Raw genomic sequence first — 66130 nt, 5'->3', positions numbered from 1 at the left:
GAGTGAAAAAGTGTTTTTCCAAGTATTGTGGAGGCAATATCATGTTTTGGGTGTGCATGTCATCGGCAAGAACTGGGGAGTTGGTCCAGATCCCAAAAATATGAAAGGAACAAAGCCAATGTAAAAATGTTGAGGAAAACCTGCCTCAGTCCTCTGAAGACCTAACACTGCAATATAATTGTATTTTTCAGTGGGACAAATAAACACATTTTAAGGCGTAATACACTCCAGAATGGCTTTTGAAGACGTGTTTAGTGTTCCTTAGTGGTCCAGTCTCAGTCCTGAATTAAATCTCCTTGAAAAACAGAGACAAGGTTTGAATATTTCTACTAATCAATAATTTCGAACGAAATTCACTGAGTTTGAGCAATTTTGACAAAAACAATGGATATACAGAACATTAAGGACACCTGCTCTCTCCATGACATAGACTGACCAGGTGAATCCAGGTGAAAGCTATGATCCTTCATTGATTTCACTTGTTGAATTCCCTTCAATCAGTGTAGATGAAGGGGAGGAGACAGGTTAAATAAGGATTTTTAAGCCTTGAGACAATTGAGACATGGGATTGTGTATGTGTGCCATTCAGAGGATGAATGGTTAAGACAAAAGAGCCTTTGAACGGGGCATGGTAGCAGGTACCAGGCGCACTGATTTGTGTCAAGAACTGCAACGCGGCTGGGTTTTACACACTCAAAAGTTTCCCATGTGTATCAAGAATTGTCCACCACCCAAAGGACATCCAGCCAAATTGACACAACTGTGGGAAGCTTTGGAGTGAACATGGGCTGGCATCCCTGTTGAATGCTTTCGACACCTTGTAGAGTCCATTCCCCGGTGAATTGGAAGCTGTCCTTAATGTTTTGTACACTCAGTGTATGTTGCCCTAAAAAAGAGATTCCCAAATATTTTTGCCCCACGACACCATTTTCATATCTGACAATTAAAAGCCAATGTAAACGCTTTTATCTGGGGCTATGGCAGTCAATTGAAAAACATTCTAACATTATTTCTGATTGTCACATAATTTTAATGTGGGGCTGTGACAATCAATTGCAAATTAGTCAGACATAATTGACCTAATCTCGCCACCACTAATGAGATGGGTGTGCTTGATTCATGTTGCGTGGGAGGATCTTAAATTCAGGGGGTGTGGTCGACAGTGCACACCTCATCTCTGCTGTCACTTCCAACCTCGATCGACATTTGGTTTTAATGCAGATGAGAGCACTGAAACCAGCTTCACACAGATATGAGCTGGCGAAGGGTACCATGAGATTTATGGTGCTTTCAAGACAACTGGGAACTCGGAACTGGAAACTCAGAAATCTCAGACTTCCGACCTCAGTCGGAAGAAAAAATATGATTTAAATTGAAGGCAGAAAAATGTGAAAACTGTGCTAGGGGTGTGTAGACTTTCACTAGACACTGTATCGTAACCCTTAGAAATCATATAACAAAAGGGTTCTCATCAAGCCATTCATTTCTCATTGTTGTTCTCCATGGATCATTTCATCTAGAGTCGATGTCCTTGCCCCCGTAGAAATCTAATGTCGCACTTCCGCATCTGCGCTGAAAGGTAACAGAGCTAGAGCGTTTTTTGGCAGACCATGGAGACATTCCGAAAATCGGTCTTCTCACAAAATCGTCTGTAACATCGGAACAGTTTGGCCTACAAAACTCCTATGGAAATGTGAGACTCTCACAAACAGGTACATGTCGGTTGTTGCTCTAGGACGCCCACAGGCCTCACAAGACTCGTCTGAAGGTCCCCAGGTACCAGTTCGAAATAAAAAAAAATGGAAGTGTATCTGGAGACTGTTTAGTGCCAAAAACAGGGGTTAAATACATAACAAAAAAAGAACAAATGTTAACTGATCTTTTTTATATCTCTCCGATATCAGACAGACGCTTCAGAACAAACTTCCTTTAGATTTTTTTGGGGGGGGGACTCGGTTGTTCAATGTGAATCTGTTATTCAATGCGTTTGTATGGGCTAATAGCAGTAAGACCAAATAAAAATGGTCATAAAATATATATATATATTATTTATACAAGGGGTCTTAAGGGGATCTTAAAGTTAAACATCAAATAGCAAAATTATGTTTCTTAAAACAATTCCATATGGCTTAGTAGCTTAGTATTCCATGTCAATTCGTGAAGTATGCTGAAAGTCTCATTTTCCCTAACAAGGATTTGGAATTCAGTTGGTGTACTTCCTGAATTGAATTGAAATGGAACTCAACTCTGAAGCAGAGCCAGTCAGGCTAGTTCAGTTCAGTCAGTACTGTATTGCTGCATTTATTCCCCTGTGCTCATCAGCACCTCGGTCTCATTGCACTGTTCTGAGGGCAAGATAAGGTCTGTCAATAAAGTGGATTTTAAAATGCAGTGCAGCTTTTTTGGGCATCCTCATGCTTTGTTTGTTGCTGGTTGCTTTTTGTCATTGTACATTTGTGTAAATGTGATTTTCCTTTTAAGTGTTTAAATCAAAGAAAATTATATTTATAAGTTATCATCAAATTAAATACAGTGGTAGTAGTATCATCGCCAACAGAAGTGATGATTAAAGTTTGAAAGCAAAGAGATGGAAAGAGAAAATGAGAAAAAAGGCTAAACCAAAAGGATGAATACGCTTAAAAAATACTTTTCATCATTTTGGGTTGTATAGAGAATTCCATCTGTGTGTACAAAGGATCAGCATCAATGCCATAACAAGCCAAAACCCTATAATTCTATAGTCAACTAACATGAGATCTTCTCCACCTAAGGGCAACAGGGAACGTCATAAAAACCAGGAGCATTAAATGTTCAAACTGTCTGGCATAGTAACCAGCTCTGTCTGTCCTCTCGAAGTAGATAAGTGTTGCCTTTACCAGGCTCTTGAGTGCCTCTCTCTCTGATGCTTTGACACATGCTGTTAAGCCATTAGGGATAATTTGGAGTGCTATTAATGGAAGTGGGAAGAGGCCATTACACAGCAGTCGATACAAGAGACGTGACATTTTTGGAGAGAGAGAGAGATAGAAAGAGAGAAAGAGAATGGGGGGGGGGGGGGCGCACACTCCCACAGCACAGACCCATATATTCATATCCATCTGTTTTGTCCTCGGCAATTAATGACATTCAACAAAACAAAAATACTAAAAACACACTGTGAAAGCAGTGTGACGTGTGACGGGATGATTACAGAAACAACATATTCTAATGAAGATAAAGTCAAAGATGGTGAAGGTTTGAAATATGTACTATCCAGGAGAGTTACAGTAGTACTGCAGCACCACGGTAGGTACTACATCTTTGATTAACAGTGACAGGGAGCAGATTAATCAAATCAAATGAAATTGTGTTTGTCACATGCGCCGAATACCACAAATGTAGACCTTACAGTGAAATGCTTACTTACAAGCCCTTAGCCCTTAACCAACAATGTAGTTTTAAGAAAAAAACAAGAGTTAATTAAGTATTTACTAAATAAAGTAAACAATAAATTAATACAAAGAAAAAAGAAAAGAAAAGGAAAATGAAAAAAGAACAAATAATTAAAGAGCAACAATAAAAAACAGTAACGAGGCTATATACAGGGGGTACCGGTACAGAGTCAATGCGTAGGTTATATACAGGGGGTACCGGTACAGAGTCAATGTGGAGACTATATACAGGGGGTACCGGTACAGAGTCAATGTGGAGACTATATACAGGGGGTACCGGTACAGAGTCAATGTGCGGAGGCACAGGTTAGTCGAGGTGATTCAGGTAGTATGTGCATCTAGGGTAGCCATTTAGTTAGTTGTTCTGGAGTATTTGGCTTGGGGGTAGACGCTTTTAAGAATCCTTTTGGAACTAGACTTGGTGCTCCGGTACCACTTGTGTAAAATGTAGACCAAGGTGCAGCGTGGTAGGTGTACATTTTCTTTAATTTTAAATGTTCCACCAAAAAACAATAAACAACTCAATGAACGTAAAGCTAGGAGTGCAACACATGCAATACACAAAGACAATATCCCACAACTGAAGGTGGGAAAAAGGGCAGCCTAAGTATGATCCCCAAGCAGAAACAACGATGCCTCTGATTGGGAACCATACCTGGCCAACAAAGAAATATAAACATAGATTTCCCACCCTAGTCACACCCTGACCTACCAAATAGAGAATTTAAAGGATCTCTAAGGTCGGGGCGTGACAGTAACCCCCCCCCTCTCCCCCCTCCCCAAAGGTGCGGACTCCCGGCCGCAAACCTGAACCTATAGGGGAGGATCTGGGTAGGCATCTACCCTCGGTGGCGGCTCCGGTTCGGGACGTAGACCGGAACGGCTATACGAGGAGATAGCTCAACGAAGCAAGCACGAGTGGCAGCCCCAAAAATGCTCCCTACGCTGATCCATCCACTTCTGTGGAACCGGACTGTGGATTGTCGCCGGAGACTCCTGACCGTGAATCGTTGCCGGAGGAACCGGACCGTAGATCATCGGCGGAGGCTCTGAACTGGGAACCACCGCTGGAGGCTCCGGACTGCAGATCGTCGCCGGAGGCTCCGGAGTATAAAATTATGCTAGGTTTACAGTATTGGACTTTCCATACCTTTGAGAAAAGGCAGTTGTAGCTTATTCACATGAACCATTTTCTCTAAAGAGAATACTAACACCACACGTGTGTGTGTGTGTGCTCCTGTAATATACAGCTCGTCGCTGGAGGCTCTGGACTGCGGATCGTCGCTGGAGGCTCTGGACTGCGGATCGTCGCTGGAGGCTCTGGACAGTGGACCGTCGCTGGAGGCTCTGGACTGCGGACCGTCGCTGGAGGCTCCGGACTGGGGACCGTCGCTGGATGCTCCGGACTGGGGACCGTCGCTGGATGCTCCGGACTGGGGACCGTCGCTGGATGCTCCGGACTGGGGACCGTCGCTGGATGCTCCGGACTGGGGACTGTCGCTGGAGGCTCCGTGCCATGGATCATCACTGGAGGCTTCGTGCCATGGATCATCACTAGAGGCTTCGTACGTGGAGCCGGAACAGGTCTCACCAGACTGAGGAGACGTACTGGAAGCCTGGTGTGTGGAGCTGCCACAGGGCTTACCAGGCTGGGGAGACATATTGGAGGCCTGGTACGTGGAACCGGAACAGGTCTCACCGGACTGGGGAGATACACTGGAAGCCTGGTGCGTGGAGCAGGCACTGGATACACTGGGTCATGGAGGCGCACTGGAGGTCTCGAGCATCGAGCTGGCACAACCCGTCCTGGCTGGATGCCAACTTCCGCCCGGCAAATGCGGGGCGCTGGCACAGAGCGCACCGGCCTGTGAATGCTCACTGGAGACACCGTGCGCATCACCGCATAACACGGTGCCTGACCAGTCACATGCTCCCCACGGTAAGCACGGGGAGTTGGCTCAGGTCTGAACCCTGACTCCGCCAATGTCTCCGTGTTCCCCCCCAAAAAAACATTTTTGGGGCTGCCACTCGTGCTTGCTTCGTTGAGCTATCTCCTCATATAGCCGTTCCGCTTTCACTGCCTTTATCTCCTCCTTCGGACTGCGATACTCCCCGACCCTTGTCCAGGGTCCTGCTCCATCCAGGATTTCCTCCCAGGTCCAGTCCACCTGACCACGCTGCTTGGTCTGTTGGTGGTGGAATCTTCTGTTACGTCTGTCGTTAAATAAAGACCAAGGTGCAGCGTGGTAGGTGTACATTTTCTTTCATTTCAAATGTTCCACCAAAAAACAATAAACAACTAAACAAACGTAAAGCTAGGAGTGCACCACATGCAACACACAAAGACAAGATCCCACCAACTGAAGGTGGACAGCCGCTTCTGATTGGGAACCATACTCTGCCAACAAAGAAATATAAACATAGATTTCCCACCCTTGCCCTGACCTAACAAATAGAGAATTTAAAGGATCTCTAAGGTCAGGGCGTGACAGCTTGATGTGCGGCAGCAGAGAGAACAGTCTATGACTAAGGTCACTGGAGTCTTTGGCAATTTGTAGGGCCTTCCTCTGACACCGCCTGGTATATAGGTCCTGGATGGCAGGAACCTTGGCCCCAGTGATTTACTGGGCCGTATGCACTACCCTCTGTAGTGCTTTGCAGTCGGAGGGCGTGCAGTTGCCATACCAGGCGGTGATGCAACCATGCTCTCGATGGTGCAGCTGTAGAACTTTTTGATTTTGGGCCCATGCCAAATCTTCAGTCTTCTGATGGGGAATAGTCATTGTCGTGCCCTCTTCACGACTGTCTTGGTGTGTTTGGACCATGACAGTTCGTTGGTGATGTGGACACCAAGGAACTTGAAGCTCTCATCCCGAGCTTCCCAGAACGGCTGGGGTAACTTGACATGCATCATGGGACAGAGACTTATAAGAGGATAATAACATTCTCACAGAAACAATGAATTATTGTTCTGCATGGGACACATTATTAATGTCACAGATGTTTCTTCCCTTGACCACACATGATAATACTCCATGGAAATGGTCATACCAGGTGAGACATGCAGACTCCTCAATTGGCATATCATCCCATTTGTGAATGATTATCTACTTTATGTATGAATGGAGAATATCCTGACCACTTCAGAGAGGTGGATCAGTAAAATAAACTTTCTGTAGGGATCTACAGCTATCTAAGAGCCATCAGAGAATCATTCAGGATGAAACGGTCTGAGAAATCTACAGTATTTTCTGAAATAATTATAGACAATACATAGTAGGTTAATATAGCTTTCCTGATAAAAAATAATAAAAATATTTTATGGTATTGCTTTGAGGAAAATGTTAAATATTTATTCAGAAAATATCCAAATTGCCCATCTCTCTTTCTCAACAGACAATTATCAGGTACATGTCAGCCCCACAATGTCATTGGTCAAACAATAAAGTGGCATTGTTTAAAGTGGCTAGTGATACATTTATTACATCAATATTTCATTTTTAAAGTGGCTAGAGATGAGTCAGTATGTTAGCAGCAGCCACTCAATGTTAGTGATGGCTGTTTAACAGTCTGATTGCCTTGAGAGAAGCTGTTTTTCAGTCTCTCGGTCCCCGCTTAGGCAGTCATTGTAAATAAGAATTTGTTCTTAACTGACTTGCCTAGTTAATTTATTATTTTTTTAAAATATCTCAACATACAGTAAGTAGCCTGGACAAAGAGGAGTCCACTTCATGTAAAGACAGGAAACAGACATGAAAATACTTAACCTGTTAAACTCTGATGCCCTCTGGTGGCATTTTCTAAGCGATGCATAATATTGTATACTACCCTCTAAAGTACATTTAGGTTTCAAAACTCTAAGCCCGACAAACACATGCTACTTACCTTTAGAAAGGTAAGAAATGTGGATAAAGGTGTCTGAAACAATGTGACAATTACAGAGCCTGAGATACAGCAGGCCCCACAATGTTTAAATGTTGGGGGGAAAAAATGTCACCAATTACTGTTCCAAAAGGATTTTTACCTAATTGTGACGCTCTAAGCATGGACAAATTCCCATAGGAACACAGCCATTTTAAATGTGCAGGGATTGTGCAGTGTAATTTTTGGTCTTACAGGAACATTCTTTGCCTGCAGTAAGATTTGAGTTTGATTTCCAAAGACAAGGGCTGTAGCCTTCAAATGATATGTCACTTTCTATTTTCTGACCCCAAAAATTGTGGGGGGAGGTACCCCCCAAACTCGTCGGACCCGGTACCGGTTATAAGACTTAATGAGCAGTAGCATGTAATAATAATGTAGAGAACTACTCTACAATAGAAAACTGGGCCTTACCCTGCAGCAGGTTGTAGAGGTTGCAGTAGTTGGTTCCATTGTCCAGAAGACTGGACCAAGAGATTAGTTTTTGACGAACCCTGTTGAAAATCACAACAAAAAGCATTAATAACTCTTTTTTTAATCGATTAATAAGAAGAAATATATATTACCGTAATTTCCGGACTATAAGCCGCTACTTTTTTCCCACGCTTTGAACCTTATACAATGACGCGGCTAATTTATTGATTTTTCCCGCTTTCACAAGATTCATGCCGCCAAAAAACTGAGCACCGTCACATAATGTGACGTAAATCGAGCGCGCTCAAACTTCCCATCATTCTGATTACGGTAGTCATTTTGTCACCCTCATCATGGCAAAGACACGGAGAAATGCATATGATGCAGCTTTCAAGTTGAAGGCGATCGATCTGGCTGTTGGAAAAGGAAATAGAGCTTCTGCACGGGAGCTTGGCCTTAATGAGTCGATGATAAGACATTGGAAACAGCAGCGTGAGGAACTGACTCAGTGCAAAAAGACAACAAAAGCTTTCAGAGGGAAGAAAAGCAGATGGCCAAAACTAGAAAATGAGCTTGAAGACTGGGTCAACACACAGAGAGCAGACGGCCGAGGTGTTTCAACTGTGCAGATCCGACTAAAAGCCAAAACAATCGCCACCGCAATGAAGTTTGAGGATTTTAGAGGTGGACCATCGTGGTGTCTAAGATTTATGCGACGTAAAGGCCTGTCCATCAGGGTACGGACGAGTCTGTGTCAGCAGCTCCCACCCGACTATGAGGAAAAAGTTTCAAACTTCCGCAAATTCACTGATGCAAAGATAGAGGAGCATTCCATCGGCTCGCATGACTTCATAAATATGGATGAGGTTCCTCTGACGTTTGACCTGCCTCTCACTCGGACTGTCAACAGGAAAGGCGAATCATCTGTCACGCTGAAAACAACTGGGCATGAAAAAACGCACTTCACCTGTGTACTGAGCTGCACGGCATCGGGAGAAAAGCTTCCACCGATGTTGATTTGTAAACGCATGACGATGCCAAAAGAAAAATTCCAGAGAGGAATTGTTATGAAAGTCAACAAGAAAGGATGGATGACGGAAGGCCTAATGCATCAATGGCATACGGAGTGTTACGGCAAGCGACCGGGAGGATTCTTTCACAAGAACAAGGCATTGCTCGTGTTGGACAGCATGAGGGCCCACATAACAGATTCTGTGAAAGAAGCCATCAAGAGGACAAACTCAATTCCAGCTGTGATTCCTGGGGGCACAACAAAGTATTTGCAGCCACTCGACATCAGTGTAAATCGTGCATTTAAGATGGCGCTCCGTGTTCAGTGGGGGGCTTGGATGACAAGTGGGGAGAAATCCTTCACTAAAACGGGCCGCATGTGAAGAGCCACTTATGGTCAAGTCTGCCAGTGGGTCCTGACAGCGTGGAGCATTGTCAAAAAATCCACTATCATCAACGGGGTTCGAAAGGCTGGACTGCTGCGTGTTGTTGAGGGCAGTTCAGCGGGGAATTTGCCTCCGGATGAAAGTGACGAGAGCACAATGAAAACGATCCAACATCGGATGAAGCAATTCTGAGGCTATTCAACTCCGACACCGAAGGAGATGACTTCAGTGGTTTCAGTGCACAGGAGGAGGAAGATAGTGACCAATGACTTTCTTGGTAGGCTACTGTTTAATTTTTGTTACAAGCCGTGTTTCGTTAAAGCCTATTTATTTTTGTTACAAGCCGTGTTTCGTTTAAAGGCTGTGTAAAGTTCATTTGTTTCAATGTACCGGTAGGCACCTGCGGCTTATAGACATGTGCGGCTTATTTATGTACAAAATACATATTTTTTTTTAAATCAGTTGGTGCGGTTTATATTCAGGTGCGCTTAATAGTCCAGAAATGACGGTATGTTAAAATGGTTTGTAAGAGCCAGTGTCAACAGCGTGACTCTGCGGTACTATGATGGAGCCAGTGTTTGTCCTGGTTTAGAATAAACATGTGGGCTGCTGTTGATGATGTGATATTTTTGCTTTTACATTGACTGAACCATAATTGTCTGACTCACTGACACCTAGCAGCCCATAGCTACCCCGATAGAGGGCATGGGAAAGCTAAGGTTCTCAACCTGGGGGTTATCTGGAGACGTGTGGTTGGATGTTATCTCTGCTGGAGAGGATGATGTCAGTTAGAACAGAACCAGCAATGTTTAAGTGTATATTACCTTTCTTGTAATGCTACAGTACAGTGTTTTAAATTGTTATAAACTGCACCAGTTGGGGAATTGTGAGCTTTGATTTTAGAGCATATACTTTACTAAACTTTACTATGCCTACACCACTAGCAAGGAAGAATATTACAAAGTGTCTGAGGTGATTAAACAGGTTCACGTTTTGGAGAAAGCTCCTTTGACGTATCAGTCAGAGCACACAGACCCTCTATCTCTCTATTTCAAAATTTCCAAAAAATTGTTACGAAAACTGATCTTCCACAGTGAAGTTAAGTTTGATTTACACAGAAGCAGGGTTCTTACCTCAGCCGGCCATGCGGCTCCAGGCTTTAATCTGACTCACCAGAACTATGTTGACCTCAACACATGGCTGCCCAAACAGCCTGGAGAAAGACAAGAGACAAGAAAGACAGGCAGGTTAATAAAAATACACAGAGCGAGACTTAGAGTGTGAGTGACAGACATACAGACAGACACAGACAGATTTTGGCATCACTAGGACTAACTTAATTTATGACAGGCTATATAGATAGATATACAACTGCTGCAGTAACGTGACTATATACGTTGGAAATCTATGATTTCAAAAAACGATTTTACTGTCCTGCTCGTTTTTAATTGATTTCCCAACAGCATCATCATCATCTTAGTTAGTAACACAATTCCAAACTACTCAAGATGCTATCATGACCGGGAAAACGCACATGGAAATGTTAGTTGAAAGGAATCAGAGATCAGATTTACCAGATCACGTTTCAGAATGCATGGATGGGTGAAGCATTTGAGATCATGGACATCCCCAAGATCAGAGCAGATGTTTCACAGGCATGGTGGAGCTGGTTTGGTTTTTTCTTCAGTAGCTGTTTGCTACGTGGGAAGAGTGTCGGTGTGTGCCGTAGTAGTGCAAACCCAGGTTTTATAAAGGATTCTTCCCAAACATCTTCAACACCATAGGACTGTCATGTGTAAAAGAAAAGAGAGCAGTGCGACATGGATTTGTAAGACAATGGCACAACGTCTTGGTACATATTCGGAAAGGTTTTGTTTGATCTTTGACAGTTTTGCAAATTATCTTTGATTCTAGATGACCATAACAGGCCTGTCATATCCGGTCGGCCTAAAGAAGGAAGCAGCACAGCACATTATTTAGTCAGACCAGGCACCAGGAGCCAGAGCGTGACTTCCTGATTTTTGGACAACATGACCTTTAAAGGCGCTGCATGGTCAAATCCGACATCTGCATTGGGCGTGCACCATTTATGGGGATACGGCCTCTGCATAAGTCAGGGCATTCATATTTATTTACTTATATTTCACATATTTTACTTCACGGAGCAGCGCAGAACTGTTGTGAAGGAAGTTGTCAAGGATGTGAGTTTGTGTTTATACTGGAACTCCCGCCCCCACCTACCATCAACCAATCATGTCAATGCGGAGCCCTTGTTACAAAATGGGCTCGAACCAGGGATCCTTTCCACACAACGACAACAGTCACCTATGAAACCTCATTACCTATCGCTCCACTTGCAGAGCAAGGGAAACAACTACTTCAAGGTCTCAGAGTGAGTGATGTCACCGATTAAAATGTAACTAGCCCGCACCGCTAACTAGCTAGCCATTTCACAGTGGTTACATACAGTGCCTTCAGAATGTATTCATACTCCTTTACCTTTTTCATATTTTGTTGTATTACAAAGCGGGATTAAAATGTATTTAATTGTCATTTTTTGTCAACGATCTACACAAAATACGTACTGTAAACACAAATGTAGCCAATGTCTTATTTTTTATTGGCTTTACCATGTAAAAATTCCTCTACACACATTGCATTCGCACATTGAGAATGCACTGCATGCTCACGACATGGACAATTACAGACTACCCAAACATTATAATAAGATTAGCCAACCATCGTTGTTGATATGGCCTGTTCGTGACTTTGCCACGTGAAAGGTAAACAAATGAGCAGGGAAATAGCCTAACCTACAATCGATTTGACAGTAAGGTCCAACAAATGAAAGTCAAAGATGCCATTTTTTAACAGAATTCTAAAGGAAAAACAATAACCAGTCTATTCTATTGTATGAACTTGATGTTCCTAAACAGACTCCCTACAGTTAATTCAATGTGCATCGCATATAGGCCTTATGAGTCCAAACTTTTCACAGAAGCTGCATGGACAAAATAATTGACAATATAAAGAAAAAGTTAACTTGAATGTCTGTTGGCTGTTTTGCTGCTCTGATATTGCAATAAAACATTGGTTATAGGTTACTAATTAGGCTACTGTGTGATGCCATAACCAATCGATGGCATAACCAATTGCATTACCGCTAAGACCAGCTTTAAATAACAATAATGAGAATAATAAAATACCAGCTTTTGGTGAATCACTAGCGCTGCTTGAAATAGGCACACTGGCACACATTTTTAACGAACACACCTCAAATATTTCCGCCCCTCAGCACAAGGGGCTGATATAAAATGGTGCCTGGATTGGGTTGGAAAATACTAGAGTGCTGGCTTTTACATGTCGAAATTGCCAAAGAGCATGCGTTTGACACTAGCGACGCCTTCCGTCTATTTAAGTACCATAATAAATCAATAACATCAAAATCCGTTGTTGCATGGGCTGAGTCTCAATTCACTGCATCCGCCTATGTCGGACTTTCACATCTGGCCAAGCTACAGCAGTGTTTGTCAGACCATGAGACATACAGAAATTCGGTCTTGTCATAAAAATGTTGGTAGCGTCCAAACGGTTTGGCCCACAAACTATTATGGAAAAGAGAGACTGTCACGAACACAGTGGTGTTGTCCGTTTTGACTCCCACAAGTGTCATGGGACTCATCTGAAGGTACCCTATACAAACGAGTGGAAGTATGGAGGTAGTTCTGTGCCAACTAAAATAAGAGGTTAAATATGTGTCCAAAAAAAACGAATATATTTCCTGAGCTTTCTTATATCTCCTAGATGTAGGACAGACACTTTAAAACTTTATTCCTTTTGATTTCTTTTTGACAGTCTTTTTTGACATTCATGCGATTCTATGGGCTATTGTAGTAAAGGCCAAATTCAATATTTTATCAAATATTTTGGGGGGGATTTATTTTTATACCTACAATTCCAAATAAAATAGCTAAATGATCCATAGTATGATCGTCTTAAAACAATTCCATATGTTAGCTTAGTACTCCAGTGACATGAGCCACCTGAAAGCACAAGGGAATTGAATTGGAATTTGTGGAATTGTTGGGGATAATAATGAAGTGGGAATTTAATGATTGGAATTGACCTAACATTTGAATTGAGAGGAATTGAATTATCTCTGAATTCAAAGACCTGATCAGGTATTTGAATTGAATTAAATGGAATGTACAGGAAGAGGGAATTGAATTATAATTGAATTTGGGGAATTAACTGCAACCCTGTAACGTAATGTTTCTCCACTGATCAGCTACAGCAACACTAATCATTGGCCGGAGCATGCCTATTGATTATCATGATGATCTTTATAAGATGTTTAAACCTCTTAGATGGATCAGTGGACTGGTCCACTATTACAGTGCTTCCTTTGTTCTAGAAAAATCCACAACTAACCGGCAGCTGCTGTACTAATCTGGAAAAGAAATGTGGGGATGGTGGGAATGGGGGTGGGGATGGGGGTGGGGGGGGGGTGGGAGATATGCGGGAATCAAAGTGATATTCATATTCTCCTGTCTAGGATCATCCTTGCAGTCTATTCATTGACATTTGGATAATTGAATAGTCAGTTTGCATGCAACTCTCCTTTTCCACCCACAGAGGGCCTTGTGATCTAATGGTAAACACAGTAACCTCCCTTCCAGCATGACAGGAGAGCCTTCAAAACGTTATGAACAGTAGTAATTGATTGCCGATTGCCAATTTGTGATTTAATTTACTGATTTATAAATTCAGGAATATAATCCCAATGCTATATAAAGTGATAGTAAAACATTAACATGAGTTTATATTTTTTGCCCTCTTTTTGTTTGTGAAAACCAAGACATCGTGGGTAGCAACAGCCTACCCCTAACTCACAATGATTAACAAATGGCAATAGACAACGACCACTATCAAAGAACAGCAGAACCATGCATGAAATCACCTCCCACCCTCGACTCTCTATCCCACTGATATTCATCCTAAATAAATTAGTTGTATCCTCAGAGGTCTCTGTGGACATCAGGCCTTGCTTCAGTCTTATCTCTTTGCCACACTCCCCCATGCCATGCCTCTGTGTGTGTGTGTGTGTGTGTGTGTGTGTGTGTGTGTGTGTGTGTGTGTGTGCAACAGAGTCAGGGTGACTGATGACAGTACACAAATGTTTTTATGTGTTTTATAGTAAAGATGGAATTGAACTGTAAAAAAAAGTATTGCCTTTTAATGTGCCATGAACACAAACTGTCATGATGTTTTCATCTGATTGTCAAACAAATCGGTTAATCCAAAATAATTCCAGCATCCGAACAGTGCACTGGGCACATGCCAACATTTCATCAATTGTCAAGGTGCTAAAAGGACATGTATCTCACCTGGAGAAAGCATCTGAGCGAGCGAAACAGGGCCTCTCTGTCTTATTATATGTAGCCCATGTATTTGATGCTGTCTGGACGATGAAGGAATTATCACCACAACAGCACCTGTCTTTTTACTAAAGAAATGCGTTAACTAAGGACATTTTTTCTGTAAAAATTCAATCATCCTTCCTTCTTTTTCTTTTCTCTGCCCCACTTTTAAAGCACCTCATTGTTGCAGCTTAATTTCATTGAATGTCACGCGCTTGCCATCATGTCGCGTGAAACAATGCATGGGAACTGTCAGGGTGGATTAGTCCATTATTATCAACCAGTCCATGGGTGATGAAAGACACTTGTTTCTAATATTATGAGAAAAATATGGATTATATTGATATTGATATTAAATATATGTATACTCTATGTGTGGAAATGATTGATCAATTATGAATAATTATGCGGCTGTATAGACGGGATGGTTGTTTAGCAACAAAACAGACACATGCGCAACGATGGGGCAAAAGATAAGGAGGTTGGCTTACATTGTTGATAAAATGTAAACTAGATTTAGTCTCAAAATGTTTATTGAAAACATAAACACATTTGCACAATGAACACTTGTTGTCTCTTAAATACATTGTTACAGTTGTTGGTTAGCTAGCTAGGGATTTTTTTTTGCCATATTAGCATTTACATGAAATCAGTCAAAGCACCTAAAAACAGGAGATGATATCAAGAACAAGATAAAACTAGCTGAAACGAGCCACCTACAATTCCCCGCATGGCATTTTCTTGTCATTACTGCTAGCTACTGGATCGAACCGTTCAGAATCATAACAAAGCACAGCTTCCGGCCACATTGATGCACGCGAATTATTTTCGTGAAGTTTTCAGACAACAGGTCTTTTAATTCATTATTTTTTTTTAGCACAGTGGCCAGGCAAACCCACCCTCCCTCACCATGTCCTTTGCAAATTTGAAGCTTCCTGAAGATTTTGCTGCTGCTGAACCAACTTGCTGAACCAACCTGTTGAACCAAAGGTTATGATAGCGATGAGCTAAGCAGTCCATGACAACAGGTCGTTTGTCGTGGGAGGAGGGGTTGGGGGGCCTCAAGTGGAGAAATTATTTTTTTAAATGTATTACTAGTATTGTTTTATTATGCCCAGCTCACGAGCCCCCTTGATGATGTGAGGCCTGAGGCAATTGCCTTTTCTGCTTAATGGTAAGTCCTTCACTGAGGGCAGTGAACTCTAGTTTTAAGCCTCAGTCATCTTTAGGGGCTTGAGTTTTTTCTGATCATACGATCTGAGCTGGAAAAGCTCTGGGCCCCAGTTAAAGACAATAACTATGGAAAAACATTGTTTAAATTTTTTTGTCATAGCCTCTCTCTCTCTTTCTGTCCCACGTGACACTGTTGAGAGGTCATGCTCTTGCTTACAGATGGAGAACAGCCGTAGTCTGTCATTCACTCAACCATTGGCAGAGATGGTTTACTTCACTCTGAACTCATTTCTCATAACTGAATGCTGGAGAACATAAAATGTAACAGATTCTGCTCAAACTTGCTCGAAGAGAGCACATACGTTGGCCCTAACTCACAAACTGTAGCCTATATCAGGCTCTCTGCAATGATCTCACATGCTGTATGAGTTCTGTATCCACTGGGCCGGTCACTGAGTGAGAATGATACACTGAGGTTACCTGATCCATCTGTCACCGTCAGTGAACCTGGTCAAGGAATGGGAGCTATGCAAAGGAAATAGAAAATATGGAATTTAGAGAGAATAGAGGATGACAGAGAAAGATAGAGATGAACAAAGGGGATGTGATAACATGTCCAAATTGCAATCAATCCTGTTATACAATGCCTTCAGAAAGTACAGAAAGTACAGAAAGGACTTATTCCACATTTTGTTGTGTTAAATAAAGCCTGAATTTAAAATGGATTAAATCGTTGTTGTTGTTTTTTTTTTTTACACACAATACCCAATAATGACAAATTGAAAACATGTTTTTAGACATTTTTGCAAATGTATTTAAAATGAAATACAGAAATATACAATTTACATAAGTATTCACACCCCTGAGTCAATTCTTTGTAGAAGCAGCTTTGGCATCTATTACAGCTGTGAGTCTTTAAGAGCTTTCCACACCTGGATTGTGCAACATTTGCCCATTATTCGTTAAGACACTCATCAAACCCTGTCAAATTGGTTGTTGATCATTGTTGGACAACCATTTTCAGATCTTAACATAGATTTTCAAGTAGTTTTAAGTCAAAACTGTTACTTGGCCACTCAGGTAAGCAACTCCAGTGTTTTGGGTTATTGTCCTGCTAAAGGTGAATTCATCTACCAGTGTCTGGTGGAAAGCAGACTGAACCATGTTTTCCTGTGCTTAGCTCCATTCTGTTCCTTTTTTAAATCCTGAAAAACTGAAAACTCCCCAGTCCTTAACGATTACAAGCATACCCATAACATGATGCAAACTCCATTATTCTTGAAAATATGGAACGTGGGACTTAGTAATGTTTAGGGCAAATCTAATAAAACACATAACACTTTGTATTCAGGACAAAAAGTGAATTGCTTTGACACAGTTTTTGCCGTATTACTATTTTGCCTTGTTGCAAATAGGATGCATGTTTTTGAATATTTGTTATTCTGTACAGGCTTCCTTCTTTTCACTCTGTCAATTATGTTAGTTAGTATTGTGGCATTACTACAATGTTGTCGATCCATTCTCAGTTCGCTCCGAACACAGCCATTATACTGTCACCAATGGCATCGATACATTCCGGCGGGCTACAGTAGCATACTTTGTATCAGTCAAATTCTCGCGATAGTTAGGATTGCCTAATCGCACAACTTGTTGCTTCCTGGGTCTTCCTCTTGTTTGCAAGTTAATTAAGAAGATCGTTTGGACTACTGAATCAAGCAAGATTTCCAGGTCGTATATCATTTTTTCATGAACAATGAATGTATATTTTTCACTAATGAAATGAAAAGCTGTTGCATTTGCAGAAATCGCAGTTGCATGCTTCAGCCCGCTGTATTTGCTAGGCTCAGTTACTACATCCAGTTGATTGCATGTTAAATGATTCGAGATCACAAGTGTGATACAAAATCTAAAACTAACGGTGCAAGAATGCATTATTTTTGTGAGAAAATAACACTGGGAACAATTAAATGATATTTATTATATAGCTAGCAGGTCATGTGAGTTAAAATGGGGGCACTTGACCTCTCGTATACAACCATAGGTCTAAAGGGCTCTTCAGTGCAGGTTTGCCAGGTCTAGCTAAAATCCGCCCGCCAGGTGTGAAAACTAGCCCAATATTTTTTTCACGGGAAGAGAGTTGCCAGATTTATCCAATAAACCCTTTTTCCATAATGTTATTGAGCGAATTAAGAACACATATCGACGTCATTTAACGACAGGCTAAGAAGCAACATTTGGTTTTCCATCAAAATAATAATTATTGCGAGTTTAAGAATGTCGCAAGATAATATAAATCACCCTTATTAAACTTGCCAGGTAATTTTCCATCAATGGATGTTGATTTAACTTGTTTTGACTGCTATGATTAAGAAATATGAACCCAAGGAGGTGTGGTATATGGCCAATTTACCACAGCTAAGAGTTGTTCTTAGGACATTTTTTGTAATTCCCGTGCTACACGGTCTGATATACCACGGCTTTCAACCAATCAGCATTCAGGGCTCAAACCACCCAGTTTATAATTATTAATAAATCCTGTTTGCGCATGTGCATAACTATAGATAAATATGATAGGAGAGTTTGAATGATCTAAGTTGGACAGAGGATCTCGAAACCTCTGGTCAAGAAACACTTGGACGAACTTCAAAAAATCCATTTTGGGCTATTTTCTGTCAAAAGGTGCTGTTATTATGTGCCAGATGTTAAGACAACAAACCATTATAAAAACCCTCTTAGGCCTCGCTCCCCCTGTCTGAGATATCTACTGCAGCCCTCATCCTCCACATAAAACACCCGTACTGTTAAAGGTCCCCAAAGCATACACATCCCTGGGTCGCTCGTCTTTTCAGTTTGCTGCAGCTAGCGACTAGAACAAGCTGCAACAAACTCTCAAACTGGACAGTTTTATCTCAATCTCTTCATTCCATGACTCAATCATGGACACTCTTACTGACAGTTGTGGCTGTTTTGTGTGATGTGTTGTCTCTACCTTCTTTCCCTTTGTGCTGTTGTCTGTGCCCAATAATGTTTGTACCCTGTTTTGTGCTGCTACAATGCTGTGTTGTCATGTGTTGCTGCCATGCTATGTTGTCTTAGGTCTTGTTTTATGTAATGTTGTCTCTCTTGTCATGATGTGTGTTTTGTCCTATATTTTGATTGAATTTATTTTTAATCACCTGTCCCCGTAGGAGGTCTTTTGCCTTTTGGTAGGCCGTCATTGTAAATAAGAATTTGTTCTTAACTGACTTGCCTAGTTAAATAAAGGTTAAATAAAAAATATCCTATTTGCAAGATGTACTTGTCATTTCAATTAAGGTAGGCTACTGACTAAAATCTGGGTTTATAATTGCAATTCAACTTTGCCATGGTTTGCTGAGCTAGATGCAGGTAGCCTTATAGGCCCTGATAGGCCAACATGCCGAAGTCCACAATGAAACTGACATTAAATGTGGAGGATGATACATTAAGGACAGAGCGGTGACCATGATCACAATTGATCACTTCCAATTTATTTAACTAAACATGGCCATTACTAATTGCATAGATACACAAGGCTACAACAGCAAACTGAAGTTATAGGCTATTTATTAAGTATGTTTGCCAGCTCCAGGTAGGCTACATAAGTGGCACATTGATTTGCATTGACTCCAGTGATATCTTCATTTCAACATGTTTATTGTATCAAATGGTAGGCTACAGTAGCCTACAATGGCATATACACGGATAGCCAACAGATGCAAATGTATCATTCTACACAGTTTAATGTAAGTTTCACCCGAGGGAGTTCCGTAACTACCATTTCAAATATCCACTCGCTCAGTGCTCCAGACCCTAGAACTGAGCATGCGTAAAAACCTTCGCTTTCCCAAAGGAAAAGTCGACATTAAATGCAGTTTACTTTAAACCACCTCTGAACGAATTTATCTAAGGAGCTCTAGTTTTCCAATGCTTTGTCGACGCTATGTCAGTTTTAGCGCGTTAATATGAAATATGAATATGAAATAGATGTCTTCGTAATGGCCAATCTAAATAGCCTACCAACAACTGGTAAAAAGTTGTCACGATGTACGCGCATACTGCTCTGTCTCAGTGACTGCACAGCTCTAACAACCAATCCCCTTAACGCACACACCCCTCCGGCTCTTCCCCTCCTCACTCAGTAACAGCCTGCTCACTGCCTGATAGTCAGCAACAGCAGGTCACAGTGAAATATAGATTTTTTTTTAAAAAGAGAGAGAAATGCCATGGCTGCCGCGGTGCAATTTAGAATTTGGCCAAAAACCTGAAACCCACGAACAATACATTTTCACCCGCGACATCGTTTTCAAAGTAGCCCAATTTTACCGGAAAACAACAAACATGGCAACCCTGCTTGAGTGGGCACCTGTCTAGTCATATCTATTCATGTGAAAGAAGTGTGTCCAGTTGCTTTCTATCTCTGTGTTTTGCTGCTGGTCTTAATCAATCCAGTAATCCATGGAACTATCCATCAACCAAATAGTTTTCCCTTTAAAAAAAAGATTGCCGTTTTGAAACTGCTGTAGAAGTGTAGTAGCGGCAGTCGACTGTGGTATTTTGGACACGGTCATTTCAGAATAACTGCAGTTACTCTGCAAAATTACTGCAGTAAAAAAAAACTGTTATTCTGGATGCAGTATTTGCAGCATAATGCAGTTATACTGCACTCTGACTACCATCTTTTTTACTTAGGAATGTTTTTCCAGTACTGCAATAGCTCATAACTAATAAGTTATGTGTAATGTAGTAATTATAAAATATTATATTCTGCAGGATTAAAACCCCCAGAGACCCAACCATTTCACTATGTCAGCACTGAGCGGTAAGGTCCAGACGGTGTTGGGTCCGATAGAACCCGACCAGCTGGGTAGAACCATGACCCATGAGCACCTGACCATGACCTTTGAGTGCTGCTACTTCTCTCCGGCCCCGGGGGACGAGACTGTTGCCCAGGCCCCCATCCAGATGAATAATCTATTCTGGCTGAAGCAGAACCCTTACAGCAGGTAAACTCCCCTCCATATGTATTTTCGACAGTGCACATTTTTATTTAATTTGGGTCTATACTCCAGCATTTTAGATTTGAGATAGAATGTTTTATATTAGGCGAAAGTACATAATGTCAGCTTTTATTTGAGGGTATTTTCATACATATCTGTTTTACTGTTTAGATGCATGAAGTCCTTTAATTTCTAGTCTCCCCATTTGAAGAAGTCATCATTATTTGGACAAATTTACTTAGTTTAAAAATGTAGTCAAGTTTAGTATTTGGTCCCATATTCCTTGCACACAATGACTACATCTACAAACTTGTTGGATGCATTTGCGGTTTGTTATGGTTGTGTTTTGGATTATGTTTTGCCCAATAGGAACTGAATGATGACTAATGACTTCTGCCATTTGGGAGTCACTTCTATTGTAAGTAAGGAGAGCTGTTTCTGAACACTTCTACATTCATGTGGATGCTATCATGATTATGGATAGTCATGAATGATGAGTGATTAATGATGAGTGAGAAGGTTACAGAGGCACAAAGATTATACCACCCCTCAAAATGCTAACCTTGCCTGTTATTGATAATGGTGAAAGGTTAGCATGTTTTGTTGTAGCCTCTGAACGACATCTTACTCATTATTCATGATTTGTAAAAGATGGTGCCGAAGAACACGGCTGACGTTTTACATTCTCCCAACCAATTGTGCTATTTTATTTTTTTGTGTTTTGTGTAACTTGTTTTTTTACTTATTTGTGTACATAATGTTGCTGCTACTGTCTCTTACGACCGAAAATAACTTCTGGACATCGGAAAAGAGATTACTCACCGCGGACTGGAAGAAACTATTTCCTTTAACAAGTCCGACGAGAAGGATATCCTGCTTTCACTGGTACAGGCCCAGATCCACGCCTTTTGCGTGAAGAGGGGACGCAGATCCTTCTGAGAATCCAAAGGCGGGCGAGTAAACTCCAAATGCCTTCCATTCTTCTTGCTAACGTGCAATCATTAGAAAATGAAATTGATGACCTACTATTAAGATTATCCTACCAACGGGACATAAAAAACTGTAACATCTTATGTTTCACCAAGACGTGGCTGAACGAAGATACGGACAAAATAGAGCTAGCGGGATTTTCCATGCACTGGCAGAACAGAGACGCTACCTCAGGTAAGACGAGGGGTGGGGGTGTGTGTCTTTTTGTCAATAACAGCTGGTGCGCAATGTCTAATATTAAAGAAGTCTCGAGGTATTGCTCACCTGAGGTAGAGTACCTTATGATAAGCTGCAGACCACATTATCTATCTAAGAGAGTTCTCATCTGTATTATTCGTAGCCGTTTATTTACCATCACAAAATGAAGCTGGCGCTAAGACCGCTCTCAACCAACTCTATAAGGCCATAAGCAAAGAAGAAAATGCTCACCCAGAAGTGGCGCTCCTAGTGGCCGCGGACTTTACTGCAGGCCAACTTAAATCAGTTTTACCAAATTTTTACCAGCATATCATGTGCAACCAGGGAAAATAAATCCTACACCAACTTTACTCCACACACAGAGATGCATACACAGCTCTCCCTGCCTGCCATTTGGCAAATCTGACCATAATTATATCCTCCTGATTCCAGCTTACAAGGAAAAACTTATATGATTACGCGGATGTTACGCTACAGGACTGTTTTGCTAGCACAGACTGGAATATGTTCCGGGATTCATCCAATGTCATTGAGGAATACACCACCTCAGTTGTTGGCTTCATCAATAAGTGCATCTATGACGTAGTCCCCACAGTGATTGTACATACATGTCCCAACCAGAAGCCATGGATTACAGGCAACATCCGCATCGAGCTAAATGCTAGAGCTGCCGCTTTCAAGGAGCTGGATACTAAACGCATTTAAGAAATCCCGCTATGCCCTCCGACGAACCATCAAACAAGCAAAGCGTCAATACAGGATTAAGATTGAATCCTACTACACCGGCTCTGACGCTCGTCGGATGTGGCAGGGCTTGAAAACTATTATGGATTGCAAAGGGAAACCCAGACACGAGCTGCCCAGTGATGCGAGCCTACCAGATGAGCTAAATGCCATTTTATGCTCGCTTCGAGGCAAGCAACACTGAAGCATGCATGAGAGCACCAGCTGTTCTGCATAAATGTGTGATAACGCTCTTGGTAGCCGATGTGAACAAAACCTTTAAACAGGTCAACATTCACAAAGCCGCTGGGCCAGACGTATAACCAGGATGTGTACTCAAAGCATGCACGGACCAACTGTCATGTTTTCACTGACATTTTCAACCTCTGTAATATCTACCTGTTTCAAGCAGACCACCATAGTCCCTGTGCCCAAGCGAAGGTAACCTGCCTAAATGGTTACCGCCCCGTGGCAATCACGTCGGTAGTCATGAAGTGCTTTGATAGGCTGGTCATGGCTCACATCAACAGCATCCTCCCGGACACCCTAGACCCACTCCAATTTGCATACCGCCCCAACAGATCCACAGATGACGCAATCTCAATCGCAAACCACACTTCCCTTTCTCACCTGGACAAAAGGAACACCTATTTGAGAATGCTGTTAATTGACTACAGCTCAGCGTTCAACACCATAGTGCCCATGAAGCTCATCACTCAGCTAAGGACTCTGGGACTAAACACCTCTTTCTGCAACTAGATCCTGGACTTCCTGACGTTCCGCCCCCAGGTGGTAAGAGTAGGCAACAATAGGTCTGCCACGTTGATCCTTAACACTGGGGCCCCTCAGGGGTGTGTACTTAGTCCTCTTCTGTATATAGCCTACTTGGTAAATATTGTCTTCTTCTTGAACTGCACTGTTGGTCAATGGTTTGTAAGTAAGCATACTCTTGTTGTATTCAGTGCATGTGGCAAATAAAGTTTGATTTGATTTAGATTTATTCATGATTTTTCTTAACCATGGCATTATCAGGATTAATTTAAAGTGTTCAGAAACATCTCATCTTCTCATTTAGAAAGAAAATTACTTCAGTCATAGGGCTCTATAAAATCTGTTTTATTTTTGCCCGATTCTGTTTTTCCCCAAATTCTGTTTTCTCCGTTGAGTTTTTCCAGGTTTCCGTTCATCAGTTTTTCAGGTTTTCGATCTCAAAATCGCACTTTTTTAAAGAGTAACTTTTATGAAGAAAAAAAATAACAATCGAAAACCAGATGTCTTAGTTATAGTGAAACAAGTCAATTCTGGTCTTCATTTTGACTGTTCGTTACAAAAGTGATAGATTTGGGTCTTTCAGTAATAAATCTAGCTCTTTTTGCCCCTAGCGGTTCAACTCTACCATTGACATCATGATGTGTAGGCACCTTGAGAAGGTGCAAGGTGCCTCTACGTCATCTCAAGGGAGGGGTTCGGTATGAAATACACTCCCTTCTAGATGTGCTGGGTGGTACCACCTCAAGCCTTACTATAAAAGTAGGCGACAGCATGCCTTATTTGGCAATGGTCTTGGTAAGTATAGTGTGCCAATACATTTTGCATGATGCTTTCTTGAATAGACAATTTAAGTTTCACAAAATTCGAAAGGCAGTAAGGCACATTTCCTTATATGACCAAATTCAACATTTCATAGACATTATGTGCTTTTACGAAATAGAAAAAATGTAGGCTGAGGATTATACGTTTTATATTTGCAGCTACATAATCTTAACAAGAAATAGATGACAATGGTGGTCATGACAACATGGCTCATAGTTCAATGGTTGTGAGTAATTATTTTTTTTTTTTTTAAATAAAAGTTAACTAGGCAAGTCAGTTAAGAACAAATTCTTATTTACAATGACAGCCTAGGAACAGTGGGTTAACTGCCTTGTTCAGGGGCAGAACGACAGGTTTTTACCTTGTCAGCTCGGGGATTCGATCTAGCATCCTTTTGGTTATGGGCCCAACGCTCTAACCACTACCTGCCTCCCCCTGCCGCCCTAATCCCACATGGGGCAGATAGAAAAAAATATCTCTTCATTTTCATCCCCAGCACACACACTTCTAATTCTGAAAACTGAAAGCATACCTTTGAGCAGGGCTGGATTAAGAAATCATAGGTACTTATTTTTTTTTTATTTTTTTTATAGCTTTTATAATACCACACAAATTACCAAAATGAGTGGCTACTCTGACTGACAAACTGAGATCAATCTGGTCTTGAATTTTAAAAAAGCAACAATAGCCCAGGCCAAAGAAGTGACACACAGATTGTACAATATAAGGAGGAAATACACTACCGTTCAAAAGTTCGGGGTCACTTAGAAATGTCCTTGTTTTTGAAAGAAAAACACATGTTTAGTCCATTAAAATAACATCAACTTGATCAGAAATACAGTGTAGACATTGTTAATGTTGTAAATGACTATTGTAGCTGGAAATGGCTGACCTTTAATGGAATATTTACATAGGCGTACAGAGGCCCATTATCAGCAACCATCACTCCTCGCTAATCCAAGTTTATAATTTTAAAAGGCTAAATGATCATTAGAAATCCCTTTTGCAATTATGTTAACGCAGCTGAAAACTGTTGTCGTGATTAAAAGAAGCAATAAAACTGGCCTTCTTTAGACTAGTATCTGGATCATCAGCCTTTGTGGTTTCCATTACAGGCTCAAAATAGCAGAAACAAATAACTTTCTTCTGAAACTTGTCAGTCTATTTTTGTTCTGATAAATGAAGGCTATTCCATGCGAGAAATTGCCAAGAAACTGAAGATCTTGTACAACACTGTGTACTACTTCCTTCACAGAACAGCGCAAACTGGCTCTAATCAAAATAGAGAGAGGAGTGGGAGGCCCCGTGCACAACTGAGCATGAGGACAAGTACATTAGCGTTTCTAGTTTGAGAAGCAGACGCCTCACAAGTCCTCAACTGGCAGCTTCATTAAATATTACCAGAAAAACACCTGTCTCAACGTCAACAGTGAAGAGGCGACTCCAGGATGTTGGCCTTCTCGGCAGAGTTTCCCTGTCCAGTGTCTGTGTTCTTTTGCCCATCTTAATCTTTTCTTTTTATTGGCCAGTCTGAGATATGGCTTTTTCTTTGCAACTCTGCCTAGAAGGCCAACATCCTAGAGTCGCCTCTTCATTGTTGACATTGAGACTGGTGTTTTGCGGGTTTCTAGCTACAATAGTCATTTACAACATTAACAATGTCTACACTATATTTCTGATCAATTTGATGTTATTTTAATGGACACAATGTGCTTTTCTTTCAAAAACAAGGACATTTCTAAGTGACCCCAAACTTTTGAACAGTAGTGCAGTTACATTTATATATTCTTCTTCCAATCCTTTTACTTAGATTTGTGTGTATTAGGTATTGGTTGTGGAATTGTTAGATTACTTGTTAGATATTGCGGCACTGTCGGAACTAGAAGCACAAGCATTTCGCTACACTAGCAATAACATCTGCTAACCATGTGTATGTGACCAATACAATTTTATTTGATATACACAGGAAACTGTTGAGCGTGAAAAACCGGGCAGCATTGCAGTTCTTGACACAAACCGGTGCGCTTGGCACTTACTATCATACCTGTTCAAGGGTACTTAAGTCTTTTCTCTTGTCCATTCACCCTCTGAATGGCACACATACACAATCCATGTCTCAGGGTTTAAAAATCCTTCTGGAACCTTTCTCCTCCCCTTCATCTACACGGATTGAAGTGGATTTAACAAGTGACATAGATAAGGGATCAGAGCTTTTACCTGGATTCACCTGGTCAGTCTGTCATGGAAAGAGCAGGTGTTTTTTAATGTTTTGTACGCTCAGTGTGGTCTAGCACCCTAACAGCAAGTAGTCTATATAGCCCGTACAGCAGGCAGATTTCTAGAACCATACAGCAGGTAGTCTAGCACCTTTTACAGCAGGTAATCTAGAACCTGTACAGCAGGCAATCTAGAACGTGTTCAGGCTGAAGCCAATAGACAAATCTCTGTGTCCCTGTAACAATCTTCTTCAGCCATGAAAACTTGCTGCTGCTGCAGGAGACCAATGCTGTGCGGGAAGAGCTGCATGAGTACCGAAAGGCAGGAGGGGGTACCATCGTAGAAAACACTACCCAGGGTATCGCCCGGGATCTGCCCTGCCTCAAACAGCTGGCCAAGGATACGGGCGTCCACATCATAGGAGGGGCGGGGTACTATGTGGACGCCACCCACTCTGAGGCCACCAGGAAGATGACCGTGGAGAAGGTGGGGGAGGTTTATGGTAGTTTGTGTCTGTGTGATGGTATACTGGCCCATTTGTAGAAGCGACCCTCTCGGTCAAATGTATCCTAGTGGCTTTGGTCAGCTGTCTCCCACCTGAGGGAGCTATGGCCAGTTTGTGTCCATTGTCTGCCACTACTTACCCTGACTAACACTCGACTTCTCTCTCCAGCTCACAGACATCATCATCAGTGAGATTCTCCACGGGGCGGATGGGACCGAGATCCGCTGCGGTGTGATTGGAGAGATCGGCTGCAGCTGGCCAATCACGGACAGTGAGAAGAAAGTGCTGCAGGCCACTGCACACGCTCAGACCGAGCTGGGCTGCCCAGTCATCATCCACCCAGGACGGAACCCTGGTGCACCGGCTGAGATAGTGCGTCTCCTGCAAGAAGCTGGAGGTGACATCAGCAAGACCGTTATGTCACACCTGGATAGGTGAGAGCTTTCATTCAGGGCCCAGAGTGGAATGGAGGTGTGGCAGGACTTTTTTTTCCTGGTCAGTCACACAGTCAGGAAAAGGTCAGAGGCCTACATGGGTTTATAATACAGTATGAACAATTATACTTATAAAGCAAGCTTCTACAGTGCATTCGGAAAGTATTCAGACCTATTGACTTTTTCCACATTTTGTTACATTATAAGCAACAACACAAAAGTACCACATTTTCATAAGTATTGAGATTCTTTACTCAGTTCTTTGTTGAAGCACCTTTGGCAGCGATTACAGCCTCAAAACTTCTTGGTTAGTACGCTACAACTTGGCACACCTGTATTTGGAGAGTTTCTCCCATTCTTCTCTGCAGATCCTCTCAAGCTCTTGTCCCGAAGCCACTCCTGCGTTGTCTTGGCTGTGTGCTTAGGGTGTGACTTCCGTCTGGCCACTCTACCATAAAGGCCTGATTGGTGGAGTGTCCTTTTGGAAGGTTCTCCCATCTCCACAGACGAACTCAGGAGCTCTGTCACAGTGACCATCGGGTTCTTGGTCACCTCCCTGACCAAGGCCCCTCTCCCCCGATTGCTCAGTTTGGCTGGGAGGCTACCTCTATGGAGAGTCTTGGTGGTTCCAAACGTATTCCATTTAAGAATGATGGAGGCACTGTATTCCTGGGGAGCTTCAATGCTACAGAAATGTTTTTGGTACCCTTCCCCAAACCTGTGCCTCGACACAATCCTGTCTCGGAGCTCTATGGACAATTCCTTGGATCTCACGGCTTGGTTTTTGCTCTGACATGCACTGTCAACTGTGGGATCTTATATAGATGTGTGTGTCTTTCCAAATCATGTCCAATCAATTTAATTTACCACAGGTGGACACTAATGAAGTTGTAGAAACATCTCAAGGATGATCAATGGAAACAAGATGCACCCGAGTTAAATGTCAAGTCTCATAGCAAAGTGTCTCAATAGTTCTAAGGTATTTCTGTTTCTATTTTTTTATACATTTGTGAACATTTCTAAACCTGTTTTCCTTCGTCATTTTGGGGTATTGTGTGTAGATTAGATTTAAAAAAATAAATTTAAAAAATCTATTTTAGAGTGAGGCTGTAACAAAATGTGGAAAAGGTGAAGGGGTCTGAATACTTTCGGAATACACTGTAATTGTTCAGGAATGTGAAGGCGTATTGTGGAGATTTTTAATCTGCTGATGCCTCAAAGATCGCTTCAGTGATGAGTGACTAAATTATTCATGGTTTGTTTTCCTAACACAGGACCATATTTGACAATGGAGAGCTGCTGGAGTTTGCAAAGATGGGGAGTTACCTGGAATACGACCTGTTTGGAACAGAGATGCTGAACTATGTCTATAACCTGGAGGTGGACATGCCCAGTGACAGCCAAAGAGTCAAGGCGTGAGTGCTCTTTGCTACCGAACTACCTACTAGACAACTGCAGCTAAACTAGGTCAATTTGGTTGTCTGTATCTATTTCACGATACTTTACTAAACCTAAAAAGTTAAATAACACCCATGGATCTCTTTTGATGTGTGTGCGTGCATCAAATCAAACTTTATTTGTCACATGCACCGAATACAACAGGTGTAGACCTTACCGTGAAATGCTTACTTACAAGCCCTTAACCAACAATGCAGTTCAAGAAAGAGTTAAGACAATATTTACCAAATAAACTAAAGTTTAAATAATTATAAAAAGTAACACAATAAAATAACAATAACCCGGCCATATACACAGGGTACCAGTACCGAGTCAATTTTCCGGGGGTACAGGTTAGTCGAGGTAATTTGTACATATAGGTAGGGGTCAAGTGACTATGCATAGATAGTAAACAGCGAGTAGCAGCAGTGTAAAATCAAACTGGGGGGGGGGCGCGGGGCGCGCAATCTAAATAGTCAGGGATGCCATTTGATTAATTGTTCATCAGTCTTATGGCATGGGGGTAGAAGCTGGACCTAGACTTGGCGCTCTGGTACTGCTTGCCGTGTGGTAGCAGAGAGAACAGTCTATGACTTAGGTGACTGAAGTCTTTGACAAATTATTTTACTTTCCTCTGACACCGCCTAGTAAATAGGTCCTGTATGGCAGGAAGCTTGGCCCCAGTGATGTACTGGGCCGTTCGCACTACCCTCTGTAGTGCCTTACGGTCAGATGCTGAGCAGTTGCCATACCAGGCGGTGATGCAACCGGTCAGGATGCTCTCGATGGTGCAGCTGTAGACATTTTTGAGGATCTGGGGACCATTGCCAAATCTTTTCAGTCTCCTGAGGGGGAAACGGTGTCGTGCCCTCTTCATGATAGTTCTATGGTGATGTGAACACCAAGGAACTTGAAACTCTCAACCCGCTACACTACAGCCCTTTTGATGTTAATGGGGGCCTGTTCAGACCGCCTTTTCCTGTAGTCCACAATCATCTCCTTTGTCTTGCACACATTGAGGGAGAGGTTGTTGTCCTGGCACCACACGGCCAGGTCTCTGACCTCCTCCCTATAGGCTGTTTCATCATTGTCGGTAATCAGGCCTACCACTGTTGTGTCGTCTGCAAACTTAATGATGGCGTTGGAGTTGTGTTTGGCTACGCGGTCGTGGGTGAACAGGGAGTACAGGATGAGACTAAGCACTCACCCCTGAGGTGCCCCAGTGTTGCGGATGAGCGTGGCAGATGTGGTGTTGCCTACTCTTACCACCTGGGGGTGGCCAGTCAGGAAGTCCAGGATCCAGTTGCAGAGGGAGGTGTTTAGTCCCAGGGTCCTTAGCTTAGTGATGAGCTTTGATGGCACTATGGTGTTGAACGCTGAGCTGTAGTCAATTAACAGCATTCTCAAATAGGTGTTCCTTTTGTCCAGATGGCAAAGAACAGTGTGGAGTGCGATTGAGGTTGCGTCATCTGTGGATTTGTTGGTGCGGTATGCGAATTGGAGTGGGTCTAGGGTATCTGGGATGATGCTATTGATGTGATCCAATTCAAAGCACTTCATGGCTACCGACGTGAGTGCTACTGGGCAGCTCGCGGCTGGGTTTCCCTTTTGTAGTCTGTAATAGTTTACAAGTCCTGTCACATCCTACGAGTGTCAGAGCCGGTATAGTAGGATTACATTTTAATCCTGCATTGACGTTTTGCCTGTTTTAGGGCATAGCTGGATTTCTTGTAAGCATCTGGATTAGTGTCCCACTCCTTGCAAGTGGCAGCTCTAGCCTTTAGCTCGATGCAGATGTTGCCTGTAATCCATGGCTTCTGGTTGGGATATGTACTGTCACTGTGGGGACGATGTCGTCGATGCACTTATTGATGGTATACTCCTCAATGCCATTGGATTAATCCCGGAACATTTTCCAGTCTGTGCTACCAGAACAGTCCTGTAGTGTAGCATCCGCATCATCTGACCACTTCCATATTGATCAAGTCACTGGTACTTCCTGCTTTAGTTTTTGCTTGTAAGAAGGAATCAGGAGGATAGAATTATGGTCACTTTACCAGATGGAGGGCCAGGGAGAGCTTTGTATGCGTCTCTGTGTGGAGTAAAGGTGGTCCAGAGGTTGTTGTTTTTTTTTCCTCTGGTTGCACATGCTGGTGGAAATGAGGTAAAACGGATTTAAGTTTGCCTGCATTAAAGTCCCCGGCCTCTAGGAGCGCCGCTTCCTGATGAGCATTTTCTTGTTTGCTTATTGCCTTATCCTGCTGTGCCAGCATCGGTTTGTGGTGGTAAATAGACGACTATGAATAATATAAATGAGAACTCTGTTGGTAGATAGTGTGGTCTACAGTTTATCATGAGGTACTCTAACTCAGGCGAGTTATACCTCGAAACATCTTTAATATTAGACATCACCCACCAGATGTTATTGACAAAATATGACACACACCCCTGCCCCTCGTCTTACCAGACGCAGCTTTTCTGTCCTGCCGATGCAGGGAAAATCCCGCCAGCTCCATATTATCCGTGTAGCCGTTCAGCCGCGACTCGATTAAACATAAGATATTACAGTTTTTAATGTTCCGTTGGTAGGATAGTCTTGATCGTATTTCATCCATTTTGTTTTCCAATGATTGCACATTGGCCAATAGAATGGATGGCAGTGGAGGTTTACTCACTCGCCTACGAATTCTCAGACGGCAGCCCGACCTTTGCCCCCCTTTTTCGCCGTCTTTTCTTCACTCAAATGACAGTGATTTGGGCCCGTTCCTGAGAAAGCAGTATATCTTTCATGTCAGACTCATTAAAGAAAAACATCTTTGTCCAGTTCGAGGTGAGTAATCGCTGTTCTGATGTCCAAAAGTTATTTTCGGTCATAAGAGACAGTAGCAGCAACGTTATATGCAAAATAAGTTACAAACAATGCAAAAAATCTCATAAAATAGCACAGTTGGTTAGGAGCACGTAAAACAGCAGCCGTTAGACGTGTGTGCGTGTGTGTCTCCCACCCTCTCTAGCTTGGCGTTCCTGGTCCAGGAGGGATATGAGGACAACATTGTCATTGCCCACGACATCCACACCAAGAACCGTCTCACCAAGTACGGAGGGCACGGCTACTCACACATACTGAAGAACATCGTGCCCAAGATGCTGAGGAGAGGGATCAACCAGACCCAGGTGGACAAGATCCTCATAGACAACCCCAAACGCTGGCTCACATTCAAATGAAGGATCAGAATCAGATCACCCAGAAGATAAAGGCTGCTCCATAGGCCTTTATCCTTTTCAACAGCTACTGAACTCACAGTTAAAAAAAAAAAAGTGTTTAGAAATGTTTTATTACTTGCAAATTACCAAATGCAATTGATGTCAGAAGTTGACATTTTTTATTCTTGCTACTTGTCTGTGATTTACTGAATCAAAGTGTTCTATTGAGAGGTAAACAAGGTAAAAAAAACCTTGGATTGAACACTAACAACATTCTGATAGCTGAGTGAGGAGTAACGTTAAATCAAATATATTTGTCACACAATTACTTGCCATGACTGAATCAAAGCTTCAATTCATGTTTGTAATTAATTATTAATACTGTAAGCAAATAAATTAAACCATCCAGCTAGAAAATAAGTCGTAGACTAAATCTAAATGTGGTGCCATTATTATACACAGAAACCAAATGTCATTTAACAAGACAAAGCGACAGTTTCTGCCCCAAACAAACTCAAGGACATGGACTGTACATCGTCTGCACTTGGTGCTCTACTCATAAATATGGTGCTTTCCGTTCTGACTAGTTTTAGTGAAAGCCATAGGAGCTTTGTTTGTAGTAATGACGTTTAACAAAGATTCTTTATTTTTTTATTGCTAAAAGATATTGGGGTACCAAAAGTTTTCTTTATTAGTATGCTTGTTAGATGTGTTTTCGTGATGTCACACTGTGACTGGGTGGCTATAGGAGGGGATCTGGTTGGCTGGTAGGTTGTGATGTCACCCAATGGGTTCCTATGGGAGGGGGCTGGTAGGTCATCCTGAAGGACATGGTCTTCCCTTCTGAGAACAGGTGGCATCACAGAGGGACTTCACCACATGAGCATCGACATCACAGCAGACAATACATAACCATTGTGTCACTTTAGGACAGTGTGTGATAGGATTTTAAAAGTTAGGGAGTAGGAGTGTTTTCCCCCCCTGATACATCACCAAATCGAACATCATGGTAGTCTGCCATTCAGAGGAAAATGTGACCCAGGAATATTTTCTTACCATTTTTAATACTCTGCTAAAATTAGAACTGACCAGTTGATTTTTTTTTACATGATACATGATAATAATGTACCAAAGTCATTAAAATTGGTTTTGATTTATTTTCTCTAGTGGCGTGTTTTTCTTCCATATAATGTATCGTTTCCATTTCAAATACTGGTTGTAGACCTAATTAATCTTAGTGGAGTAGCACTTAATTCATTTTCTGGGAAAAGGTTGAATTGGACTGTATATAATGAATGATAGCTCTTTTACACTTAATGCGGTAGTCTTATAAAGCATTAGTAATAGATCAGCACTGCAGTGAGATGCAGACAGAAACACACCCAACATTACTTCATACAGTATCGTTTTAATCACCTCTGAGTATTATTTCCTATTCTATAGACTAACATGAACTGAGATGTGTTACAAGACCAATTGAAATGAATTGATTAGTTGACCCAATGTCAAAAGCCATGGACAGCAATGAAGCATTAACACCATTCCTGTTTAACCTGCATTAATATTGGTTTATACAGATGAAACGTTCACTCATCACCTTCCTTGTTTCCACGTGTCTAAGTTTCTGTATTGGATATTGCATAATTTGGAGATTTTATGCACAAAACTAAATGTCCATTTGAATGTTAATTCAAAGGTTCACTTCTGACCCGCCAAACCGTGCTTCTTAACACCCGCCAGCTTAACCCAGAAGCCAGCTGCACCAATGTGTCGGAGGAAACACTGTTCAACTGACAACCGAGTCGGCCTGCAGGCACCCTGCCCGCCACATGGAGTCGCTAGAGCGCGATGAACCGTGCTACAATATCTTCAAAATGGTCACAGGGAATCGCTGTGAGTGTTTGGAGAGAAGAGGGGAGCAGGGAGAGATGGTGATAGCTCTGATATTAGATGCATGTTGAGGGTAAAGTAATCCAATTCATATATTATGTGATCTCTTCCATCAAAAGGAGAGCGAGAGATTTTTTGCAATTTCATATTTGAACATCCACTAACAGAGGCATGCTGTTTGTAGAATGGCGTTTCTGGATGGCCACAGAGGACATGGGCAGTACGTTTTCTTGGTACCTGGTCACACCTCAGCTCCCCCTGTGTCCAATTAATCACTGGAAAAAATCAATAAAGCCACAGAGGGAGAGCATTAGGTGGGAGTTGGTTGTAGGGCATGTTTCCCCATACACATTAGCAGTGGCGATTTTAGCATGTAAATCTTGGTGGGGCAAACTCCCACATTTTTTGGGGATGCATGCCAGCAAATCCACAACACTAAACAGACATTAGTTGCAATATAAAGGTGACAAATGGTGCCCAGAAACGGTTTAGGGCCTACATAAAGCTGTCCCAACAGCAGAGCTTTCTTTTAAGCACCATGGAGTGAATCCTTACCACCTGGCTGTCAGAGGAGCCTTGTCTGGCAGTGAAACAGTTCATTCAGCCTCATTTACTGCCTTAAAAAAAACATAGCTGATATGGCTGACTTGTGGTTTCTACTGACAATTGAGATGTACTAACTATGACATAAGGGGACGACAAGCGAATAAGAGGCAATCTGTCATTTTGATTAAGACAATGAGTGAGCTAGGACGGACGTCAGTAGTTCAGCACTTTTGAGGTGTACAGCGAGAGAATTCAGAACATGGGCTGTTCTTACAGTATTCTCCCTATACACCAAGTCAGAACTGTAGGATAAATAAAGGGGGCAAATAAGCAGACAATGAAAGCTATTACAATATTGGATGATTATATTATAGGCTACATGTGCACCATCAAGTCAGAACAGTAGGCTAATTTATGAGTGTGAAAGGGAACAAATATTTAGGATGAGACACATGGGCACAACAACTTACTACACAACATACACTTCGTATTACTTTCTTAGCTACAGTATACATATCTCCCTGGAATATTACATAATTTATGGAACAGCATACAATACATTTTTGGACCATGGTGCTGTGCTCACTTGAATAGGAAGGTGGCACGGCGATCCTTCCATGTGGGCAAGTTTTGTCATGAAACTTTGTCATCAAAGTCTGGCATTCTCAGAATTTATGGTGCTTTCAAGATAACTGGGAACTCGGAACTCGAATTATGACATCAGTGATCTTCAGGTCAAAGCTCTAGAAAGAGGCGCGAGTTCCCGACTTTGAATTCTGAGTTGGATGACCGTTCAAAACGTATTTTCCCAGTTGTCTTGAACTCACTGAAGTCTAAGATTTCCCAGTTACGAGTTTCTAGTTGTTTTGAACGCAGCAGAAGTCATTCTGGATTGACAGCATGGCCAATATTCAACCTTTTATGGCCCAATTAATGTTTATCCTTTTAAGCTTGGAAAAGAGACCCTTAAACCCAGACTTTGGACCACACATCCACTCCATGGCATAGCAGGCTAGTGATTGCTTTGCAATGCTTGCAGTTAGCCATGGATTCCTTCCAAACCACTCATTGTTCAATTTGCGATTTCCAACTTATTTTGTAATGTTTATGTCCAATGGCCGATGAGCACCGATATGTTTTAGATCATTTCTCATTTCATATGACAAGGATGGAAAAGGATTTGGCAGTAGATTGTGGACTTGATTCATGATTATGACTGCTTTCTTGCTTGCAAAAATGTTGAAAGTATGATGTTGATACGATCAGTCCAGTCAAAGCTACAGTAGATATAACGTGATTTGACATTTTATCTGTATCCAATGACCTTGAGCCTTCTTGGATGGGCCCTTCTAATGTAACTCTATGGCAGCACCCAAGAGGCTTGAATTTTCGAGCTCTACCAGTAGATTTTGCAGTTATGATGTAGTTATGTGTTCCCATGGGTGACGGAACAGTGAGCCAATCACGGTGCAACTAGAGAACATTAGCAACCCCTACGCTCCATATTTTCAAATGTTTTTTGTCACATGCACATGTTTAGCAGATGTTATTGCAGGTGTAGCGAAATGTTTGTGTTCCTAGCTCCAACAGTACAGTAATGTCTAACAATTCACAACAATACACACAAATCTAAAAGTAAAATAATGAAATTAAGAAATATATATTAGGACAAGCAATGTCGGAGTGGCATTGACTAAAACACAGTAGAATAGAATACAGTATATACATATGAAATTAGTACAGCAGTATGTAAACATTATTAAAGTGACCAGTGATTCCATGTCTAAGGTGCAGGGTTGAGTAACCGGGTGGTAGCCGGCTAGTGATGGCTATTTAACAGTCTGATGGGCTTGAGATAGAAGCTGTTTTTCAGTCTCTCCGTCCAAGATTTGATACTTCTGTACTGACATCTCCTGGATGATAGCGGGGTGAACAGGCCGTGGCTCGGGTGGTTGATGTCCTTTATGATATTTTTGGCCTTGCTGTGACATCGGGTGCTATAGGTGTCTTGGAGGGCAGGCAGTGTGTGCCCGGTGATGCGTTGGGCAGACCGCACCACCTTCTGGAGAGCCCTGCGGTTGCTGGTGGTGCAGTTTCTATACCAGGCGGTGATACATCCCGACAGGAGATGTAATTGTAAAATACATTTAAACTCAGTTTTTTACCATTCCTGACATTTAATCAATTATTTATTTCCGCTTTTATTTCTTTCATCACATTCCCAGTGGGTCAGAAGTTTACATACACTCAATTAGTATTTGGTAGCATTGCCGTTAAATTGTTTAACTTGGGTCAAACATTTTGGGTAGCCTTCCACAAGCTTCCCACAATAAGTTGGGTGAATTTTGTCCCATTCCTCCTGACAGAGCTGGTGTAACTGAGTCAGGTTTGTAAGCCTCCTTGCTCGCACACACTTTTTCAGTTCTGCCCATAAATGTTCTATAGGATTGAGGTCAGGGCTTTGTGATGGCCACTCCAATACCTTAACTTTGTTGTCCTTAAGGCATTTTGACACAACTTTGGAAGTATGCTTGGGGTCCTTGTCCATTTGGAAGACTCATTTGTGACCAAGCTTTAACTTCCTGACTGATGTCTTGAGATTGCTTCAATATATCCACATAATTTTCCTGCCTCATGATGCCATCTATTTTGTGAAGTGCACTCTTGCAGCAAAGCACTCCCATAACATGATGCTGCCAACCCCATGCTTCATGGTTGGGATGGTGTTCTTTGGCTTGCAAGACTCCCCCATTTTTCCTCCAAACATAACAATGGTCATTGTGGCCAAACAATTATATTTTTGTTTCATCAGACCAGAGGACATTTTTCCAAAATGTACGATCTTTGTCCCCATGTGCAGTTGCAAACCGTAGTCTGGCTTTTTTATGGCAGTTTTGGAGCAGTGGCTTCTTCCTTGCTGAGCGGCCATTCAGGTTATGTCGATATAGGACGCGTTTTACTGTGGATATAGATACATTTGTACCTGTTTCCTCCAGCATCTTCACAAGGTCCTTTGCTGTTTTTCTGGGATTGTAGTCTGGCTTTTTTACGGCAGTTTTGGAGCAGTGGCTTCTTCCTTGCTGAGCGGCCATTCAGGTTATGTCGATATAGGACGCGTTTTACTGTGGATATAGATACATTTGTACCTGTTTCCTCCAGCATATTCACAGAGTCCTTTGCTGTTGTTCTAGGATTGATTTGCACTTTTCAAACCAAAGTATGTTCATCTCTAGGATACAGAAAGCATCTCCTTCCTGAGTGGTAGGACGGCTGCTTGGTCCCATGGTGTTTATTCTTGCGTACTATTGTTTGTACAGATGAATGTGGTACCTTCAGGCATATGGAAATTGCTCCCAAGGATGAACCAGACTTGTGGAGGTCTACAATTTTTTTCTGAGGTCTTGGCTGATTTCTTTTGATTTTCCCATGATGTCAAGGAAAGAGGCACTGAGCTTGAAGGTAGGCCTTGAAATACATCCACAGGTACACCTCCAATTGACTCAAATGATGTCAATTAGCCTATCAGAATCTTCTAAAGCCATTACACCATTTTCTGGAATTTTCCAAGCTGTTTAAAGGCACAGTCAATTTAGTGTATGTTAACTTCTGACCCACTGGAATTGTGATACAGTGAATTATAAGTGAAATAATCTGTCTGTAAACAATTGTTGGAAAAATTACTTGTGTCAGTTCAATGGCGATTGCATCGTCTGTGGATCTATTGGGGCGGTAAGTATTTTGAAGTGGGTCTAGGGTGTCAGGTAAGGTAGAGGTGATATGATCCTTAACTAGCCTCTCAAAGCACTTCATGACAACAGAAGTGAGTGCTATTGGTTGGTAGTCATTTAGTTCAGTTACCTTTGATTTCTTGGGTACAGGAACAATGTGTTATCCTCAAAGTGGGCAAAGAAGGTGGTTAGCTTGTCCGGGAGCAAGACATCGGTGTCCCTGACGTGGCTGGTGTTCCCTTTGTAATCTGTGATTGTCTGTGGACCCTGTCAGATATGTCTTGTGTCTGAGTCGTTGAATTGCGACTCCACTTTGTCTCTGTACTGACGTTTTGCCTGTTTGATTGCCTTACAGAGGGAATAACTACACTGTTTGTATTCAACCATATTCCCAGTCACCTTGCCAAGGTTAAATGCGGTGCTTCACGCTTTCAGTTTAGCACAAATGCTGCCATCTATCCACGGTTTCTGTTTTGGGTAGGTTTTAATAGTCACAGTGGGAACAACATCCCCTATACACTTCCTTATAAACTCAGTCACCATGTCCGTGTATACATCAATGTTATTATCCGAGGCAACCCGGAACATATCCCAGTCCGTGTGATCAAAGCAATCTTGAAGCATGTATTCCGAATGGTCAGACTTGTGCTGAATGGACCTTAACACGGGTACTTCCTGTTTTAGTTTCTGTCTATATGAAGGGAGAAGCAAAATGGAGTCGTGATCTGATTTGCCGAAGGGAGGGCGGGGGAAGGCCTTGTATGCATCCCGGAACAGAGAATATCAGTGGTCAAGTATTTTCCCAGTGCGAGTACTACAGTCAATGTGTTGATAGAACTTTGTGAAAGCACTGAGCTAGGCTGAAACACCTGCATTTTGTAGCTGCCTTACTCAAGAAAGCAAAAAAGATACTGTTTGTTTACGGCTTTATTAAAGCAATTATTATATTTATTTTTTTACATTGTTTGCAAACTGACGTATTAATGCCAAAATAACATGCAAAAAAGGCTAAATAAATAAACACATATTTATTTATTTTGCTAAATAGGTGGAGATCAAATGCACATTAGCTAGGTTTCCATCCAACTAGCGACAGATTTTCATGCGAATATTATAAAATCGCGCTTTGTGTTTCCTTCAAATTGACTTGAGGATAAAAGGCTGTGCGTGAGGACGTTGCTTACATAAAAATACCTTTTGCAGTTAAATGTTTAAAAAAACCCAGGTTAAATGGGTTTCCATCGCATTTTCTACTCTACTGATGGTTTTCTCACGAAAAATGTTGCATTATATAGGGATCAATGATCATGTCACCAGGATAAGACCCTAGATATGCATTTGAAAGGCTCTTCAAACATATCACCTTACACTTTCACCACCCTGTGAAGTTCATCATCACTTATTTCAGCTGCAGCCTATTAATGCATGCTTTCCTGGCGAGTCGTACTGGGAGGACCACACAATGTCATCGCGTGACTCCCAAGTTTACTTCGATTTGATGGTTATTATATCAATATTTGCGCATAAAAGCATTTCCGCCGACGTTTCTCGCATAATTCATTTTACCCACATAAAAAGATTCCACCTTGTCTACCATATTTTGTTTTGTTGTCGTTTGGAAAGTTTACCGAGAAGTGTTCTGTTTCCATCAGGCCTGTCATAAAAAAATATATATCCGACATGTAGGCTGTAACGAATACGCAGGGAAGCAGATGCAGAAGGGGAGTTTAATAATAAACATGACGAAAACACAAAATAGGAGCCATGTACTGAACAATACTGCCTAATGACTGAGGCTACAGAGGGCTATATGGAGGGAGTGTAATCAGGGTGGTGATGAAGGCCAGGTGTGGTTAACGATGGGGAGCAGGCGGTTAGTAGATGGCAACTTCGAGCTCTGGAGGGAGGGAGCAGGTGGAGGCGTGACATAGGCCTACTTTACTTGCTTAAAAAGGTTGGAAACCTGGTTAGTGAAAGATAAAATAACTGGATAAACTACCTCTGAACGATAACGCAATCACCCAAAAGACAGAAGAGAGATAAGCTCATTAATTGAAGTTGTTCAGACATTAAATTCGGTCTTGGGGTGAGACGTTAAACCGATGTCCTAGACATTTTATCTGTCTCATCTATATTTTTTAAGTCACTCTAACAAAAGAGTTGATCTAATATTAAGTCATAATCTAAGTAAATTAGATCTGTAAACGTTTCATATATATACCATTAGGGGAGCCTAAAGATTATATAATCCATTTGGAATAAAGCAGTCAAATTTAAGGTGAGTGTGTTTGGGGGAAACTGCCCCGCTCCAATGCAAATAAATGGTATCTAAATTAGCATTTTCCAAATCATGTCCAAATCTACAATTATTAACTTAATTGAGTTAAAGAGTCATTTTTCTGACACTTTAGGATTATTTGGACATGATTTGGCACGAAAATTAGAAGAGACACCTTACATCAAAACCTCATCATAGTGAAGATATTAATAGTGAGATGTGCAATGATTTAATTAATTAAAAGGAGTCAGAGTAAATAAGTATTTTATCAATTAATAATCTGTCCTGTTTGTTGGATTGTCCACATTGTTCAAAGGATGTAGGCCTAACCACCATGGTGCTTTTCACACAATCAGCTCTTTCTGCAGAATCTTTACATGGATGTGTCAAATTCTATGTACTCCCCCTGTGACCACACCACCAACCCCTCAGAGTGTGTCTTGTAGCTGATCAGTGGTTACATCACCTCTAGAACCTTCAATCAATTCCAATTAAAAAAATGGTCTGGGTTCTGAAATAGAAACCTCTCTAACACAAAAGGACTGTGATCTGAGTTCATATTTCGCAGAATGTATTTTTTGGGGTGCTCGTAGTTGCTTATGTGTTTTTGACATCAAACGTTTGCTGCTACGTGGACTTAGTGCTCGGCATCCTGAGACAGTAAAATGAACCTGCCATGCGAAAACTGCAAAGGATTATTACAGAGAGATACTAGACAAAAACAAATCCCCCAAATGAAAAAGAGAGGATGGATTCTTAAAGGAGCACCAATCAATGTTCCACTTGCTGATGACATCAGGGGAGGGGGGGGGGTATGTCACAATCTCTGCCAATGCAATTGAGCGGTGGCGAGGAGCTTAGTGGCAAATTAGATGGAAGATTGTCAACATGCCAGGGGAACACAGGGACACCGATCGATCAGGCCAGGAAGGGAATAACTAATTACCCTGGCTGCAAGAGGTTCTGAGGTGCTGTTGGAGCCACAGAGAAACCAGATCACATCCTAGCAATCTCCTACTCCACTTGCTTTCACTCGCTCTTAATATTTCTTACTCCTTTCATTAGGCATAGGCCTTCATGTGTTACGTAAAATACAGACTCTGGCATGTTGAAATGTGATGGCAGAGGTTTATGGATGAGTATGAGAGTGTAGGTGAAAACGGTGCCGGGGGAGAGGTGAGAAAAGAGGTGGGGTTTGGGGATTGAACAGAGTTCGGTGGGAAAGAAGAGAGAGAGAGAGGGATGAGGAAAGAGAGAAGACAGAAAAACAATAAGATGCAAAAAAAATAATTGAAGTGTGTGATGGAAAAGGAGTGGTGTAGAAAGCAAAAGGGGATAATAGAAGCCTATAATAGTTTGCTACAGGGATCTAGACAAGTGGCAAATCAGACATTCACAACAATTATAGGAAAACCACACAGAAGTTGCCTTCCCCTCTCCTTCACTCTTCAAGTCTGCAATTACATTCAAACCCAACTACTGAGCATTAAATCAGGCTCAGCTCAGTTCAGCAATTGCTCCACCACACCCTCTGATTTCAACATGAGTGGTGGCTGCATTTGGGTTGGGTACCAGCTCTGAAAGTAGCCACGCTTAGCAAACTACACTATCATCCATCACATGCGACCTTGAAGATGCATGCAAGAGAACTGTAGTAGTAGAGAGGCAGGGAAACAGAGACAGAGCCACGGCAAGTCATCATTAATATGAGAATTGCAAGTTAGGCTTATGTTCAAGAGCCGGCAAAATGGTGCAGCCTGATGTTGACTGTCCCTCTGCTGACCCCGTTTTATGGTGACTTTGACCCCACAAATATTTTGTTTAGGGGGTAGATCAGCTTCTATATTGCAGATAGATTGTAGCTTCCATCAATGTAATTGTCTGCATCTCTTCCAATCCCCCATATATTTTTTTGCAAGTATATTTACATACAGTACCGGTCAAAAGTTTGGACACACCTACTAATTCAAGGGTTTTTCTTGATTTTTACTCTTTCTACATTGTAGAACACAAATCTCTTCCCAACTATTTTGCAATCTATATAGCACGGCTGTCAATGTTTTGGTCCTTAAATGAAACTGGTATACTTTTTTATTTACGACAGTTATGGTCTTTAATGCAGGGCCGACGGACAAGTTCCTTACTTTCCCCCCCTTCCACTTTCCTCTTCCATTTTCTGCTGTAATTTTGCAAGTAGTTGTTTGTAATTTTGGGTGAGCAGACATTTCCATGTGTTTCTGTTAGCTGCATGTGTCACATTACCCCACGAGTCCTATTTATGATAGAATTTACGAAGATTATACAGTCTTTTTAAAACATTCTTTAAAAAAAATAACCTTGTTTTTTATCAATTAGCATATTTGAGTTTAACCACAATATTTGTTGTATTATTTTTCTGTATTTTCTGGTGGATTCAATGGAAATTGCAAATATACAGGTTGCCTTTTGTCGTCCTACTCTGACCAAGGTCGGATCAAACGAGTTGATGGTGACTGTGTAAAACAAGTTCACCCAATGCAATTAGTGAGGACAGGGACGTGTGGCTGACTGGACGTATCTAGCTGGGAGGGGGGATTGTAAAGAGCTACAGAAAGACGAAGAGGTGGTTAATTAGGAAAGGGGCTCTGCTTTGTCAGGGATAATGAATGTTGGCAGCCACTGTAGAGGACAGGAGAGAGAAAGCGCTTTACAGACTAAAAGCTATCCCCCTCCCTCAAGAAATAAAGTACATGTCCAACAATATCTTGATCATTGTAGATTATAGAAGATGGAAGTGGGGGGTTCAACAAAGCACGGCTGTCAATTTTTTGGTCCTTAAATGAAACTGGTATACTTTTCTATTTATGACAGTTATGGTCTTTAATGCAGGGCCGACGGACAAGTTCAATAAATACATTCACGTGACATCATTAGAGATAATATTAACAGGAATTGAACTCTCAATAAAACCTGTGAAAGCAGGCCAGCCCTCAAGGAGAGCTCAACCTCAGGGGACAACCTCTCCCAGCGTGTGTGTGTGTGGCGCAGTAGGCTCCTGACTCACTCCCCATGATAACTGCCATGAGCTGTTGTTCTTCTTCATAATTCTACAAATCCTTGACCGCATTTCTTTTCATTTTCATTCTCCTGCTGTTCAAAAACTGGTCTCTGATTCTTCTCCCTGCGGTCTCCTCGTTGTCCTGTTTTTTTCCATGAATTTGGTCTAAAGAATGTGAAGGTACGCTACTCAATTGAAAGTCAAGGACATTCTTTGTAGTAGATGTATGGGTTGTGACAAGTGTGCCCTCTTGTGGAAGTCTAGCACTATGACGGAAAGTTCCACACAAAAAAAAGAGGCAAAAATGTTGTATTTATGTAGCAAATGTAATAAAATCATATTTCAATTAAAATCATTATGTGAAAGCTTCTCTTACATAATACTATCTTATACAGTACCTTACTACAATACTGACAAAACAATTTCTACAGAGTCTGGAAATAATCTAGTAGCTCTTTCCATTTCATACACTACTACTAGTCCAGCGTGGCTCAGTTGGTAGAGCATGGTGCTTGTGACGCCAGGGTTGTGGGTTAGATTCCCATGGGGGACCAGTATGAAAATGTATGCTCTCACTACTGTAAGTTGCTCTGGTTAAGAGTGTGTGCTAAATGACTAAAAATGTACTGTACCGTCATACTGGCCTTGACTTGTGTGATCATGCCACACAAGTGTGTGCACAGACACACAACCGAGGTGACAATGAACATCAATTCAATCAAGTTATGTGTGTCAGATAAATTTGATATGTCCCAACATAAAAAAAAACTACAACTCCAAACTAAGTCTCCTTGGTGTTCACAACCACTACATTTTTACATGTACAGTCTGTGAGTCCACCATTCCTTGGAATCTTGTAGGCCTAGGAGTTAAAGTGCATTGTCATGGTGACCGAAGATGTAGGCACTTATTGACAGATGATTTCTGATAGGTTGGCTGGTAGATTGTGCACATATTGGTCTGTGTCCTATTCTCTTCTGATTTGGTGAAAGTTAGGAAGTTAAAGGAGGATGATTAAGAGTACTGCCGAGTGAATTTCTGGTGGAACTCCTTCACTTTAGCCAGTAAGAGCTTCAGCTTGTCTGTGGGCGGCAGAATGGTCATCCTGGAACAAGGAGGGAGAAAATGAAAGAGAACATCATTAAAGAGCTGTAAAATAAATAGTATACTCCACACCGTGGTAATCTACAACAGCTTGGACTTGATGGATGACAGACGTTACTTATGTTGCACACATTCCTACTTTGGGATGGATGCCCATTTTACACTGAGAGAGGTTGTGATAACATGTTTGAGTAAACTGCGATGGCCATACCTGAAGTGGTAGGTCCCGTCTTTCTGTCCAAAGCCACTTCCCGGCACCAGACAGATGCCAGTCTCCTCCAACATCTTCATACAGTAGAACATGTCCGGTGCCTGGCCCAGAGCCTGGAGAGAGAAGCAGAAATGACAGTATTAAAGCAGGCTCAGAAGCATAAGTGAATTACGGTATTGCAGTAGGTTCCGCACGTCCATAGAGTAAGTATTTCACAACCAGATTTTTACAAAAGGATTTTGTGTCAAATGTCTTGCTTAATGTTTTTAGCCCTCTTTTATTAAAGCCTTTTCTTCGAACGGTTGCTCACAATGTAAAAGAGCGTTGTGATTTTTATCTGTAAACGAAAAGCGCTCTTCAAATGCAATTTATTATTATTATTATTAAAATAAAATGGAAATTCATTCCCTGAATTTGACTTGTTTCAGTTCCTAACAGCAGAGCAGAAGTAATTTGGGCTGACTAACCTTCGCCTCTTTGATGGCTTTCTGAGGCAGGCTGATGTTGGGGAACGAGTACATGGCTCCCTGGACAGGGTTACAGGTGATCCCAGGTACAGTGTTCAAAATTTCCTCTGTCAACTTGGCCTTCTCTGCCAGCAGACTGAGGGTTGTTGTTCGCTCCTGGTCACAGGGGAAGACGGTGTGTGCGTGTGTGTTTGTGTGTGTGTGTTTGATTTTGCGAATGGGCCACATACAGTGAGGTCCGAAATTATTAACACCCTTCACAAAGATGAACAAAAATGAATTATTTTATACTGTCAAATACTGATCTACAGTACTAGTCAAAGGTTTGAACACACACACTTATTTTTACTATTTTCTACACTGTGGAATTATAGTGAAGAAATCAAAACTATGAAATAACACATATGGAATCATGTAGTAACCAAAAAAGTGTTAAACACATCACGCCTCTTGCATATATTTATATTTGAGGATCTTCAAAGTAGCCACCCTTCGCCTTGATGACAGCTTTGTACACTCTGACGTTCTCTTAACCAGCTTCATGAGGTAGTCACCTGGAATGCATTTCAATTAACAGGTGTGCCTTGTTAAAAGTTGATTTGTGGAATTCCTTTCCTCCTTAACGCATTTGAGCCAATCAATTGTCTTGTGACAACGTAGGGGTGGTAAACAGAAGATAGCCCTATTTGGTAAAAGACCAAGTCCATATTATGGCAAGAACAGGTCAAATAAGCACAGAGAAACAAAAGCATCATTATTTTAGGACCTTTTTTTCTTTCTTTACCATTATTTAACTAGGCAAGTCAGTTAAGAACAAATTCTTATTTACAATGACAGCCTACTCCACCCAAACCTGGACGACACTGGGCCAATTGTGCGCCGCCCTATGGGACTCCCAATCACGGCCGGATGTGATTCAGCCTGGATTCAAACCAGGTACTGTAGTGACGCCTCTTGCACTGAGATGCAGTGCCTTAGACCGCTGCGCCACTCGGGAGCCCAATGAAGGTCAGTCAATCCGGAACATTTCAAGAACTTTGAAAGTTTCTTCAAATGCAGTCGCAAAAGCGCTATGATGAAACTGGCTCTCATGAGGACCGCCACAGGCAAGGAAGACCCAGAGTTACCTCTGCTGCAGAGGATTAGTTCATTAGAGTTACCAGCCTCAGTAATTGCAGACCAAATAAATGCTTCACAGAGTTCAAGTAATAGACACATCTCAACATCAACTGTTCAGAGGAGACGGTGTGAATCAGGCCTTCATGGTCGAATTGCTGCAAAGAAAACACTACTAAAGGACACCAATAATAAGAAGAGACTTCCTTGGGAAACATAAGATAAGGTCAGATAAGTACAAATTAGATTTTTGGTTCCAACCGTCGTGTCTTTGTGAGACGCTGAGTAGGTGAATGGATGATCTCTGCAAATGTGGTACCCACCATGAAGCATGGAGGAGGTGTGAGGGTGTGGGGATGCTTTGCTGGTGACACTGTGTGATTTATTTCCAATTCAAGGCACACTTAGCCAGCATGGCTACCACAACATTCTGCAGCGATACGCCATCCCATCTGGTTTGAGCTAAGTGGGACTATCATTTGTTTTTCAACAGAACAATGACCCAACACACCTCCAGGCTGTGTAAGGGCTATTTGACCAAGAAGGAGAGTGATGGAGTGCTGCATCAGATGACCTGGCCTCCTCAATCACCCTACCTCAACCCAATTGAGATGGTTTGGTATAAGTTGGAATGCAGAGTGAAGGAAAAGCAGCCAACAAGTGCTCAGCATATGTTGGAACTCCTTCAAGACTGTTGGAAAAGCATTCCAGGTGAAGCTGGTTGAGAGAATGCCAAGAGTGTGCAAAGCTATCATCAAGGAAAATGGTGGCATCTTTGAAGAATTTAATTATATATCTTTTTTTATTTAACCTTTAACCTCAAATATAAAAATATATTTCATCTTTGTTTAACACTTTTTGGGTTACTACATGATTCGATATGTGTTATTTCATAATATTGATGTCTATTAAAAAACTGTAAAAATAATGAAAAATACTTGAATGACTAGGTGTCCAAACTTTTGACGGGTACTGTATATTGTATGCAAAAATAATAATACAATTGCCTAGAGAAAGCATAAAGTAATGTTTTTTCCCCCTCAAAAATGAACTCTCATACATTACCAATGCATCACCTTGCGAGGAAAACGGCACTGAGCCTTTTTCTAAAATGTTCTTAGCTCATTCCTCCATACAGAATCCTTCCAGATCCTTGATATCCTTCGTCTGTGCTTAAGGACTGCCCTCTTCAATTCAAACCACAGGTTTTCAATAGGTTTCAAGTCTGGAGACTGAGATGGCTATTGCAAAATGTAAACTTTGTGGCCAATTAACAATGTATTTGGGGATTTTAATGTGTGCTTGGGGATATTGTCTTGCTGTAAGATCCACTTGTGGCCAAGTTTCAGCCTCCTGGCAGAGGCGAACAGGTTTTAGGATAACATGTCCTGGTACTGGGTAAAGTTCATGATGCCGTTGACCATAACAAGGGCCCCAGGACCAGTGGAAGCAAAATAGCCCCAAAATATTCCAGATCGACCACCATATTTTACAGTAGGTATGGGGTTCTTTTGCTCTTATGCAGTCTCATTTTGACGCCAAACCCACCACCGTGGCCAAAGAGCTCTATTTGAGCTCTATCATGTAATTTGCCCAAAGCACCTGTTCCAATCCAAGTGCCAATGCCATTTAGCAAACTCCAGGCATTTACATTTGTTAGATGACGTGAAAATAGAGCTCTTAGGCCACGCACAGCAGTGGTGGGTTTGGCATCTAAATGAGAATGCATGAGCAGAAAAGAACCCCACACCTACTGTAAACTATGGCGGTCGATTTTTGATGCTATGTGGTTTGAATTGAAGAGGGCAGTCCATAAGCGTAGACGAAGGGTGCGTAGACGAAGGGTATCAAGGCGGAGGCAACCATTTTGAAAACAGGGGTGTCAATCATTTTTACCCCTACCTTTTTTGAGAAAAAAAAGTTGAACTTGTTAAACAAAATCTATGTCTCTGAGCAATTGTATTAGTATAAAATAATATAATTTCCCCAATTTTTTTTTTTGGAGCACACAATATTGCTCAGAATTTGTTTTATTTATTCATACAGACATTTTTGCTCATCTTTATCAAGGATGTCAATCATTTTGGAACCCCAATACTGTATGTTAAATGTGTCCCTGTCAATGTTAACAGTCGGGTAAGTCATTTTCTATCAAAAAAAATGTCTGTTAAATAACCATATAACCAAATGATTACCTTCATGAAGGTGGTGTAGGAAGGTTCTCCTGGCTGTGGGGAGTTGACCACCAGGTCCATTAGAGCCTGACCAGGGACGGCGGGACACAGTCTGACCGACACCAGCTTAATGAGCTGGGCTTTCACCTCTGGGTCCATGTTGATCACCTCCATGTAACCCCCACGGAAACCACACCTGGGGGAGCAAAAGGGGGAGACCAGTTACAGCACAGTGGTTCTTAAAGCAACACATCACCGTACCATTGCCATATCTATTGAGGTTTCTACAGAAAATAATGCAGATTCATACTCTTGGCCTGCTTGTGTATCGTTTGTGAACGGTTCAGGGTATGAGCATGAAAGAGCGAGAGAGGGAGAAAATGTCTTACTCTCCCATGTAGCACTTGGAGGTGGAGTGGAAAGACACCAGCTCTACAGTGTTGGAGTACTGTGGTCCCAACTCAAACAGCACCTTCTTAAAGGAATGGAACTGACAACCCTCCGCATACACATTATCCTGGTACACCTGAGGGACAGGAGGGGAGAGAAGGGGATGTTACTGGTATACGTAAAAGGTAAGCACAGTTGAAATTGTGTTTGTGATTTAACAACCTCCCCCCTCATAGGATGAACTCAAAATAATGTTTATGACCACAAATAACTGCGACCCTGTGTATATAAACATGGATATGTACTTTGCTTTTTTGTCACAGTCAATGCCACACAGGGCTACGGGCCAGAAGGCTAACGGTTCGCCGACCACCACACAGGAGCTCACTCTCCCAACTTGTTTCATTACTTTACGATCAGAGCCGGTTGCAGATAATTATCAGGGGGGGGGGGTCAGATTTTAACATTTTGATGCCATATTTATAATTATATAAAATATATGCAACACATTTTCCACCAATAGGTTTCTGTGCCAATGCACCACACAACCAATAAACAAAACATACAGGCACTTCAATATCATGGTTTGCATTTTCAACACAAGAATAAATATGTCAATGTCTATGACTATGTCTATGACTATGTCAATCACGGCAAACAGAAAACACATCCCTCCATATCTTGTAGGCTTGCCCAAGGCTTGGCTTGACAATCTCTGAATGTCAATAAACTTTTGACTGTTTTGTAACAGATGCCTCTTTCCATTCATCAAATTGGAATGATTGATTTATTTTATTTGTCAGTTAAAATACATGCACACATACATACATATGTACATATATAAACACAGTACTAGGCAAAGGTTAGTGAAGACATCAAAACTATGAAATAACACATATGGAATCATGTAGTAACCAAAAACAAGTGTTAAACAAATCCAAATATATTTTATATTTTACATTCTTCAAAGTAGCCACCCTTTGAACAATCTTGGAATTATCTCAACCAGCTTCACCTGGAATGCATTTCAATAAACAGGGGTGCCTTGTTAAAAGTTAATTTGTGGAATTTCTTTCCTCCTTAATGCATTTGAGCCAATCAGTTGTGTTTTGACAAGGTAGAGGTGGTATACAGAAGATAGCCCTATTTGGTAAAATACCAAGTATATATTATGGCAAGAACAGCTCAAATAAGGAAAGAGAAATGACAGTCCATCAATACTTTAAGACATGACGGTCAGTCAATCTGGAAAATTTCTTTAAGTGCGGTCGCAAAAACCATCAAGCGCTATGATGAAACTGGCTCTCATGAGGACTGGCACAGGAAAGGAAGACCCAGAGTTACCTCTGCTGCAGAGGATTGGTTCATTAGAGTTACCAGCCTCAGAAATTGCAGAGCAAATAAATGCTTCACAGAGTTTAAGTAACAGACTCATCTCAACATCAACTGTTCAGAGGAGACCGTGTGAATCAGGCTTTCATGGTCTTATTGCTGCAAAGAAACCACTACTAAAAAACACCAATAATAAGAAGAGACTTGCTTGGACCAAGAAACACAAGCAATGGACATTAGACCGGTGGAAATCTATCCTTTCGTCTGATGAGTCCAAATTCGAGAATTTTGGTGTCTTTGTTAAATGCTGAGTAGGTGAACGGATGATCTCCGCATGTGTGGTTCCCACCGTGAATTATGGAGGAGTTGGTGTGGTGGTGTGGGTGTGCTTTGCTGGTGACACTGTCAGTGATTTATTTAGAATTCAAGGTACACTTAACCAGCATGGCTACCACAGCATTCTGCAGCAATACCACATGAATTACATATGTGTTATTTCATAGTTTTGATGTCTTCACTATTATTCTACAATGTAGAATATTGTAAAAATAAAGTAAAACCCTTGAATGAGTCGGTGTGTCCAAACATTTTGACTGGTACTGTATGTATTATGTTAATAAATTAAATAATGTCTAGGCTTTTTGGAAAAATTTGACATTACGGTATACAGACATAGCCTACAAATGTGAACAGTCTGTTCTACCATTGAACTTCGCTTCGGATCGCATAAGGCAAATAGACTATCTATTTAAATGTATTCATTTTCGCACTTCTCACTAACAGCATATGATTGCATCTCGTTATTATATTTAGCAACAGATTTTTTGTTTGTTATAAGTCATCATATATTCCCTATTTGCAGAAAGCTCCTAGGCAACTTTTTGACTTCTTGCAAAGCAATACTTTAACCATTAGAAACTGTGCGTATGCATGGTCTAAAGTTGGCGGGACGATAAGCACATTCTTACATCAAGTTCAGTTTTTAGAAAAGCCAACTTTTCCGTGACAACTGGCACACGCATGTTTCGGGGCATATTTTATGGGTACTCAACCTTTATAAACGAGGGCCCAGTTCTTGACCTTGCCTGATTAGTTTACCTCATCAGCCATCAGGAAGAGATGCTCCTTAGCAGCGAATCGGATCACATCCTCAATGCACTGTCTACTCTGGACCTGACCTATTACAGAGGAGGAGAGGGAAAGGTTCAGATTCATATTGGCAGAACTGGACATTTTGGTTTATGTCTAAGTGGGATCTCTGTCGTCTGGCGCCGTCTAGTGACATGACTGGGAGGACTGTGAAATCCCTATGTCAACCTGTACATGACGCATCATGAATTCCGTATGTGTTAAGCTTCAGCTACTTACCAGTGGGGTTTCCAGGGTTGATGATGCAGAGGACTTTGGGGTTGCAGTGCTTCCTGGCCTCCGCTAGGGAGCGCTCCAGCTCACTGAGGTCCATGCTCCAGCACTTCTCCTCGTTCAGGTAGTAGTTGACCTGCACAGCACCCAGCTCAGCCAGAGCAGCCGAGTACAGAGGGTACTGAGGGATGGAGATCATCACCCCTGTCTTCGACGCACCCTCACCACACACCAACAGCTTCAGCATAGTCTGGGAGAGAGAGGGGAGCAAAGGAGGACCGATGGGTGCATCTCAAGTCTAGAGTCCTCAACGCTCTCCTCCTGCCCTCCCCTTTATCTGCAGTGAGAAGTTTACTTGAAAAAGCGAATTGTTTGATTTTTGATTTTTTACCACGATGCCGTCGCTGGCGCCGCCGGTGAGGTAGACGTTGTCTGGGTCACAGGGCACGCCCCCGTCCCGACGCTCGATGTAGCGAGCTACGTCCTGCCGCACACAGTCTATACCCTGACTGGCACTGTACGCACCTGAGAGAGAGGGAGAGAGACTCAATACACTGCGACTCTCCAGGATCGGGGTTTGCCACCCTAGACTGCGAAAGGTCATTAATTGCTTATGCAGACACTAACAGGCTGACACAGGCTTATTGGCTAAAATATCCCCTTTGTGTATTTTATCTTAACTTACATCCTTCCAATACACAATCAATCAATCAATATCTGAACAACATACCCAAACTACTCCCTCCACAAGCCTGCAGAATGCGGCGCGCTCTGCTTTTGGCATCCTCTGGAAACATATTGTCCTTCAAGAGTTCCGGGTAGGAGCAGAGTGCCAAGACCTTGAGGAGGAAGAGAGGACAGCGAGAGCTAGGTGAGGAACAGACAGGAGTTGATGCAGGATAATGTACACAAATCAGCATGAAACGCTGCATGAATCTGCATGAAAATGTCACAACGTGATTTTGCCATAGACAGAACGGTTTCAAATGACAAAGGAGAATGAAAGACACCCTGTAATCAAAAAGAGAGTTGTTTTAGATAAATGGTTTGGAACATAGGGGATAAAAGCAGACCTGGCGGAAGAAGGTGATTGGCTGCTGGCCCATGGCATGGGCGTCACCGATATTGGCCTTGATGACCTCAGTGAAGGGCTTCTTCACTCCCTGCAGGACAGATAAACAAACAGACACAAAACAATGAGAGAGGCAGAGAGAGGATGAAACAATTAGGGCAAGGAAGAAAGAGAGGGATGAATACAATGTGTTCTTGGGAAACACTCTTTTCACGCCACTTCGATTCCATGTTCTTGGGAAACACTCTTCACGCCATTTCGATACCGAAGTGACTTTTTCATTGAAGGTTAGGGGAACTTGCGCAGCAGGTTAGGAGACTGAGGTTGAGGTTAGGAAAATGGTTAGGGATATCAAAAGTGCTCTTTGTATCGAAGTGGTGTGAAAAGAGTGTGTCCCATGCGTTCTTGGGTCACAGGGATGTGCAAGGGAGTCCAATACTTTACTTTATTCTTTATAAACTCATAATTAACCATGTATAACTACTTATCTGAGCGTGTCCCTCTAAGTAAGACATGAGTATGAGGTCACTTCCTGCTGGAATATGAGGTCACGTCTAAAGTTAAACCAATACCGGGCCGAAAAATGAATGGAAGTGAATGGGGCAGTTCCACATTAAAGGTTTACAGATAATTCCACATGTAACTTTTTTTTCTTTTCTGAGCTTTCTTATATCTCTCAGTTATTGGACAGACACTTCAAAACATACTTCCTTTATTTTTACACTGTTTTTCCATGTATGAATCTGTTATTCAATGCGTTTCTATAAGTTAATAGGCCAAATTCAATATTTCATCAAATCATTTTTATATAGATATTTTTTTTATACCTACATGGGTCCTAAAATTCAAAATAAAATAGCTAAACGATCCTTGGTATGACCATCGTAAAACAATTCCAGATGTTAGTTTAGTGGAAACCCAGCTCCGAGCCCTGAGACCTTTAAATAGACAACCCTTAAAGCCAAACAGCTCTTCATAATTTCCTTTGCCATGTGTTTTTACTTAAACTCTCAAGCACAAATACAAAATCAGGTATAGTCTTTGCCAGGAGAAATGACTTGGCAGCCTGCATTGGTTTAATATGTGCTTTCCTCATCCCTTGCTTTTAGGTCTTAAAATGTAGGACATCACAGGAGACCTTTTGCCAGGCCGTCGTTGTCCTTAATTGACTTGCCTGGTTAAATAAAGACGAAATTAAATAATACCACAAGAAAAAGATAAAACACATGAGTGACAGAATCCAATTTGAGCTTTTCCAATGTTAGGATTTCCAACTGTACACACTTACCTACAAACACATCATATGCGTCTGTGTTTGGGAGCAGAGTGGAGGAAGTCAAAACAAGAAGTTGTTCAGCCCAACTACTGTATATTTTAACATATTAAAGGAGAGAAAATGCTGTCTGGAAAGCAAAAAGAAACACACAGTCCCATGCTGCCTGCTGCCTGGAAGGCTTGTCAAGTGTTATATCAGCTAGTTTCCAGCTGTAGAAACAGACGACAAGTGTAAAGTAGGTGTCAAATGCGGTGTAAAAAAAACAGAATGCAAAACAGAACTGGTCATGGAGAATAGGAAAAAATTATTCATTTGGGGAGGTTGTCAAGGAATGGTGATGAAATGATGTTCTTATAGGCCAATGGTAACACTAGCTGTCTGTTCCCTTTTCCTCTGTCCTTAGGCTCCTCAGTGAGTGTCCAGATGCTTGGTATTTGACAACATGGACAGCGGATCAGTGGCCACAAGTGGAACTCATTCAAACCCAGTGGGAAGCAAAGCAGCCCTGCTGTTGTTCTACCCACCAGAGACTTTATCCAATCTAATTGGGCCAGCTGGACCAGCAATGACCACCAAAGTTCACAACAGAAAATAAACCTCCTACACTCCCATTGGTCACCAGACAGAGGTGTCTCTCAGTTCAGACCAATCACAAACAGCAGGGGAGTGACACCCACTGAATACAAAGGACCTCCTCACATTCCATTCTTACTGAGAGTAGAGAGCAGTTTACATTTTACTGCAACGAGATATGATGTTGCAACAACCAAAAAAATCAACAGTTCCCAAGTGACGAGAGTACGTTTTATTAAAATAAAAGTGCACAAAAATAACTACAAAAATCAGTCCCCCTCTTTTTCTGGGAACTTTTAAAGTATTTTTAAGTGTTCTAAATGCTACTAATCAGGTGTTTTATCTCAGGAAGTATTTTTACGTTGTCACATAAAGACCACATAGCAGGCCCCTTGTTGAAAAACCTTCACTGATTAGGCCATGTGGCTCTTGTCAGAGTACTGCCTGTTGCATGTTCTTCATAAGATGATTGAGATTGGCCTACAGTTGATTTTGCCCACTCTCTCGCTCTACCTCCTTACCCAGTTCTCTAGTTTTTCTTTTTGCTCTTTCTGCATGTGTAAGTTTATTTGCCTCTTTTTCTGTCTCTGGTAAGTAGCATTCTAATTGTTCCGGCAAAACAAATTCAAAGTCTGGCAAAAGAAAGTTACATCATCATGGCTACTAGTTTACTCTTCAAAATTAGCGAAGTAGCAGAGGCAGGAGATGAAACGTGATGTCTTTCATTCATTAAAAGAAAGTCACAGTGTGCCGTGCTACTCAGCAATCCTCCTGCAGTCTCCATGGAGACCACTGAGGCGGTAGAATGTATCTCCATGGGCCTCTAGCCTGGTCCTAGAGCTGTTATTGGGTTGAAGTTGTTTTGCTCACATTCTACTTTGTGTTTTTTCTCTTCCTGCTAGGCTAAGAGGGGAATTAACTAATGACGACAATTTAAGCCGTATCAGATTTCAGGAAATTAACTTTATCTGCACCTGAAACATTACAGTTCATCTGAGCCCTCAAAATAGGCATGCGTGTTAGTAGGAGAAAATAGAGAGGGGGTGAAACGGAGATAGAGAGGGAGTGGAGAAAAAGAGAATGTATTTTGTGTGAAAGTGGGTGTTCCTTCCTTACCTTTTTTGAAAGCAAGCAAGTGAATGTAGGCTTTGTGCTCTGTTTTCACAAAGAAATCTAACACCCATCAGAGCTCAGTATGAAAATCAGGTTAGACTTGGAATAGCCTACAGCTAGTTCACCTGATACAGCACAGATTAACAAGTTTCATGTTTTCAACCTTTTTGGAGGTTCCCCTAAATAACATAACAGACTTGTTTTCATATATTTTTTTATACCTTTATTTAACGAGGCAAGTCAGCTAAAGAACAAATTCTTATTAACAATGACGGCCTACCCTGGCCAAACACGGATGAAGTTGGGACAATTGTGTGCCGCCCTATTGGACTCCCAATCACGTCCGGATGTGATACAGCATGGATTTACAGGTGCTCAATATGATATAAGGACGTAATAACTTCTTATTTAACCCCTGATGTAGACTACTGAAAGACAAAAAAAATCAACCATATCCAATTTTATTTGTCACATTCGCCAAATACAACAGGTGTAGTAGGCCTTACCGTGAAATGTTTACTTACAAGCCCTTAACCAACAATGCAGTTCAAGAAATAGAGTTAATTAAAAAAAAATATTGACTAAATAAAATGGAGTAAAAAATGTAATAAAAAGTAACACAATAAAATGACAATAACGAGGCCATATACAGGGGGCACCGGGACCGAGGCAATGTTCGGGGGTACAGGTTAGTCGAGGAAATTTGTGTATATATATATATATATATATATATATATATATATATATATATATATATATATATATATATATATATATATATATATATATATATATATATATATATATATATATATAGGTAGGGGTCAAGTGACTATGCATAGATAATAAAGAAAATGTGGGCCTTCCTCTGACACCCTGCCAGGTATCGAGGTCCTGGATGGGAGGAAGCTTGGCCCCAGTGATGTACTGGGCCTTACACACTACCCTCTGTAGCGCCTTACGGTCGGATGCCGAGCAGTTGCCATACCAGGCGGTGATCAGGATGATCTCGATGGTGCAGCTGTAGAACTTTTTTACGATCTGGGGCCCCATGCCAAATATTTTCAGTCACCTGAGGGGGAAAAGGTGTTGTCGTGCCCTCTTCACGACTGTCTTGGTGTGTTTGGACCATGATAGTTTCCGCATCACCAACAAACTAAGGAACTTGAAACTCTCGACCCGCTCCACTACAGCCCCGTCTATGTTAATGGGGGCCTGGTCGACCCGCCTTTTCCTGTAGTCCACGATCAGCTCCTTTGTCTTGCTCACATTGTGGGAGAGGTTGTCGTCCTGGCACCACACTGCCAGTTCTCTGACCTCCTCCCTATATCATCGTTGTCGGTGATCGTTCACTGTTGAGTCATCAGCAAACTTAATGATGCAGTTGGAGTCATGCTTGGCCACACAGTCGTGGGTGAACAGGGAGTACAGGAGGGGACTAAGCACGCACCCCTGAGGGGCCCCAGTGTTGAGGATCAGCATGGCAGATGTGTTGTTGCCTACCCTTACCACCTGGGGCCGGCTCTTCAGGAAGTCTAGGATCCAGTTGCAGAGGAAGGTGTTTAGTCCCAGGTTCATTAGCTTAGTGATGAGCTTTGTGGGCACTATGGTGTTGAACATTGAGCTGTAGTCGATGAACAGCATTCTCACATAGGTGTTTATTTTGTCCAGGTGGGATTATGGAGTACAATTGAGATTGTGTCATCTGTGGATCTGTTGGGGCGGTATTCAAATTAGAGTGGGTCTAGGGTTTACGGGATAATTGTGTTGATGAGAGCAAGGACCAGCCTTTCAAAGCACTTCATGGCTAACAACGTGAGTGCTATGGGGCGATAGTCATTTAGGGTGGTTACCATCACTTTCTTGGGCACAGGGACTATTGTGGTCTGCTTAAAGCATGTAGGTATTACAGACTCAGTCAGGGAGAGGTTGAAAATGTCAGTGAAGACACTTGCCAGTTGGTCCGCGCGTGCTCCGAGTACATGTCTTAGGCCGTCTGGGCCCTGTGGCCTTGTGAATGTTGACCTGTTAAGGTCTTTCTCACATCGGCTACGGAGAGTGCGATCACACAGTCATCCGGAACAGCTGGTGCTCTCATGCATGCTTCATTGTTGCTTGCCTCGAAGCGAGCATAAAAGACATTTAGCTCGTCTGGTAGACTTGCGTCACTGGGTAGCTCACGGCTGGTTTCCCTTTGTAGTCCATATTAGTTTGCAAGCCCTGCCACATACGACAACGCTTTGCCTGTTTGATGGTTTGTCTGAGGGTATAGCAGGATTTCTTATAAGCGTCCGGATTAGTGTCCTGCTCCTTGAAAGTGGCAGCTCTAGCCTTTAGCTCGGTGCAGATGTTCCCTGTAATCCATGGCTTCTGGTTGGGATATGTATGTATGGTCACTGTGGGGACGACGTCATCGATGCACTTATTGATGAAGCCGGTGACTGAGGTGGTATACTCCTCAATGACATTGGATGAATCACGGAACATATTCCAGTCTGTGCTAGTGAAACAGTCCTGTAGCATAGCAGCCGCGTCATCTGACCACTTCCGTATTGAGCGAGTCACTGGTACCTCCTGCTATAGTTTTTGCTTGTTAGCAGGAATCAGGAGGATAGAATTATGGTCAGATTTGCCAAATGGAGGGTGAGGGAGAGCTTTGTATGCATTTCTGTGTGTGGAGTAAAGGTGGTCTATAGTTTTTTTTCCTCTGGTTGCACATGTAACCAGGCTGGTCGAAATGAGGTAAAACGGATTTAAATTTGCCTGCATTAAAGTCCCCGGCAACTAGGAGCGCCGCTTCTAGATGAACATTTTCTTGTTTGCTTATGGTTTTATACAGCTCGTTGAGTACCAGCATCGGTTTGTGGTGGTGAGTAGACAGCTACGAATAATATAGATGAAAACTCTCTTGGTAAATAGTGTGGTCTACAGCTTATCATGAGGAACTCTACCTCAGGCGAACAATACCTTGAGACATCTTTAATATTAGACATTGCGCACCAGCTGTATAAAGGCACCCTTAACTCCGCCCCCGGTATTTCCGTCTTTTCTTCATCCGAATGACAGGGATTTGGTTCTGGTCTTGGGAAAGCAGTATATCTTTTGCGTTGGACTCATTAAAGAAAACGTCTTCGTCCAGTTCGAGGTGAGTAGCCGCCGTTCTGATGTCCAGAAGCTCTTTTCAGTCATAAGAGACAGTAGCAGCAACATTATGTACAAAATAAGTTAAACAATGCGAAAAACTAACAAAATAGCACAGTTCGTTAGAAGCCCGTAAAACGGCAGCCATCCTCCCCGGCGCCATTACCGGTAATAACCAACATTCCCCAACCCAGGTTGGCTCTTGGTTGGCTGGGGTGTTTGAGGATGACTCGGAACAAATAGTAGAGAGAAAATCCATGAATCCAAATTGTATTTGGGTAAAGCCCCAGAACCATCTGGTAAAGGTCACCATAGTCATTACTATGATAGTCCCTCCACACCCTGCCGCAGCCAAAAAGCGACCTTTTCACCTCTTTCTCACACACACAGATACACATTGCTCGTCTTCCTGGAAAGAGCCACTCGGAGGGTCTGCTTTACACACCTGACTGAACTCAGTAAACTATGCTCTCTGGGTTTCCATGACAACCCTTGAAATTAAGTGAGAGGGGACGGGGATGGTGCAGGTAAGGGTTACACTGAGGGCACGTACATAAAAACCAACTGGAAAATAACATTGACCTAAGAGGACTAAGTCTGACCAAAGTGTTTGACAATGTGGACAATATCAATAGATGTAGATTGATCTTGAGAAAAATTAAAATATTGCATTGTTTGCATGTGTACATTGTTGAAAAATGTATGGTATGATTGTAAAAATACATGTCAGTAGGCTACATCAAAATGTCAACAACCTACCTCTTCACTCTTGAGTGGGCTGTTAAATCTAGAAACACCCCTCCACTAACTAGCAGCTGTAACATGATGACCAGCGAGTACCAACAATTTCACATGACAAATGTCGTACGACTGGAGGGGGGCTGGCGACTCTAGGAGTGATGAGTTATTGCTTTTAAGAGAGTTAAAGGAGACAGTGGCATTGGTCTGGGGGAAAGTGAGGATTTGACCCCTGATAGATTTTATACTGTACGCCATTGTGAGCTCAGAAGTTTAAATAGAGCTGTTGTAAAAACAGACAACAGACTGAACTGAAGTAAATCTCTCAGTTTGCTGTTTGACTTGTGGACTTTGACTTTCCTCAACTCCAATGAAAACGGATACTGTATAACCGAGAACAAACAGTGACAAGGGAGAGCGAGTCAGAGGGAGTGAAAGAAAGAGAGATTGGGGAGAGCGTAATCTTCAACAACATAACAAATAAGGTCTTGTCTCATCATTGGTGAACAAATAACTACACAGGTGTCATAAGCAATCAGCGCTGTGGTGTTTTAACAGTCATTTGATTTCCGACGAGGGGTCAATCTGCTTGTGGGTGACACACTGGGTGTGTGAGCAAATGCACTCAAAAAGCATATATTTTGGTGAGCATTTAGGCTAGAGGGCAAAAGGCAGAGCAAGCAAAGAAGGGCATGACAAATGCTTCTCAAGCCATTGGAAACCAGTTATTTCTGACATTTTAGGGGGGGGGGGGTTCAAATACTTCTCGCAATTTTAACACAGAAATGGATTAGCCTAATCCGCCACAGTTCTTAATCTTAGCCTATCTATTTATTTTAAAATCACCCAAGTTTGGTAGCAGACAGCAAACATGTTTGATACAGGGATAGACTGTTTTAACATGCATATCTGATTGGATATAGCATTTGATTACTGAATTGTCAGCCTCAATTTACTTCAGAGTTGCTTTATTCTTTCTGGGAGCTAATCAGGAACATTTCTGGGAAATCTTTAGCTGAGGACATGTCACCAAAATCGTCTGGTCACCCTATATCACACAAGCCTATGGGCCTAGGCTGCATGTCACTGCTGTAGTTGCAGATCCAGAAAAACGGAGCCATTGAGGCCACCTGAAACTTGTTTAAAAGTCAGACTGTTGCAATTAGTCTAGGTGAGACAGACAGCGCATGTCAGTGAGAGATTGCTTTCGCACTTTGCAAACTGCTGTATATTTCAGATTGAGAGAAACTAATTATTTGCACAATTTAAAAACAAATGGCAAAAAAATAGAAAATAATGATTTAAGAAAGTTAAATTTTATTGTTAAGCATACCTCTCTCAGCTCCTTCTCGATCTGCACCGCGCGCTGCACAATGGGTCCGCGCACGGCATACTCCACATTCTTCACATTGGGGTTCATGGTGTCGATGGTCAAAACCTTGTTCTGGGAGAACACTGCATTCTCGGTCATTTTCTCTTGGACAAGTCCACGCGGCGGTTCACTGACTCCTGAAAGTGCTCTACTCTGGGAAGAGAAAGGTGACAGCGGAGAGGGGATCATCACTGAGCGGACACCAGAGGTGAGGTGCCCCGCGGGGTATTGTGCCCCATTGCCGAAAAAACTGTAATTTCCTCTGGTTATAACGCGCAAACTTTTGGATGACAACATTTGCCCTATGCGCGAAGCAGACATGTCACAATATTATATCTCGTTGCGTTAGTTGTGAAGCGCTGCGACCACCCCCACGCTCAATGAATGCACACAGACAGACAACTGTGTGTTGTCCAACTGGCAAACTTTTAAATATTTTTTTAAAGCCGGCCAGACCTTTGTACCTTACAGTTTCCACAACCCTGTTATTCACAGACTGGGGCACTATTTTCAACCTGAAATGTATGTCTTCTGCACAGTACATACATTGTAACATTACTCCCCCATGTGAGTTTTATCCAACCTCCATCCCCTCATTTCCCCATTACGCACCGATAAATTGTCCGCCAGGATAAGATCTCCAGTTTCCGAAACGACAGACACAAGCGACACGCCTATGCGAGGAGATCTGTGGCAGCTTCAAACTTTCACCCTTTCCGTGCAACTCCTTCTCTTTCGATGGTCAACACACACCCGGCGGCGCGCTCTAACCTATTGGGTGGAGACTACAGACCTGGTTATTCTGTAGAACTTGAGCGCAACTCCTCCTATTTGGACACGAGCCCACTGTTGGAGCAGTGTACAGTATTTGCACGAAATGTGCACGGCGCTCGACTAGATGCTTTTTAAGGGCGCTCCACTCTAAGCTAGTTCAGTTTTTGGTGTGAATGACTGAGGTTGATGTCGCTTTATCACTCCCGTTTATACCATATTTACAGTGGTGTAAAGTACTTAAGTAAAAATACTTTAATGGACTACTATAGTAGTTTTTTGGGGTATCTGTACTTTGCTTTACTATTTAAATTTGTGACAACTTTTACTTCACTACATTCGTAAAGAAAATATTGTACTTTTACTCCATACATTTTCTCTGACAACCCAATGTACTCCTTACAATTTAAATGCTTAGTAGACCAGTAAAACTGTGATCTTTTTGCATATTTTGTAAATACTTTGAGTGTTGGTGTGTGCCCCTGGCTATCCATACATTTTAAAACAAGAACATGGTGCCATCTGCTTTACTTCATATAAGGAATTTAAAATGATTTATACTTTTACTTTTGATACTTAAGTATATTTTAGCAACTAAATGTACTTTTGATACTTAAGTATATTTAAAACCAAATACTTTTAGACTTTTCCTCAAGTAAACTTTTCTATTAAGGTATCTATACTCTTACTCAAGTATGACAATTGGGTACTTTTTCCCCCACTGCATATTTAAAGCTTATACGATAGATCTTTAACATAACAAATACTCAATTCATAGGATATATCCATTCCTAAATGAAATGTTCAATGCAGTCATTTTTTATCTCAATATGAAATTATTTCTGGGTAACAATTAAGTACCCAACTGTGACAGTTTTCAATTAAAATGGTCAAAAAGAAACAAAAATTGCTTCTTAGCAAAGAGCAATTTCTCAAGCTACATTTTTGCTAGGACCAGTGGTGGAAAAAGTACCCAATTGGCATACTTGAGTAAAAGTATAGATACCTTAATAAGAAAGTTACTCAAGTTAAAGTGAAAGTCACCTAGTACAAATAATACTTGAGGAAAAGTCTAAAAGTATTTGGTTTTAAATATACTTAAGTATCAAAAGTAAAAATTATTTAAATTAAGCAAAGCAGGTGGCACCATTTTCTTGTTTTAAAAATGTATGGATAGCCAGGGGAACACTCCAACACTCAGACATCATTTACAAATGATGCATGTGTGTTCAGTGAGTCTGCCAGATCAGAGGAAGTATGGAGGACCGGGGATGTTCTCTTGATAAGTGTGTGAATTGGATCATTTTCCTGTCCTGCTAAGCATTCAAAATGTGCCAAGTACTTTTGGGTGTCAGGGAAAATGTATGAAGTAGAAAGTATATTATGTTCCTTAGGAATGTAGTGAAATAAAAGTAGTCAAAAACATAAATAGTCATGTAAAGTACAGATACCCCCAAAAATGACTGAAGTAGTACTTTGAAGTATTTTTACTTAAGTACTACACCACTGGCTAGGACTGGTTTGATTGGGGAGGGAAAAACTGAAGAAAAAAAAGCTGTTGGTAGAGAGGTTTGGAACTCTTTCTTATTGGTCTATTAACTCATTTATACAACAGGTGGGTCTAATCCTGGATGCTGATTGGATAAAACTGCATTCCAGCTGGTGTCTATTCCACAAGTTTACCACCGGCTAAAGCTACAAAGTTCAAATGCCTATTTACACTGGCAAGAAAAAAGATTTGTGCTTTTGAACAGGATATGGTAGTACTGTAAGTGCAAGGCAAACCGGTTTGAGTGTGTCAAGAATTGCAGCGTTGCTGGGTTTTTCACGCTCAACAGTTTCCTGTGTGTATCAAGAATGGTCCACCACCCAAAGGACATCCAGGCAACTTGACACAACTGTGAGAAGCCTTGTCCTGAAAAATAGCTTATATCTCAACGCCATCAGACTGTTAAACAGCCATCACTAACACAGAGGCTTCTGCCTACATACAGACTTGAAATCATTGGCTACTTTAATAAATGGATCACTAGTCACTTTAATAATGCCACTTTAATAATATTTACATATCTTGCATTACTCATCTCATATGTATATACTGTATTTTATACCATCTATTTCATCTTGCCTATGCCGCTCTGTCATTGCTCATCCATACATTTATATTTATATATTCTTATTCCATTCCTTTACTTTTGATTTGTGTGTATTAGGTAGTTGTTGCGGAATTGTTAGATTGCATGTTAGATATTACTGAACTGTCAGAACTAGAAGCACAAGCATTTCGCTACAATCACAATAACATCTGCTAACCATGTGTATGTGACCAACATGGGCCAGCATCTCTGTGGAACACTTGACACCTTGTAGAGTATATGCCCTGACAAATTGAGTCTGTTCTGAGGGCAAAAGGAGGTGCAACTCAATATTAGGAAGGTTTTCCTAATGTTTTGTACATTCACTCGGAGTAATTGTTACAAGGACCGTATGAGATTAATTGGCTCCACGCTGTTATAAATGGGGATTTATTTAAAATTAAAATGTTCCTGCATTGCAGTTGGTCTTTCCCTCAATGGCTTGATCTCTGTCCTCAATGGGTGTTATAAAACTATGGATAACATATGATCATTAACTAATGTTATGATGGAGTTGGTTATTACCTGCTACCATCTGGATACAATCTGTTAATGGTTTGCTTTGTCCTATTGCTCATCACCCTGCCCGCTATAGTGATAAAGTCCAACTTGCACTGCCACAACAAAATCTTTATCTACAGGGCCTTCAAAAAGTATTCATAACCCTTGACTTTTTCTGCATTTTGTTGTTACAGCCTGAATTTAAAATGGATTCAATTGAAATGTGTTTTTTTTTTACACTAGCCTTCACACAATACACCATAATATCAAAGTAGAATTATGTTTTTGAAATGTTTACAAATTAATTACAATTTTAAATCTGAAATGTCTTGAGTCAATAAGTATTCAACCCCTTTATTATGGCAAGTTTAAATAAGTTCAGGAGTAAAAATGTGCTTAACATGTCACATAATAATTTGCATGGACTCACTGTGTGCAATAATAATGTTTAACATGATTTTTGAATGACTACTCAGTCGTGCAGTGAATTTCAAACATAGATTCGACCACAAAGAACTGGGAGGTTTTCCAATGCCTCACAAAGAAGGTACAAAAAAAGCAGCCATTGAGTACTTTGAGCATGGTAAAGTTATTAATTACACTTTGGATGGTGTTCAATACACCCAGTCACTACAAAGACACAGGTGTCCTTCCTAACCCAGTTGCTGGAGAGGAAGGAAACCGCTCAGTGATTTCATCATGAGACCAATGGTAACTTTAAAATAGTTAGAGTTTAATGGCTGTGATAGGAGAAAACTGAGGATGGATCAACATTGTAGTTACTCCACAATACTAACAAAATTAACAATGAAAAGAAGGAAGTCAAAACGCAATTACCTTTTTGTCCTGAAGAGATATTATTATGCTTGGGGAAAATCCAATACAACAAATTACTGAGTACCACTCTCCATATTTTCAAGCATGGTGTGGCTGCATCATGTCATGGGTATGCTTGTAATCGTTAAGGACTGGGGAGTTTTTCAGGATAAAAAATAAACGGAATGGAGCTAAGCACAGTCAAAATCCTTTTCACCAGACACTGGGATATGAATTTACCTTTCAGCAGGACAATAACCTAAAACACAAGGCCAAATCTACACTGGAGTTTCTTACCAAGAAGACAGTGAAGGTCCCCGAGTGGCCGAGTTACAATTTTAACTTAAATCTGCTTGAAATCAATGAGAAGACCTGAAAATGGTTGTTGAACTAAAAATGATGGGCAAATGTTGCACAATCCAGGTGTGGAAAGCTCTTAGAGACTTACCCATAAAGACACACAGCTGTAATCACTGCCAAAGGTGATTCTAACATGTATTGACTCAGGCGGTTGAATCAAGATCAAATCAAGATATATTATTTTCATGATGTTGAGATGTGTCTGTTACTTGAACTCTGTGAAGAATTTATTTGAGCTGCAATTTCTGAGGCTAGTAACTCTAATGAACTTATCCTCTGCAGCAGAGGTAACTCTCTCGGGTTTACCTTTACCTTGTCAGCTCGGGGATTCGATCCAGCAACCTTTCAGTCACTAGGCTACCTGCCTCCCCATGCCATCTTCGTCCTCGATTCGTGGAAACAGGAGTGTCATAAAATGTCAGTGTCCAGTTGCAGGGGTTCTGTTTTAAATTTAGAAAATGCTCAGTTATTAAAATAAAACATTTTGCTTCATGTGTACGCTACCATCTTGTCTATTTCAAGTAGTCTCTTATTGATCGAGACAGGTGAGTG

The 66130-nt window shown here is 41.6% G+C and overlaps 2 protein-coding genes across 6 annotated transcripts; one reads left to right on the top strand and one right to left on the bottom strand.

Moving 5' to 3' along the window:
• Positions 1–17280: 17280 nt before the first annotated feature.
• Positions 17281–33232, top strand: LOC110508547 (N-acetyltaurine hydrolase). 2 transcript variants are annotated; one of them, XM_021589126.3, is made up of 6 exons: positions 17281–17484; positions 20548–20780; positions 26750–26981; positions 27169–27434; positions 28709–28849; positions 31886–33232. In XM_021589126.3, exons 2-6 carry the CDS (start codon positions 20581–20583, stop codon positions 32094–32096), a joined length of 1050 nt encoding a protein of 349 aa, XP_021444801.2. In that variant the 5' UTR covers positions 17281–17484; positions 20548–20580; the 3' UTR covers positions 32097–33232. The 2 variants fall into 2 exon arrangements, with proteins under 2 accessions (XP_021444801.2, XP_090081519.1); XM_090225393.1 differs by having other exon boundaries at positions 17416–17484; positions 20548–21938.
• A 10614-nt stretch (positions 33233–43846) lies between these two features.
• On the bottom strand, positions 43847–61876 carry LOC110508546 (alanine aminotransferase 2-like). 4 transcript variants are annotated; one of them, XM_021589124.3, is made up of 12 exons: positions 61608–61876; positions 60957–61148; positions 52784–52873; positions 52441–52549; positions 52102–52235; positions 51717–51960; positions 51447–51526; positions 49016–49152; positions 48648–48822; positions 45337–45492; positions 44870–44982; positions 43847–44659 (listed from the first exon to the last, which is right to left on the bottom strand). In XM_021589124.3, exons 2-12 carry the CDS (start codon positions 61092–61094, stop codon positions 44569–44571), a joined length of 1467 nt encoding a protein of 488 aa, XP_021444799.2. In that variant the 5' UTR covers positions 61095–61148; positions 61608–61876; the 3' UTR covers positions 43847–44568. The 4 variants fall into 4 exon arrangements, with proteins under 4 accessions (XP_021444799.2, XP_021444800.2, XP_021444798.2 ...); XM_021589125.3 differs by having other exon boundaries at positions 60957–61143; XM_021589123.3 differs by lacking the exon at positions 61608–61876 and having other exon boundaries at positions 60957–61576.
• Between the last annotated feature and the right edge of the window lie 4254 nt (positions 61877–66130).

The sequence above is a fragment of the Oncorhynchus mykiss genome, chromosome 28 (genome assembly GCF_057628025.1).
Source record: "Oncorhynchus mykiss isolate SJ-2025 chromosome 28, ASM5762802v1, whole genome shotgun sequence".
Classification (NCBI taxonomy): Eukaryota; Metazoa; Chordata; class Actinopteri; order Salmoniformes; family Salmonidae; genus Oncorhynchus; species Oncorhynchus mykiss.
The sequence above is the reverse complement of the archived record's forward strand: the minus strand, read 5'-3'. Positions and strand labels throughout refer to the sequence as shown.

Bases quoted from the DNA above. Each gene is read 5' to 3' on its own strand.
- LOC110508546 (XM_021589123.3), bottom strand. From the start codon at position 61,316: ATGTCTGCTTCGCGCATAGGGCAAATGTTGTCATCCAAAAGTTTGCGC. The intron at 45,493-48,647 runs GTAATCATTTGG...CCCTGTGACCAG, and splicing joins CCTACACCACCTTCATGAAG to GAGCGAACAACAACCCTCAG. The intron at 44,660-44,869 runs GTATGGCCATCG...TCCTTGTTCCAG, and splicing joins GACGGGACCTACCACTTCAG to GATGACCATTCTGCCGCCCA.
- LOC110508547 (XM_021589126.3), top strand. From the start codon at position 20,581: ATGTCAGCACTGAGCGGTAAGGTCCAGACGGTGTTGGGTCCGATAGAA. The intron at 26,982-27,168 runs GTGGGGGAGGTT...TTCTCTCTCCAG, and splicing joins GGAAGATGACCGTGGAGAAG to CTCACAGACATCATCATCAG. The intron at 28,850-31,885 runs GTGAGTGCTCTT...CACCCTCTCTAG, and splicing joins GACAGCCAAAGAGTCAAGGC to CTTGGCGTTCCTGGTCCAGG.